This window comes from Boleophthalmus pectinirostris, unplaced genomic scaffold (genome assembly GCF_026225935.1).
Source record: "Boleophthalmus pectinirostris isolate CB_2022bp ecotype Guang Dong unplaced genomic scaffold, ASM2622593v1 HiC_scaffold_7, whole genome shotgun sequence".
NCBI lineage: Eukaryota > Metazoa > Chordata > Actinopteri > Gobiiformes > Gobiidae > Boleophthalmus > Boleophthalmus pectinirostris.
Genome location: NW_026571473.1, coordinates 24,924,668 through 24,996,756, shown reverse-complemented (window position 1 = coordinate 24,996,756; position 72,089 = coordinate 24,924,668). Strand labels below are relative to the sequence as shown.

The following is a 72,089-nucleotide window of genomic DNA, read 5'->3' as shown; positions in this document are numbered from 1 at the left end:
GTTAAAGGAGCTCCTGATTTTTACTGTCCCCACGGCCTGACCCCCGGCCAAAGGAAGAATGCCAGCTCTGACTCACACCCAAGACACTTAAAGGTCCTTATTACACAAAATGGACTCTTATGAACTTTAACCCATGTTATAATGTAGTTACCTCCCGAAAAACATACCTGGAGTTGTTTTGTTTCATTCACACATGTTTGAGTAACGCTTGTTTTTAGTCCGTCTGCATCTCCAAAGCTCAACGTGCATTTCTCCACCTTCTGATGTCAAGTTACCTTTTACCTTTAGTTCAGCAGAGATGGACAATTCCAGGGATGAAATGATCCAAATGATTCTAGTGAAGGTATGTGGAGTCTAAAAAAACGTCAAACACTTCATGTATAACCACAAGACATCACAAGAGTGTTTTCAGTTTGTGTATGTTTTACGGTTTCAGGACTACTACTGCATGATCACATATTAGTGGTTTATAAAATTCTGGTTTGCTTTTCTTGACAATAAAATCTCTAAAGCAAAACAACAAAATATTTCCTATCATTGCGTTGGTGTTGATATTTGCAAGTCAGAACAATTTTGTCATGTAATTTATGACTGGATAATTGAATCAACCCTTACTTTTAGTCATACAGTTATGCATGAATTATCTCTGTTTATCTGGTGTGGAATACAGCAGTGCTTTCAAACTAGTATTTCAATTTGAGCCACATTTTTGTACTCTTTTAGGACCCTTATCTAGAACTAGTATATTTGTAGTCCTATTTTAGATCTGGTGCTACTTGTCAGGCAGTAAGGTATTAGGCGTGAAAAGTTGGAGAGCAATTGGACCAGAAAGTTTAATATTTTCTTCCATATATTTTTCTTCACCAAATATAGTACTTCAAAATGTGTTATCATAACAGGCTGAGCTAATTCCTTCCTTCAACAGAATAGTGAGTTGTTATTTCTGAATAAATGTACAGAAATAGAAGAAAAGAATGTAATGATTCCTGTCCCACCCACTGCCCTAGGCCACTGTATCCTCTCTTTCTCCTCTCCTCTCTCTCTTTCTTTCTCTCTCAGTTCTCACCTGCTTTTCTGTTTTTTTCCCTTCTTCTGTCTCTCCCTCTTTCTCCCTCTTTCCTTTTCTCCTCTCTCTCCTCTTTCTCCTTCCTGACCCTCGCCTGCTCCTCTTTCTTATCCTACTTTCTTTCTCTTCGCTCACCACCTTCTTCTTTCTTTTCTCTCCATTTTCATCGAACTCTTTTCTTCACCTGTCTCCTCGTCCTCTCTCTCTCTGCTTTCTCCCTCTTTTTTCTTTCTCTCCTCACCTCTCTCCTCTCTCCACTCTCCTCCTCTCCTCACCCCTCTCTCCTCACTTATATCCTTGACATGGCAGGCATGTCGTACGTACATGCCCCAGTGGCACATGGATGAATTTGTGAGTGTTCGGGATGTCAGTTTGGGCGACAGCTGTGGGCTATGCTTTCACCAGATGCCCTGCCGTGTTGCTAACCTTTCGCTACGGCCCCGTTTTACATGCACCGTAAATATTTTCCCAACACGATTCTGCAGCGTGGGGCGCGACGCAGAATGTCCCGATCACAGCTCACGTTGCCGTAGCGGTCCACAGAGAGACTGATGGACAGCAGAGGCACAGGCTGGTGAAAGCTGGACTGATAGAGTCCACAGCTGGAGTAAGTTACACTGTCGTGCCCCGTGAGCTACTACTTATTTCAGTTTGACATTCAGCGCATTCTGGACTTTTTGCTTTGCTTGCATCTACGATCGAAGTAGGGTTGATGGATTCAGTAGTGTTCAGGGTTCAGCCCTATGTTCCCTCAGCCCAATGGTCCCATAGCCCTATGTTCCCTCATTTCTAAGATTTTACTTATTTTAAGAATTTCTTAGAATGTTCTCAAAATGAAACTCTAAGTCAAGTCATTTTTATTTTTTATATCACATTTAAAGGGATGATTCTGAGTAATTTCAGCTTAGGGTCTTTTGCATCATGAAATCTCAGTACATCGCAGTACAGTACATTACATCTGTAGTCAACAGCTGCTGGAGAACAGGTTGGGTGTAAGTGATGATCAAACTAGGAGAAATCTGGATAAAATCTGATGCAAACTGATGATAAAGATAAAAGAAATGTGGGGACATACTAGCTTGATTCATCAGCTCGTTTCACGTTATAAACCGTCTGACCTCGCAGCATTAGGATTTGTTCGCAGAATGGTAGGCGGGTACTTTTTTAATTTAACCAATTGCTGCTATTCAGTAATGTGCCGCTAACGGGGCTAACGGGTTTTTCAGCTTTTCCCAAATCCCGTAGAAAGAATAAAAAATCTTGATAAAATTCTCTGAACATTTTCTTTGTTCCGGTTTTAAATAATCGATCTTGGGAATCGTTGCCAACACAGAATGTATGGCTCTTCGCTGATTGGCCGGTGTGTGGTCTACAACTTCCGGAGTTTTTGCCAACCATTTAGTGTATTCCGATTCCTGACCTAGTCACTAGAAAGAAATGAAATTGAGGTGAGGCACTAGGGACACACGGCCTAATTTTGGAAAAAAACAAAAAAACAACATAAGGCTGTGGGAACATAGGCAGGCTCCCAGGGTTCACATCAAAAACAGCAAATACTGTTCTTCATTATAGTTTATTTAATCAGGATAGTCCAGCTGAGATTTGAAATTGCTGACACTGGGAGAACATGCAAACTCCGCACAGAAAGGCCCCACTGCGCCTGAGGGAGTTGAACCCAAGAGGCAAGAACGGTTACAGCTGCAACACAATGCTGCTTATGCTTTTCTAATAGCACAGTTGGAACTTCATAGAGATAGATAGTAATACTTGATGGTGTTGTGTCCTTGGGCAAGACACTTGTTTCCCCATATGGCCTCCAGCATCTGTATAGTTTTGTGATTAATAGCTTATTTTAGTAAGAATTCACTTGCTGAACTCGACTTCTAACCACGCACCCTGTCACCCACCCACAGTCCACTGCATTTAAAACAAATGAAATGAGCTAGTACAGCCTATCCCAGAGCTCTTTCTGCACTTATTAGTCCCGACCAAGTCTCGCTCAGGATCTGGAGATGGGTCCCCAGGTGCAGCACTGACAGATCACCCTAACGGCATTGAAGAATTTGTTCACTTTAACCTGACAAAACGTGTTTTCAGATAGATACAAGACAATCCGTCACACAGGCAGTCATGTTCTACGGGCTATTCAGACTCACAAAGTTATCTTACACAATCATAAAAGGTTATTAGGTCTTTTAGGGAAAATCTGAAGTATTTCCAGTAAAGTGAGCTATTACACAATGTTAATGGGCATAAGGATTTATACTCATATAAATCTTGAGTTTTGTTCATTCATTCTGACAAATACCTACTTACTCTTTCAGAACTTCAGTTTTGACCAACTGAATGTATAACTTTTATCTAGTAATTTTCAGATTTTTTCCTACCAGGTTCTCCTCCTCCTGCCTGAGACTGTCCCTTTCATTCCCTGCTGATCCTGCTGGTGGCGCTGTGGTGCTGTCCTCTGTGGTCAGATGTTGTGTGTGGACAGTTTACATTCTTCCTGTGTTCAGAATGAGAGACTGGAGCTGCCACTGACAAGACCCAGGCATTTCCTGTTGCTGCAGTGTGGACAGTTGTAAAAACACAGAGCTGAGGAGGCTTGTCTGACTGCTGACAGTTTGAGCGGCTCTTCATTTGTAAAGGTAACACAATCACCACAAAACGTCACAATATGGGGATTTTGGAGTTTATAAGTAATGAAGTTTAGTAGCTTGTTTGGGAGAGATAACAGCCCACTAGCACAAAGGTTGTCGGTGTGATTCCCACTGTAATGTAATACAAATTTAAGTTTAATTCAAGAGATGATGTAGTTTTATAATTAAATTATGTTAAAATTTCTGATGGAGAGCAGAAGCCAATATACTAACTGAGGTATTATTTTTGAATTAAGATGTACAAGCAATCAAGTCAAATCTTTATTCTATGACTGTTGTGCTTTGCTAATGCAACACTGAAATTTACCTACTATAAATAGACATTTTATTTTTTTAATTGGGCCCACAAATTCACGTCTTGATGTTTTTTTGTTTGTTTGTTTTTTGTTTTACCTGAACTGACTACTACTACTATTTTTTGTCTTTTAGTAGCACAACTTTTTATTTTTTTTAATTTTTTTTTGCTTCCGTGGACTTAATCTTGGCAGAGTTTTTCAGTTTGAGTGAAGAACTCAGGATTTGTGTTTTATTTTGTGTGTTATACATGTGTGAATGAAGCAAAACACAACTTCAGACATGAACATAGATATAAAAATGTGACCATGAACCATAGTTTGATGAGATATGCAAATAGTAGGAAATAAAATAACTGAATAACTAAGTAAGAAATGACAAAAACAAGTAAATGGAGCCTATATTACCAACTCTGCGTTGTGGACAAATTAAACGTTTGGCAGTTGCTAACCGCTCTATTTTGACATGTAGGTTTGACTGGATGGGCAACAATCAAATTTGGATGGCTTTGTGTTTAGTCCGACAATATAGCCTTCGTTATCTGACCAAATATTTTTGCTTATGTTGCTATATCCGTTTTCATAATAATACACTGTCACACTGGAAGTCATTTTAAGCCATTGAGATGAAAATGTTTTAAGGTGGAGTTACTTGAACCCATAGAATCTCAACCTGGGCTTTCCTTTCTGCAAATCTCCATCGTTTTAAAGCAGCAGTTACAGTGTGTGTGCTTCCTGGAATTACTGCAGAGCTCCATTCAGACTCTGCTGGATTGTTTTGATAAGGGCAATAGTGCAGTGTTTTGAGAGGCCTCTGATGCTGAAAGACAGACTTCTGCCCTTTGTGTGCGCACTAATACTGACATAAAGAGTGAGATGACGCCTCCCCTGTGAATGTGTGACTAAATGTGTGAATGTGTGTGTGTGTGTGTGTGTGGGTTGTGTGTGAAATCGTTTGGCTCAGAGTGGATGCCTGTAACTTGTGCTGACCTCTATCAGGATTCTCTCCTATACTAAAAAAAAAAAATTGTTATCAGTGATCAGTGGGAAGAATACTTTGAATACTTTGAAAATGTATTGAGTTACAGAATCTTGAATACCTGCATTAAAACATATTTTGTAACATATTCGGTTATTCGGTATTTGGATGTAACAGTAACTGAAATATTGTGATATTGTATCGTCAGAGTTCTCACAATAATATCATGGACCATCACAATATATCGAATTACAAGTCTCTTTGCTTAAATTAAGAGTTATGGTGCAGCAATAACTAAAAAAAAAAGACAGAGGGAACTACATAGACCATGATCCTTTGCTCCATTTCTGTGTAGACTACAAGAAGAAACAACAGGTCTAAGCACTTTTGAGTCTTAGTTCTTTGGACTAAGTTTTGTCAAGGTATTTTAAGAGTTTTGTTACAAAATATCACAATAAATAAGTGAGATGTATATCGTGAAAATATCGTACCAAGAGATTTGGATATTGTTACATGATCGTAACCTAATTGTGAGCTTTCCCATGATATCATAATAAATATCGTACTGTCAGATTCATACTGTGACGATACTGTATCATGAGACTTGGATATCATTATACTCCTAGTATTCAGATACATGGTCTAATCAGAGTACTGGATTCTGAATACTTTGAATACTTTAAGGGATGCATTTAAATAATAGTTTGAACATTCAACATAGAATTAAAAACAACTTCATATTTGTTTCACAATTTATTCTGCATTTTTTTATTGCTGTTCATAGAAGGTAAAACCACACTTGCAAGAACCACAAGAGCACTGTTTTATATTTTTCTCACAAGTTATGTGCAGTTTGAAGTCAAACCTGAGTGGCCAAGTACCACCAGGTATTCCTTTTGATTAGATTTTAGAAAAGTAAATGTATTCTGGATACCACCAAATGTAAACATGGTATTCATAGTATAGGAATACAATTCTCAGAATTAGTATTCAGAATATGTATTCTCTGTATATGTATTCAGTTACTTCCTAACATGATTGTTATTATTAAGCAAGCTGGACAATAAAGCCTCTTATTATAACAGCTGAAAATTACAGGCGAGGTACAGGATAAAAATGGGTGCATTTCTTTGGTGACGCTTTAATTAGCTGTAATAAAGCGTGAACAAATAATTAATTTACAACTGTAACTGTCAATTACTACTAGTACTTTAATACCCAATATATTTAGACCTAGCTTATTAGCACTTTATATAGTAATATAAGTAGTAGTTGAAAGTCCACTTTGTAAAATGTTTTTTTAATCAGTGCCACTGGTTCGGTTTCGTGTAGACGGTTGAGGATGAGATGTCAACAACATGGGGAGATCATAAGAAATAAGGGGCGGCAAATGTCAACTATTTATTGCTTGTACTGTCACCCAAGCATCTGAACAGGCACATGAAATCCCACGGGAAGGGCCAGCCAAAGTTTCCAGAAAATATAGAAGACACTTGGATGTGAACTTAAACAGACTTGCTGAAAGACTGAAGTATAGCTTGCATTACTACCATTACTGCAGAAGTAAAGCAAATGTTCAGGTAGGGTCCACAGCAAAAGTAGAGGATAGGGATGGAGTAAAGGATAGAGATATTATGCTTATCAGAAATGAAGAGGCTAATTGGATGTGTGGCGAAATGTATTAATTCTGTAAACCTTCAAGAATTCAATTTTCTTTTGCTACATTGCATAACTGGCTCATCCATCAACAGAAAGTTTGATTCTTATTGTGTATCTAGGTAAGACCCTTCACTCATATTGCCTGCTCCAAAAGGATGGGCATCTGGGACAAAGCCGCCCAATTTGACGTCTGACAAATTTGGCAACCTCAAAAAAGCTCAAACCTGCAGTCTTAATCCCAGTAGTTCAAATCCACAATGCGCTTTACCTGCGTCAGCTCAGTCCACCTGAGGCAACCCTCTCTGAGCAGTTATGGGCGGGGCTCAGTCGTTTCAGCTCCTGTTTCGCTACATGGAAAAGCTGATGACACATCCTTCACTTTTTCCATTCTCTTCCAATATTTTTCCAAACAAAAACCTCTATACAAATGAATCCTTAAACCCAACAATACAATCAACACCACTCCTGCTTTCAAACACCTCATTCTGTGTTCAAACTCCGAGCGTGTGTGCGTGTGTGTCTTTTGTACGAGAAAAGGTCACACATTTGTCATCATGTTTCTTCAGTGGCAGGGTTCACTCGAGTTATCTGTGTGTGTCAGGATTAGGCATATTTCATGTGGATTGGGAGGCCTGTGTAAATGTATTGAGTGAAGAGAGAGGGGAGGAGAGGAGGCTGTTATCCAAAGGGCCTTAAGGCTTTCCCAAAACCAGTCCGTCTACATTTGGAGCCAGCTCACCACAGTCTGGAGAAGAGATTTGTTTTTCAAACGTGTTATTTGGCTGTTTCTTACCAACTGCATTGTTTAATTGAAAAACAAGAGAGCAAAAAGTGTGACTTATAGATCTAGTCACCAAACCACATGTAGACAAGTTCTGGTACTTCTCTAGTGATTAATACAGTTAGAGTACAATGGCTATTGGGCAATGATTATGAGTAAATGTTATTATTGCCTATACACAAAAAACTTTATTGTGCTTTGTCATGTTATGTTGTATGATCGTAAACCTGTTCTTTTTATTACACAGGTGTGGCTAAAGGGCAGCCAAAGAACATACACGGGACTCCCAATAGTAAAAGTGATTTATTTATTTATTTATTTAAGAGACAGTTATAATAGATCTTTTGTTAATCTGATGTTGATGTCATTCTCAAGGACAATTATCAGTATACATACATGTGCAAAGGTGGTGCAAGTGAGAGTTCCAATACGTCTGACAATGGCAGTTTCCACTCTGTTGTTGTATCCTTGAGCAAGACATTCCTGCTCTAGTCACAATGAGCAGCTAAAATTGGTTCTAATCATGTGTAAAATCCCTCAGTATTCCAGGTAGAATCCATAGCAAAAGGAGAAATTCAATTCAAATCAACTAGACAAAAGTTTATTTTGGTTGAATACATTTTGCAGCTCATCCAGGCTGCTTCTTCAGTTCCGGTCTGGTCTGGTCAGTTCTGGTCTTCAGCATTCTGACCTGAACTGAAGAAGCAGCTTGGATGAACTGCAAAACTTATTCAACCAAAATAAACTTTTGTCTAGTTGATTTGAATTGAATTTTTCCTTTTGCCATGGTTCTAGTCAGTATTCTCTCAGGCAGGCAGACATTATAGACATGTTTTCAGAAATTGAAAGTGAGCTCTTTTACAGTTGACTGGTTTTATCTTGTTTGTTTTTTATCCATGGTGGTGACTTCATAACTTGTACACAGTATTCATTTCAAGATGCCATTTTAAACAATAATAAGGAAGTTCTCAAACTCCTAAACTGTGCTCACCCTCCCGCGACTCAACATACACCCCGATCCCCGTTTGACCATTTGAGTATCTCCTGATGCCCTGAGAGCGCACCTGTCTACTGTACCTGCCTGTAGTGTTGTGCCTGTCTCTCTGTGACAGGACACTGACGGATCACAGATGTTGTCAGACTCAAAACGCACACAGCAGAAAAGATGGACGGCGCACTGATGACCAATCTTTGTCCACATCCATCAGATATTCTCCACACTGCAGACAGTCTGGCTCCAAAAACTCCTCAGCCTAAAGGACAGCCAAATGTAAGGGAGCTTTAGTGTGGCTATTGGGCTAAATGAATGCTTAAAATAATTGCTACTTGTGGTTTTGTTTTTTCATGGGAAATAATTCCCATTAAAAGAAACTTAAATACGTAGTTTGGCACTCTCTCCTTTGTTGACAATAGATTTGTTATTTATAATAATATGTTTGGAAATGTCTTTGGGTGTTGGTTTGTCTTTAGGCATTTGACATTTTCCTTTTAATATGAGTATTATACAATATAATACAGCCATGGAACAACAATGCTCTTAAATAACTGCTGGACTCATGCCAGTGCCATCTGCTCTGGATGTGTTGACTTATCAGATGCTTATTATCAGATGTTAAGACCTTGTGTTTACAATACAGTCCCTGCAAATATAGGTTTGATTCAGATGATAAAATGATGGAATTTCTCTCTCTCAGATAGGGTAAATGCTTGTATCTATTGTGTTTTCATGAGAAATATTTAAAAAATGTATGAAAGTAAAATGTTGAAACCTGGTGACCTATGGTTGTCCTGGCAGCCATTCAGGCCCTTGTCCAATGTCACACAAATTTAGAGAAAGTCACACTTTTTTGACACACATAAAAGCAAGTCAAGGCTTTGGATATACTAGCATTAGACTACTGTGATTACCTGCTCAATGGCCTCTCCAAACGAGCTATGAGATGTTACAGAACATCCAGAACATAAGTGCTGTGCTCAGGTCTCTGCACTGACTCTCCTGTGGCTCACAGAATAGACTTTAAAGGAGCTCTGATTGTGTACAAGTCTCTCCATGGCTAAGCACCAAAGTACATTTGTGACATGTTAGTGCCATATGAACCATCTCACATTCTGAGGAGCGAGGACCGGCCTCCTGCTGGTGCCCAGAGTCAGGACTAAACATGGGGAGCATTTCAGATTCATGCAGCTAAAACCTAGAGCAGTCTTCCTGAAGATGTGAGACATGTCTCTGCTTTGACGCTGTTTAAATCCAGGGTCAAAACGGTTCTGTTTCGCTGCACATGACTGAAAGGATTTCATTCTGCACTCTTCTATCTAATTTATGTAATTAATGTTGAATAACGTTTAATGTTGTTCTCGTTTTAATTTTATGATGATTGTTTATGTTTTGATTTGTTTTTATTGTGATTTTAATGTATTTCTTATTCTGTAAAGCACTTTGAATTACTTTGTGTACGAATTGTGCTATACAAATAGCCTTGCCTTGCCATTCAGCGTTGTACTGTATGTTGGCACCAGTTTTTATCATAGTCTGTCTGTGCATTACAATTAAAAAAACAAATTACAACAAAAAATGATATGGCATTATTGCAGTTGTACAAGTTTAAATTACAATATATCCATGGCCCACCACATTCATCATGTTCTTTTTTACAATTTGAGGTGGTCACCCTAGCTGAACCTGATCCAAATGATAGCACTTAATAAATAAACACTTCATAAACTTAAAATCAATAATTCAAAACCATTGTTTTACATATAAATTGCTGTATTGTTCTTGATTCTGTGCCAACTGTCCCTCTGATCCCAAATCTCTTCACACAAACAGTTAATGAAGTGTTTATCTACTGTATGGACCAGGTGTTGCTGCCTCTGACTCACCCTCCTTTTCAGAGCCATGACACGACTCCTCTCCGGACATAGAGCCCTCTCCACAGCTCTAGGTTTAAATCAGTTCTCCTTCATCAGCACCTGCACCCTGAGCTCCTGAGGTATGTTTCAGTTTTGGCACGACTTTGCTGCTCTGTGCCGCATCGTGTGGGCCAAGACTGAGAGAGGGGAGATGTTGCCACGCTCTCACATCTAAGTGGATACATACGTACAATCACAAACCCTCAGAGAACACGAATGGCCCTGTGACGTTAGCCTGGAGGAACCTGGCCTACCTGACACGGCCTAGATTCCCCACTGGCCTTCGGATCAGTTTTCCTATGCGCTCATAGTAATGCAAATGCTATGAGCCTGTCAATTAGTGCGAAGGATTATGAGAGGTCCTACTTCACAGCTGATGTCACTGTGTGTCTGTTTAGAAAGCTGCTCATAAAATAATTTTACACAGGTGAGGGATGTGCTGCTGTTTCTAGGGTGAGTCACAAATGGTTATAGTGGTCTCAATTGTATTTTGGAGAAATGTGGAGGAATATGATCTTATATAGTCTTTATTTTTTACTTATTTATTCATAGTTCTTTTGCAAATCATACTTAAAGCAGATCTATTATACAGTATCAACTTTTCAGAGCTTTTAAACATTCTATAGTTGTTTCCCCTCACCATTTACCCAATTAAAGTTGTATTTAGAGTGATTTTGCATGTTTTGAGCAATGATTGATAAGTGTATCGCTCTGACTTGAGTTCTACAAATATCGCTGTGCAAGGTTACTCGTATCCAGAGGTGGTGTGAGGTCCATGGCGTGTTGTTGTGATGACGTTTATGACTTTGGGCACCGCAGTTTTCATAGTGCGGACTTGTTTCTTTTATTAAGTTGTCAAAATTATTTAAAATATTCAAATTATGACATAATAATCCGTGGATGTCATAGATTATAATTATATAGCAGACATAAGCACAATATTACTTCCTTAAGGTCCTTCCCAATTTGTGCTGCTCTAACCAAAACTAATATGATTTGTGTGATTTTTACTCATATACATTTTAAGAATACTTTGACCCAAGTGAACCGACTCTGCACGTTACTATCAAATTGGTAAATTATCTTATATTTATCAGATTTTGTCTTATATTACAGGCAACAGCTGGGATGAAAATTTGTCAAATAGAGTTTACTCTGGACTCTGAAAACCAGCAGTGCTTGGTTGAATTGTAATTGGTCCATATATGCGTCGTTTGTTACCAACTGAGATAGCAAATTATAAATCCCTTTTTTCCCCATTTTCTTTTCTTACATAACAAAGATCCATAACCATGCTCCACAGCTCTTCCCATGGTTGTCTCTTTGGTTTGTTTTTTCTCCTCTCTCCTCTGCACACTTGTGTCTCTGTCAATTGGCATGAGTTTAGCCTTACACAAAAAGCCCCTTCATTTTATTGCCTTTTTGTTGATGTTCTCGTCTGGTTATGAACACTATGTGGGACATGTAATTGTTGGATGGCTCCGGTATGCGGCGGTTTCGGATGAACTGTATCCATCAGAGACTCGAAGAAATGCCTCTGAAAGATCCACTTGCACTGAAGCGTCCCGGGACATGGACCGGGCGTGTTATTTTTAAAGCATATCCAGTGACAAAGGACACATCAACCCCTCGCTTAGATTACACATAGGCTAGTGCACAAGCTTATAGAGTGTCTTTGAGCAGCGTCGAGGCATCATTATGTCCAACGCACACATGGATTTTAATAGGCTGAGGGCACGGACCAATCGCACTTGTCAACCTGTTGCCTGGATACTTTCTTTGTGGGGTGCTAAACATCGCTCCACAACTTTTACATCATGGACTATATTTCCAAAAGTTCGAATTCAAAAGATTGGGTTACATCGCAGAAGTGCTGAAGCAGGTCCTGGTAGCACCTGCTTTTTCTAGGTTAATGTATCATCACCCGAACCTGAACCTGGCTCTCCATTCAGACCTTGACCACCTAACGTTGATAAATCAACTGATGAAATGATTAGTGCTGTGTGGGACTTGTTCCGGAGCAGAGGGAGTTTTAGGATGAGCATCCTGTCACTTGGAGCGCAGTGATAATGCCCTTGATGCATTTGAGACACTATCTGTCAATGATGGGGATTTAGCTGTGAAGTTTAATGGCTAATTATGGCCTATTATGACTATGACTATGTTTACTGAGTGCTATTTACAAACTGCACTACTGCCTCCAATAGTGCAAATATTATAACCTCCTAACTATATTCAAAATTAAATTGACAGGGTGTATAATTCTTAAAGGATAAATGAGAAAAGACATACACAAAAAATACATTGAACAAAAATGTAACATTTATGATGTGTACTAGTTTATTTAGTATTTGTCCAGATGCTTAAAGCTGCATGCATTATTCATTCACTCCTCACATTTGATGATAGTAACTTATTCTGTAGCCACATTTGCCCTGGGGCAGACAGACTGAAGTGTGGCTGCCAGTCTGGGCCTACCTCTCTATCACTCACATGCTACATTCAGCGGCAACATGAATGACGTCCATTGTCAAGGACACAATGGAATATTGTGATGTGTAGTAATAATGAATTATACAAGTCATCTATGAAGTTTATCTGCCTCGTGATTAGATTACCTTTCATATCTACAGTTAAAAGGATTAAGGTGGATGCCCTCACTGACTGAACATGCTCCTGTTTGAGCTGGGTAAATACAGCACAGGTGTAGACTTATGACTTGTGACACATGACTAATCTATATTAAATATAGGAAAAAACTGTATACACACACACACAACTCGTCTGGACTAGGCAGTGTTTAGTATACAAAAAAAAAAAAAAAATAAAAAAATAACATAAAATTAAATAAAATTAAATAAAAAATAGAACAGGACCATTTATATCAAACTTTTAAGAGACCTTCTGTACAAACATTATTTTTTCACATGTTTAATAGCTGAAGTTTATTGATCATTAATTATTAATTATACATTTCTATTGTGTTGTAACATTGTAAAATTTTGGCTGCCACACCGTTGGGCACAGCTCGTCCTTCTGCTATAACAGACTCTTTTTCATGATCAATCCCACAGTGCTCAGAGATCTAACAAACAACCTCCAACCGACACTAGTTTTTCTGGATATGGGTGATCCAATTTTGGCTGGGTGCCTCTCCACCGCTGCAGGCCAGGCTGATTTTCCCAAGAACGCGCGGCAGCCTCCTTAAGACTGGTGTAAAAGTCATGGTGACAAAAGACGTTCCGAACCCCAGCGTGGGAATCCCAGTGTAATTGTCTGGGAGACTGATCTTACAGTAAATCATGAATCACGGCACAGACTGGTTGGACTGGTCACATGGAGCAGGAGCGCTTTATCTGCTGCTGACATAGAGGCTGCTGGATGAGGGCGAAAATATTCCACGCTTCAGGATTTGAATTTAAATAGATTCTAATTAAAGATGATACTAAACTGTTTTTAGCCTACCGTTACCTGCCATTACAGCTTAATTAGTACAATTACAGGGCGCATATTACATTATTTTATGACCTATGTTATAATGTTTCCTCATCCTGAACATACCTGGGGTTGTGTTGTGGAGTTTTATTTCATTCACACGTTTAACACACAAATAGTTATCTCAAATAGAAAACACTCTGTTCCTTCTCGTGATGTCATGTGGTAATACAGGAAGTGCTCCACTGTGTTTTTAAAGTCCATGCGCCTTCACTAGAATCAATGGGATAATTTCAGTCCTGGAATTTCCGATCTCTACTGAACAAAAGGTAAAAGGTAGCTGTTAACCTGAATCACCACTTCATTATGATTCATCAGCACTTCGTGGAAACCATCTGACCTTGCAGCATTAGGAATTGTTCACTCGATAGTAGGCAGGTACTTTTATTATTTGGTCGTGACATATATAATGCGCCAAATCCCGTAGGAAGAAGGGCAATAACACCTTTCCCCTTGATAAAATTCACTAAACATTGTCTTTGTTCCAGCTTTAAATCATCGATCTCGAGAATCATTGCCAACACAGAATGTATGGCTTCGTTCGTCTACATCCATCTTGACTGCTTTGTTTACTGTTGTGCTGTACCACAAAAGGGACACAGACAGGTTCTTCAGTTTGATGTCATGGCTTCACAGCTCTTCACTGATTGGCCGGTGCACGGTCTACAACGTCTGGGGTTCTTACAAACCGTCTAGTGTATTCTGATTCCTGACCTAGTCGCTGGAGGTAAATAAAACTGAGCGGAGGCACTAGGTGACGACAGCCTGGCTACTGCTTTATGATATCACAAGGTGGAAAGGAACATTTTTGAGCTTTGGAGATATAGACTAATAATGCAGGATTATTCAAACATGTGTGAATGAAACAAAACACAACTCCTGATATGTTTTTGATGCTGTAACAACGTACTAACATGGCTTGAAGCTCGGAGAGTCAATTTTGCGTAATATAGGACTTTCAAGTACTAAGATATTCACACAAAGGTAGTTGTGTCTCTGGGGAACGCACCCACTCGACCTGTTTATTTATTTGGGATAGTGCACAAAAAAGTAAATGAGGTACAGCAAATTAATTATCCATCCTGAGATGAATCAATATTAGTATATGAGGCAAAAGCATAATTCACCAAATTATGATCTGATGTTGTTGGTGAGTTCGCTCTTACATTTTACATGCACTGTCTGAGATCCAAACCTTCTGATGATGCCGTACAGTACTTAGTATGACCTCATTTCCAGTGCAATTTTCTCTGACATCTTTATTAAAATAGTATTTTCCCATGAGACGTTCTGAACAATGTGGAGTTGCTGGGCAGTTTAGAGCGATAGTTGTAACTCTTCACTGGACTGGTGCTTTTGACTCCTCTGGATTTCCCCTGCATTAGTCACCCACACAGTTATGTCCTCCTACGCTGCACTGCACCGGCCACTGTCTCTCTGACCCATACCCACAATGCATCTCTTCACTGAGCTTCTTCATCAGCTGCTCCACCAACTGCGCTCTGGCATGCCCTAAGTAAACGTCTGACTGTAATAAGGCCCTGTGAATGGGGCTACACAATGCACTTGTATAATGTGGAATTAGAATTTAAATGCATCTTTTGTTTACTTAGATCTAACTAAGATTACTTACTTAGATTTAGATTTAAAGGTGCCCTATAACTTTTCTCCCTCGCCAGTTGTTTGTCGCAATGAAGACTGCAATGCTCTGCCTGTAATGTTCCACAGTATGGCTTCAAACTTGTGTTTCTCCATAGAGACAAGCAGAAGATGCTACCAGGACAATTTACAGGTCAGATCTGTGGAGAGCGAAATTGAGCATTAAAATCACCTGTAATTGATCAAATGCAGAGATATGTTTAACACCATTTTGTGGAACTTAGACTGAAGACTGTCTGTACATGTTTATGTTATAATAGTAAATGTAAACGTATAGAGCAGTGCTTGGTTCTTTGCTTTATCGGTATATTCACTGGAGAAATAATTTTAGTGGGTGCAGCTGGCCAAAGGTGTAAGTATTAACACAAGAATTATGGTTGTCATACTTGTTTTAAAGTAGTTGCATATATTTGTAGTAATCTTGCTGTCTCATAATAATATTCTGGACTATCACAGTATACCGAATTCTGTCTTTGGTTTAAATGCTTGGTTTTGTTAGCCTGATTCATCAGCCGGTTTCACTTCATGAAAACCGTCTGACCTGGCAGCATTAGAATTCATTTGATCAACGGCAACGGTAGGCAGGTACTTTTTTTTTAATTTAACCAATCGCTGTTATTTGGTCGTGACATATGTAATGTACCGCTAACGGGGCTAACTGGTATGTTAAGCTTTTCCCAAATCCCGTAGGAAGAAGGGCAATAAGGTATTTCCTTTTGTTAAAATTCACCAAACATTCTCTTTGTTCCGGCTTTAAATCCTTGATTTCGAGAATCGTTGCCAACACAGAATGTATGGCTCTTCATTGATTGGCTGGTGCCCGAACTCGCACTTCCAGGATTCTTGCAAATTGTCTACTGTATTCTAATTCCTGATCTAGTCACTGGAGAGAAATTAAATTGAGCATAGGCACTAGGTGGCGCCAGCCTGGCTATTGTTTTTTTTGCAGCAAAAGCTAAAAAAAAAAACAACTTATAAAGACCTTATTGTGAAATGAATATTGTGACAATGACTTTGAGACACAGGCAGTTGTTGTGATTGTGATTTGCTGTGTTACCACTTTTCTAGCAGCAAATGAAGTAAAAACAACTAATAGAAAATACAGTTCGCTGAGTTTGTGCTGAAGTTATTTCTGGTAGCCAATCACAGATACCTTCTATAGAATTCTAGTCAAACCAAAGACATGAACCAACACATATTGGCTACAGAGATTGAATGCTTGAACCCAGATTAACCTGACTTAACGCTTTCTGGCTTACCCATATGAGAATAATGACAATGTTACATATACGCAGAGATGTGCCTGACGTAGCTGCTAGCTCATAAACACACACATGCATGTAGTCTGAGGTAATAGGAGTTGGGTGACACTCAGCTTTGGAGTAATTAATGATGTAATACTTTCCGATGTACTTGTAAAAATCCAATTAAATTAAAGAGGTTGCTTTGTCCTTGCCATGCGGAGAAGTCAAAAAGTGTATAATTTTTTATTGGGTTGAATTATCATTTTGCATGCTGCTAAGGTGTCTCTCATCTTTTACTAGAGTATTTGGTTTTGCAGCGGTGTGGCCTGCAGAGGGGTTGTGCTGGTGGCACTTCATAAAGCGCAGAAAGCTGATTAACGACAGGCGGTATTTACAGCACTGAGCTCGGGGAATATTCACTCACACTTAACAGTAGTCAGGCAGCAACTGGGGCTTTAGGGAATTTGTTCTATTCCGTTACCCCTATATAAATATTTGGGTTGGTCCTGTCAGTCCAATAAGCAGACATAACAAAGTAACTAATTAAAGTTGTTCAATATTATGATTATTTTCTCCAGATATCAGCGAGATAACATGCAAATGGTGTGTTGGCTTACGGTTGACGGTTGTTTACTGGTTACGGCAAAGAATTTTACTTCCAGATTCATCTTGAGTTTCAGGGGAACTCCAGTGACTCAGTGGCCTTCATTGGTCCCAAGCACAGATAAATCAAGTGAGTTGAATTATAGTGAGCATAAAACACCAGTTCGGGAACATTACCAACATGACCTTATCTGTTTACATTGTGCTGCATGTGTCTTGAGCTGCAGTCATGCAACAAAACCTTACGCTAACATAAGTGAGTTTGCACAAGATAAGCTTATCAAATGGGCCACAAAATGGTTAAAGGTGCACTGTGTCTCTTTTCTGGTGGAGGGGCCCGCATCTTCTTGTCTCCACGGAGATATTAATGTTTTGCCTTGGTTATTCCACAAATTTGGTAACAAGTTAATTTGGAGTTAATAAAGTTAATGGTCAGATCTGTGGAGAAGCAAGCCTGTACATGGTAAGAATTCATGTTTTTCAAGGTGTTTAGGAGCTAGAAAACACCTGTAACTGAACAAATGCTAGGCAGATTGGTTTAATGCTCTACTGTGGAACATTCTATGTGAAGAAATTACATCTCCATGGTGACAAGCAAGTAGCAGACCCTCCTTAGAAGTTAAATAGTGCGCCTTTAATGTTTTGCTACACATGCTGCTGTGAAGTCATCACTTAGACGTAGATTTAGACAAAGTTTATTGATCTACAAGAGAAAGTATTTGGACACTGCAGCTCACACATCACAATACATTATAAGAACAAAGAACAACTATATAAATGGTAATAATAAATTTAATATAGATAGCAAAAAAAAAAAGTTTTAGTATGTGACATTCTCTAAATGATTTGAGTTGGTATTTTAATTGCTATGATTTTTTTTCATTACAAAGGAGTAAAATATTGTATAGGATAGAATTGCTGCATTGGTGGCTGTATGGTGTCCCTCATCTGTTACTAGACTCAGGCGCTTCACTTCCTTCCTCATCCAGGATGGCGTTAAAGCTATAGATACTTTTTGCATCACAGCATAAAGAGTATATATTTAAACCTGTATTATGTCATGGTGTAGGTGTATTGCCGGATCAGCTCTCTCCGTCGCACAGCAGGCCATCTGCGGTGAGAGTGGTTTTCATGTCTTTATTAAAAGTACAAGAGAACAGCTTAGAGGTTTGTGTTCCCTGGATACACCACATCTATTTTTTATCGCTCCCCCTGTCGTGACCCTGTGCTGTATTTTAACACACTGAATCACCCACTGCCCATCTCCCACTAACCACACAACAACTCCAGGTTTACTGTGTCCCTCTGCTGTCTTAACTTAGGAGGTGTCAATGAGGAGCTGCATGCTCAGAGATTCTAATGTGAGTATTAGAGTAAATACTGATATTAGAAACTATTTTTACATTACACTTACATAAAGTATTTGTATTACTATATTTCTATATGCATTGTAGAATTATGCCTTATTTGACACCAGTCTATTGCTACTTTTGCTACTTATTTTGAATTTATTATTGCCATTTAAATTGTTGCTCCTATTGTGGTTCTTATAATATATTGTCATGTGTGAGCTACTGTGTCCAAATAATTTCCCCTAATAATTTATAGGTCTACTTATAATTAAGAAAATATGTGTAATTTCATGCCATTACTTTCTAATATAAGCTCTGCAGTAGTAGTAATACTACAGTAGTATACTACTAATACTAATACTACTACTGCAGATCTTATATGAGTAAGTAACGGTGTGGAATTATGCATATTTTATTAATTATAAGTAGACGTTGAAACTTAAACAAAGTGTATTGATCCACATGGGATATTATTTGGACACAGTAGCTGAAACATCACAATATATGATAAGAACAAAATTCAGAGCAACTATATCAATGGTAATATATATAATGGTAGTAATAAATTCAAAATAAGTAGCAAAATTATCAAGAGACTGGTGTTTAATAAGGCGTAATTCTATAAATGTATATAGAAATATAGTAATACAAATATATCTCAGCTATATAGGCCTACAAAAAATGGGAAAGTATGATTTAATACACCACTACTTTTTATAGTCTGGTATTCCTCCATTACATCATAACGTCACTGGTTCAATTCCTGAAACTTTCATTGTGGATTTTGCATATTCTGCCTGTGTCACTGTAGGTTTTCCCCAGCACCCCCAATTTCCTGTATCATCACAAATATGTATAATGAGGCCCTTCCTGGTTAAATAAATAGTAATCAAAGAGTACACAGTTTTAAAATGTTACAGTAACCTTTTGTAAAGAAAAAGTTAAATATCATATGCTAATGTAAAATACAATATGAGTACAAATAACCAGTTAGCTTACTCTCCATAACTGTCTTTGTCTGTGCAGTTTGTTTATACGACCGGATATGCAGTAGATCTCACTTAATGTGTGCTATTGTCAGCTTTATACACTCTTTACGATACTGTATTTCTATTAATATGAAGATTGAGATGCTAAACTCCTATCCCGCAGACGCACACTGTGGAATGATATTTGGACTATGGGGGGTCACATGAAGTTGCTTGATATCTATATCCTAGCAACTGCCAGTGCCTGCAATCTTACACCACCATAGACAGGGATTGGTCAGAGAGCTGGCACTGGCCCCTCCTATCTGTGACTCTAGAAAAAATATACTAAATTCAAAACATCTCTCGACATTGCCCACTCTGCACTGTACCCTCTGGCACTTTAATGCAGGCCTTTTTATGAACTACCGTTGTTTACTCTGTTATTTATCCAATGAAGGTGATTTTGTGACCAGCTGATAATTGAGGAAGATTTGACGTTGGCATGACAACATGAATTCACCCTACACAGCTGTGCAGTATTACCCAGAATTCCCCTTTCACCGGTAAGTACCACCACACTGTAAAAACCACACGGCATTTTAGTCACACTAAAAATAATGCTTGCTGATTGCTCGGCTTTATATTTACTCAAAGGTATGCTTTGAATTTGTGCACAGTTTAAATAAGTACATTAATGTACTGACGGCTGAGGTTGCCAAACTTTTACTTAACTGTAAAAGAATATAAAAAAGTCATAATCCTTTTTAATGTCGTCAGTGAGCCCGCCATTTCAACGCTGTCAGTTGCATAGTGAATTAGTGTTGTCACGATAATAGTATTTCAAACTCAATTTCATTATAAAGGAATAGATTCGATACTGAATACCAATTCTGATACTGCAATGATTATTAAAAAACACAAATTAAACCATATGTAATTTTCAACATTAAATCATAGTACTTTGTTTTATATTAAGATGTGGTGTTATATGTATGTAATCCATCAGTTATACAGGTAGGTCCCATAATGATCCATGGGCGTATACTAGTCTATGTGCTCTTATACTTGTTCAGATACAGCTCAAGATTATTCTGAAATTGTTCAGAAAAGGTTCATTTCTGTCCTGTGAATGTGATTTTTCGAAACACCGTAGTGATTAAAGGTAAAAACTTCAGCATTAAATTATGTTGTCACTATTTTTTACATCATATTTTAGTGATTCTTTTGAGTTAGTACGTTGGACTTTTTAGAATCTTGATAATCCTCATTTTATTTAGAACTCACATTTCATTGGTTGTGAAACTTAAGTAAGGCTGGAGTCCATAGAGTCCTTTAGTGTTGATCTATACGAGTCTCTGCGTCCTGTTTATCAGCGACATTCTGAGCACTGTTTGTTGTTTTAAATTACCAATCGCTATGACAACAGTGCTAATTTCTCATTACTCTGAAACCCATGGATAGTTGCCAATAGTAATAGTAATCATGCTTGTGTTCCTGGAGTTGCACCTGTACCGCATTTTGAGAAACACTGGTCTGGACTGTGTCGTTTGACCCAGACACTTGAGGCCAACGATCTCAGAGTTCAAAGAGTCGCCTGGTTCAGCTGCTGTCCTCAGTTTATGTTTATAAGAGTATCAGATTGGCCACTTAAGACAATAGTGTGTGTTAAGAGCCTACTTTTCATGTAAGGGCCACAATACCATAACAAGACGTAAACATGTCTTCTATGACTTACTGATCCGGTGCGAAATACAGTCAAAGTCTTAAATTTCAACTTAAATTTCAAACAGGGACTGAATGAAAGGATACAAATAATCATGTTTATAGTTTTAGAAATGTATTGTAAATGCAGTTATATGTATAGTTGTTTTTTTTTTGCATTTAACGACAACATAGAATGTAACAGTTGCTATACATTTTGTTGCTCTGCCCATTAACCTAAAAATACATATGTACTAAAGTATCCTAATCTTGATCTAAACATGATGCAGTTGAAAAAGAAAATTGTATTCGAAAAATATAGTGTTTTGTGTTTAGTTTTAGCAAATACATATTGTTATTGATTAAATTCAACACACTGAAATAAATCTCTGGTTTTCTCGATGTATATAATTGATGGTGTTTGGTGTAAAATTATTATTATGACTTTAGTAAAAAGAGTATGAAACATTTCTTGATTTTCAACCTGTGTGTCGGGGAACACTGTCAGAGTGCCTTGAGGGATTGCAGGTGTGCTTTGGAAAAATGTCCAATTTGAGTTGAGTACTGATTCACACAGTTATTTAATGCAATAATTGGGCATTTTTAGTGTCCTTGGCAAACCTCTGAACCAGAAACAACCACTATTGCAAAATCCAGACACAGAGCCAGACACGGTGACACAGATATTAATTACACCTTCATTATGTTTTTGTGGCATTGTGTGCTGTTACATAGTCAACAAAAAACTGACGTGTCTCCAAAAAGATTGAAAAACACCGGCCTAATTATACTTTGTCAAGCTCTGATTTTTACCCCTTTGCTGATCAGTTACCCCAAGGGCCTTACGCTGTCTGCGGTTGCCTTTGAAATAAAACACCTCTCTTTTAATCTATATTTGAACAAAGTGCGTCAATGGCTAACCTGAAAATCACAGTAATTGACCAGATAGCCTTTTCTCTTTTGGGACTTGAGAGGAATGTCCCTTTGGCTCTCAGAATGTTTCTGTATAAAGTGAAGTATAAGTGCAGAGAAACTGTGGGGAGGTCCATTGTTGTGCCGTCATGTCCCTCTCGTAGATCGTCCTGACAGATGGAGGAGGTCGGGTCTGGAGGCTTTGAACCCATGATTAATAGAGACACAGGAGAAGGGTCCCCAATCCACTGCTCTGTTTGTTTGGATTGCATTTTCATCGGTGGCGGTGCCCGAGCTGCCAGGAGACAATGGGGCCTGCCTGTTTAGAGCTGACCCCTGGCCCGCTGCCGTCTGTGGGCTGTGCTGTGTCTAAGTGGATGCTGAACAGCCTCTGCCCCGGGCTAAAGGGAGAGCGAGAGAGGGAGAGAGGGGTAACCAGACACCAGCATGCAGGCTACACCTATAGAATCTACCTGAGTGAAAATCAAAGCAGAGTTTAGACATTTGTATATGATTAAGTTGAGCTAGTTGGATTAAGAATGAGACAAGACAAGATACTGCAAAGAGATTTCTGCTGTGGCTTTCATGTTTTCCATTTACTTGCCCTTACTAAATATAAGTTATTTTAAAACAACCTGGACAATTTATTGGTTTAGTAAGATTAACTGGTTCTGTATGAGCAACTTGTGATAAAGAGAGCCAATTTAACTCTTCATGCATTAATTTGTGGCCTCCCAGAAAACCAAACCACATATAATGATCTATATTAAAATGCGTGTTGCAAGTCTGACAAAATAATAATATAAAAAACAATATGCATCTTCAGTATCTCTGTGACCCATCATGACATAATCACAAATTAATAAGTACCTGTAAAGACTAATGCATTATAAATTATAGTTTTTAATATTGTAGGCTATTTTTAATATAGTATTTAGATTTATGTTTACTTGATTGACAGCTTTTGTTATTCAACTAGGCAGCAAACAAAATGCTAAGTACTGTAATGATTAGGTGACTAAACAAGTTTTTCTAAATGACCTATTTTGAAGAAAATTAAAGAACCGTGTATAATTAAGCCACAGGCCAGTAGGGACCACACCTAACCCCTGTGCACTGTGAAAGACACCTGCCCTGCTCCCTACAGTGTCCTCTCATTCACCGCCTGCTTTTGTTGTCCCTGACATATGGAAAACCATACAACACCAAACATGAGAACTCCAAGTGCAGTGGGAAGATGCTGATGTAACAGGCCTAGGCTGTGTTGAGGCCTACTGATAACAAGAAAGAAAAAAAAGATTAAGCTAGACTAATTTTTGTTTAAGACTGATTAGATTAGTCAAAATATAGCCTTATGTCACTCACATTGAGCTTCACTCTAATCTCGCGATATTAGTCAATTCACGTTATTTAAAATTCAGTTCAATCAACTCCTGCAAATGCAAAGGTAACTAACAAATTTATTGCATTTTAATAACGCTTTTGTTACTTATTACACAAATATATTTTATTTAAAAATTATGAAAAATATAGAGGAAAAGAAAGAAAAGAAGGCTAATGCTAGCACGTGAGTTTCTTACGTACTAGCATTAGCCTATTTCTGCTAACGACGTCAACAAAAAAACAATCGTCCATTTTAGAATGTCAAGGAGAATTATTAGACATATTCAGCGATGTTTTACAAATAAATTATACAACTTGTTGAACAAACACTAAAATTATGCATAACACGTATATAGTGGCAAACTCAAAGCTCTTAAGCCTCATTCATTCTTGGATTTTGGTGAAAAAAAAGTTTTATTGACCCTTTATTTGAGGTTTTATATTCAGTGTTTTTTTATAGATATATTATTCTGATTAATCTGAAATAGCGCGCATTGATGAGGCATATCAGTCCTTGTAGATGTAGATGTGATTGACAGTGACCTGCAGCCTGCCCCACGTGTGCCGAGCACATAAGTCAGACCTCTCCTCTCATTAGATATGCCCCGTGTTTGTGAGGCAGGTATTAATATCATTCATCGCGCAGTGTTGGGGAATTCCAAACCCTTAAATAGTGCCAGTTTCAGATTATGGCCCTCCTCTCCCCCTCCGCTGAGCCCCGTCCAGCTGTACACATACCGCGAGAGGAGCTGCGGTGATCTGGGGGGAATTCCGGCGGCGCAGGGCCTCAGTGCAGCAGCGTGCGCCACTCTTCTGTGGGACAGTGCAGCGGTGAGGCAGGTGTAATGTTTCAGGGACACAGTTAAAGTGCGTGTACGTGTGTGTGCATAATGATTGTTCTGTGGGCTACAAATATGCGACATAATGCAGGCTGACTTCTGCACAATAGCAGCGCTAGACATGAGTGGCTGCTCCTCCTCCCGCTTTCATCCTCTGACTGGGTGGCCACATTTCACATTTCAACTCATCCACAAGAATTTTAGGAGTTTGATGACATTGCACATTTAATATCCTGATATATTTTTTATCAAAGAAGATGTTGTAATAGCAAGACTACCAAGGGGGACTGTTCAGATGCTGTCTGTATCATTAGATTTAATCCAGTGTCAGGTGGTCACTATAATAATGCTCAGTTTAGACGATTATAGATGTATTAAAAATTGTTACCTAATGCCAGATTTTGCAAAAAGTACAAATATACCTTAAAAACAGAGTGGCCTATATAAACCATGATCCTTTCCTGTTTCAGTACAGACTACATGAGGAAATATCTGCTATTAAGCACTTTTAAATCTTAATTCTTTCCATTATAACAATAACAAAAGCTTGTCAGGATATTTTAAAAGTAAAAAGTAGCATGTTCACAATTCTGTTAGCCTCCATACAATATTGCAAAAAATATAATATAAAAATATCATGAAAATGTTGAACCGAGACATTTGAATACCATTACATTCCTAGTGTTTATTTATGCTGATTTGATTGATGCAAAATAATAATATAATATTTCTTATTGTGTGCAGACTCAGGGATCCCTCATCACGTTTCTTCAGTAACATGTCCCAGTCCTCGCAGACCTCCGATATCTACAGCCAGGATCTGTTCAGTCAGCTGCTGGAGATGCTGGACCAGTCAGTAAACGCAGCACAAACCACAAGACAACAGAGAGCATGAACTTAGAATGTCCTGCTGTGCTGTGTTTCAGGTCTGCTGTTCACTCAGTGCAGCCCATAGAACTGAACTTCACTGAGACCCCAACAGAGAAATCAGCAGGAAACACCATTCAGATCAGCATGGACTGTATCACCATGCACGAGCAGAATGAGCCTCTTTCTGTAAGTACGGGGGTCTGTCTGTGTAACCACTACAGGATTTTCTATTCTGCATTTGGTTTGATACAGTCAAGATAAAATAAATGTTGGTCTAGAGCTAAACTCAATCTTATAAATGTAGAACTAAAACCAAGGACCGAAAAAGTACTTCTAAGACATCGAATTGACTATATATCTGACAGACTTATTTGCAGTTCACGACACATCTTTTGAAACCTCTTTTAATTGAAATTTCTGCTGCTCTTCTTTATTCAGTTAATAGTACACAAACAAAATGCAAACAAATTTCATGCATGAGAACATTGGTACTTTCCCTGGACAGTTGTGAAAGTTGTGCATCTGTATTTTATTTGTAGTTTGTGTGGAGATGTTGTCTGTGCAGTTGCAGGTGATACGATCAGAGCAGAGTTTGACCTGGGTGGCCTCTGCAGACAGGTCCTGCTCACAGTCTGCTGATAGTGCTGTGTCACATTCCTGTAGATGAGAGAGGTGACATTTACTGAATACCTGAAACTGTATTACAACTAACATTTGAACAATCCCAAAGGGGAATAGATTTGATCCTTTGTAAAGTAATGCAGACAAATATTAGTTGTTTGAGCAGTAGTCTGTAGTGTTTGTCAAAGTGTTGTTGTTTACAGCGGTAGCTACACTAAGGACACATCCTTGTCACTTCTGCTCGTGAAAGACGATGCAGAGCAGTGCACTCCCATCCCTTTGCAGGAATGCTGTTGTCCAGCCAGAGTGGAAAAAATAGCAAATAAAAATTGTGTTTGAGGAGCTGAGTAATGCTAGCCTGCTCATCCCCCCGGGGGGTATATGCTCTCTTGAACTGGTGATTAATGGGCCCACCCCCACTACACACCTCCTGCATCAGGGAGGGGCGTGGTGCAGTGACTGGCACGTCAACCGCTGGGGCAACATCCAAAATAAGGCTTTGTGCGGTGGACCTGTGCCAATGGCCCTGCCCTGAGTATTATTACCCCACATACCCCTGTGTTCAATGGTGGGCACCTTCGTACCAATAGGAGGAGTGTTCCGTCATGACTCATTAACAGTGCGCACCACAGCGCCTCGGGACACTTATTTGTCGTGTAGCTTTTACATTTCTTCTGAAATACATTTTTTTCTGTTGGACTTTTTTCTTGTAGCTTGAGGGCAACACTTTAGTGCAGCACCTGCCTGTTGAGCTGAGGTCCCGCTCCCATCTATCAGTGAGTGTGTGCAGAGGTGGGGGTGGAAGAGCTAGAATAACATGAAGGAATGTAGCAGAAACAGTGGCAGGAGAAACGCTATATCCTACCACAAACAGCTGATTTACAGCCTGATAATGCTCTGATCAGCTGGCCGTGCAGAGGGCAGGTCACTGTGGAGATGAGGGGGAACTAAATGAACATTAGAAAGACACACATGAGTCCAGGCCGGGTTTGGATATAATTATATGTTTATGTTTGAGTCTCACTTTTGTCTCAGAGCAGCGCCTTGTCTCATGCTTCAGTTCACCTCAGTACAAACTAGTGTAAAGTCAGGACAAGAAAACACTCCTATTAATGCTATAGACTGTTCTGTCCAATATGTTTAAGTGAATTTATCAGACAGTAACCTAACTACAGTGTTCTTGCTTTAATATTTCATTTGTGTTAAACATCAGGCTAAAGCTGATATATAGGCAAATTTCAATTGTTGATTAGATGAAGTTGAGGCATTGTAAGAGGAGATGGTGTTTTATATATCTTTTATGGGGTGACTTGAAAAAATGTAATGTGAATCTGAAGACTTCCAACAGAATGCACATGTTTTCCCGCTATTCCTGTGAATAGTTTTTAACATTATCCTGCCAAAAGAATTCATTTTTCTCTCTCTTTCATTCATTTGTGCAGCTAGTTGCACTGGTGTACAATGTAATTATTTTACCAGCATGTTTGTAGTGAGTCTCAAGTGTTACATTAAATATGATTTTTCATGTCTTGCTAGGATCATCACAAGATGGTTAGCATCCTCTGTAGTCCTTGGTATGTGTTTGTTTTTTATTGTAGCAGAGAGGGTTAGTGGTTCTCATTGTTAGGTGGATAATTGTCAGTGTGAACATGCTCATGAGGGTTGGAATATGGCTGTGTGAGATTTGGTGAGAGTAGCTGTTGCGTTGCCACCCAGGTGATGGAGGTGAAGGGGCTGAGGCCGTTTGAGGACAGGTGTCTGCACCTGACATGTGATACTGGACTAATCTACAGGATTTAGAGCTGCGTCTTTAAAGGAGAACACTTCAGGATCACTCCTTTGTCTCACCTCTAGATTAGTGCATCTTTAGCCACTGCTGCTCAGTTTTCTGAACAGTTAAAGCAGAGCTGTTAGCAGAGATTTGGCCACACACTCTGGACTTAAGACCATGGTTTGTCTCCTCCATAATCTAATCAATGGCAACTCAAATGTTAAGCCCTCAGCCTCCACAGCTACCAAGCAGTAATTGTTTTGAATGCATTGAAGAGAAGTATATGGTAATATATTAGCTATAAGGGGGCTTATAAACTTTCAGTTAAAATTAAATTACTAGAACAGCATGTTTTATATAAGCTCTTTTTTACCATGCAGAACATTTATGATGACCTGCACTTAACATATGGAATAAATTAATTATAATGTGGACTGAAGATGATTTCAAAACCTATTTTAAGTGTCAGGCTTCATTTTAGCCGCTGTCCCCTCTTACAGAATGTGCTCTAAGTTCCTTTTAGATGCCAAAGTTGTTTTAACTTAATGAGAAGTTTGTTTAGCTGTGCCAATTATCACCTAAAAAGGCCAGCCTAGGTGTGTGCTGTGGCTGGAGACATTAGGAGCCCATTAAATTGCAGTCTTTAAAGTGTTGATTGTCCTTTTGTTGTGGAGCTGACCTGTGGACCGCTGCCCTCAGGCCTGAGTGGGGTGTGGCTGGACACTCTGGTGCTTAACTCTGCAGACAGCTTTAAACTATTGTGGCCAAGGGGCAGAGCAGTGGCCCCCTGCTCCTCCAAACTGGACCCTCCCTCATCATCTGCCAACACTGTCCGCTCAGCTCATGTACACTTTATGGCTCTGCTTCACCAGAGGAAAAACATACATGTGCACCATTTTTGTGGTTTTATAGTTTGGCTGAGAAGATGCAACTTAAATGTAGCTCTTTTTTCTTTCTGTACAGAACCAAAGGCTGCATGAATCTGAAGGATCTTTCGATGTTTACACAAAGCCATATCTGTGGCTTTTTTACAATGTGCTGTTGTACTTATATTGTTCTAATATATAATCTGAATTAGTAATTTATCTGACACTCACACACACACACACACACACACAAAGGCCACCTGATAGACCCCTCTGCAAACTTCTTGAGTAGTCTAACAGTGACAAAAATAAACAAAAGATTAAGGAAAGAAAAAAATTAAGTCATTGTAGGCACTTGGACAAATGAGAGATTCCACCAACTGGTTTCAACAATACATATAACAAAATATTGCACACATAGACAATGCATGTAGACATGCTCATCCTTGACCAAGTTATTTTTGCAACATTAAAACAGTCTGACTAACTGCATTTAAACGTGAAATGGTTTGCTGTGCAGTATTTGTTTGAACCCAGTGGGCAATGGGCAGTGAGGGTTCCTCCTCCGTCTACTGCTCTGTCACAGACCTGGGTCAGACTCAGGTGATCAGTTTTAGTGGGACCAGGATCTCAGACAAAATCCTGTTTCCAAAACAGATCTCCATCAGCCTCTGTGATAGATACAAGCACCCTACAGGAGCCACATTGTTATTTGGAGGCACTGTGCATTGAAATGGCTCAGGGGCTGTGGGGGTCATCATTCATATGCTAAGGACCACTGTGGCCCTACACCATTTACAAATGTCTATAACAACAGATTTCACTCTCAGACCAGACTGACCCTCACATCTCTGCAGACACAGTATTATCAGCTCCTATCATGACTCTTTTGGGCAAAAACACCCTCAGAATATACAGTAACTCAAGACAGTTACTGGTTTATAATATTCAATGTGTGTTATTTTTTGAATATGTTATAGCATCCGTCCTGTTGCTCTATTACTACTGTTTCTAAAGAATATATTAAATAAATAAATATAATAAGATTAGCATGTTCCAAATGACAAAGGCATGGCAAAAGTCCCCCATTAAAATTGCTCAACGAAGTGCAACATGGCAAATACTTCAAAACACTGTGTTGCATACTATATTGTTGGTTTTATATCAAAATTTAATTCAGGCTTAAATGTACTTAATTTTCATTTTTTTTTCTTGGTTTCTGGTGCAGGCAGTCATTCACCAACATTTTCTTTAGTTCATTTACCACAACAAGTAAAAATAGCAGAGTTTGAATAAGCGTCACAGGCTAAAACAGTAATTAGCTGCTTGACTTCTTCCTCTGAGGATCTTCAAAGGAGGAGTGAGGCGCTGGGTGTGGATTCAGGTATTGGACAGGTAGCAGGAGAGCCCTCCCCTCTGCTCCCAGTATATAGGCCGTACCTTAGGCTCCTATAGAAGCTTCTGCTAAAGCCACTCTGCATCTGTAGCCCACATCACTCCTGTTTGAGTGAGAAACAGAGATTCGGTGAATCCTGGAGCCAGTGGAGCAAACAGCAGCTGCTCTGCTCAACCTCAGCGCCAACATGTTGTATCTGGAGACAGGCAGCACGACGTCGTTCCCCGAGGTAAGGCCCGAACAATCACAGAAAAAGAAGACATACATTTTAATTCACTTATTTACATAGGTTTTATATCAACAATTACTCTACATAACTTAACCTTACGCTGAGCTTTATTTAAGCTCATGGGGGTATTTGGATTTATGAAAAATCTAAAACAAAACAAACAATAAAAACAGGAACAGATTTATTCGTTTTGTAAAATTAAATTAATCACTGCTCATATCACCATTATAAATCAACTAAGAATGCGCTATTGTTGTTCATTTTGGCTCTGGCGCTGCTTTGCTCTGTTGGTCTGTTGGCGATGTGACAGAGGTGATTGCATGGTTACCTGTTGTGAAAGCAGTGGAATGCAAACATCTGCAGGAATATTTTTTGTCTAAAATGGCTGCTTTCTTTCTGGTGTTAGTAGATTTTGTCTGCTGCTTTGGATTTTTGAGGCCTTTGTTGAAGTCGTTCATCCGTAAATGAATATCATGATGAATAACTATGAAGCTTGAATCTTACAGCCCAAAAAGCAATTTATATTCACAATGTAGTTTTTGGTTTTATTTAATTTTAATGTTTTTTTGTATTTTATTTAGTATCATTGTCCTTTCATTAAAACTTCTTGTTAGCTGCAGTTTTTGCATTGATTTTATGCAGTGGTTGAAAGTTCTTTTTTTAGTTTTAACAAAATGTATATTTAAAATACACATACACAAATTTCCCCTTATTCCCATTTTCAGTCATCTCCTAAATAAAACTAAGGAACACATCTCCACTCCTGTAATGCATATTGCTTTGTAACCCCCACACACATTTAGAATTGGACTTTGAATTCTTTTTTAAACAATCAGTCTTTTCTTTTTCGTTTCTTTTCATTCTACCAGCATGCACCTTTTAGCGTTCTTCGGTTTTGTTTACATTTGAAGCCCCCAGACCCCGTGCCCTCTCCCCTTGCCAGCCGAGCGAGCGCTGACTGATTCTCAGATTGCAGGTTGCAGATAGCAGGTGTGTCAAGTCCCTGTCTTTTAACTTGTCCGCAGTCTTTTTGGAGGCGTCCGGCCATCTCTACCACCCCCCTTGTCTGTGCGTTAAGTATCAAGTTGCCCCTTTTACCCCCCACCCAAACCCATATAGCCTCTTGGGAGCCGCAAACTGGCTAAGGCATTTGCTGTTTAGTCCCTGATTGCTTTTAATGGTGTGTTGACGCAGATACAATCACCTGCTCTGCCCACCCCAGCAGGTATGAAGTGGAGATAGCCCCCCACCCACACTCTTGATCCCTTAATGCCCCCCCAGCCCCTTTCCCCCCAGTCTCTCTCGCCCCTGTGGTCACTCATCACAGACCCTCCATGTGCTTAAGGTGCTGGCCCTAAAACACATACTATAGGCCTCCATTGGACTGAAGATATTCCACCCCTTAGGCTAGGTCTGCTCTGGTTCCTGTCATCCAGTGGTCGTTCAAGGCTCCAGGCTCATCTGAAGTTTGTGGCCACCAATAGCAACAGAAAAGATTTATGAAGCAATGGTAGCACTTTTACTATTTAGCCTCATTAAATCTGTTGTTTCTCTGGATTATCTTAAAAACCGGTCTTGTTAAATTTGCTCTTATTGAAACTTGATTGGTTAAAAGTGCGACAAATAACATTCACATTCATATTCAAACAGAGCAAATAAAGAAATGTTTTATGGCTTGTCAGAGAGGTTTTTATTGGAATTTCAAGTTGTAATTTCTAATTTAATTCATAAAATAAAAATGTCAATATCCTCAGACAATAAAGGGTAGATGCTGACATGTATTTGTATTCATATTAATAACACCATGATTCATTATTACCTAAACAATAACCTGTTTATCCTGCTTACACTTGTTAAATCCGTTAGATATTAATATGAGGTTGGTCAAAACAAAGTAATTCATTATGAAAGATATTTTAGTCATAGTACACGTATAAAAGAAGTAAATACAGGGGCTTGGGATAGAAATAGTAAAGCTGGTATGCAACAAGCTAAATAGTAGTTTGCACAATGTTGGCAAATATCTCATTATCCTCCGCCTCGTGACACAAAAACCACTCCGTTTTGGGCTGTTTGAAAAACGCCAACCCCATCAGTCTTATTTCTCACAGAGAAAATTAGCTGCAAGGCCCAGAGTCGACAGCCCAACCTTTGGAAACTTTATTAAAGACCGTTGGTGTTGTCAGGAGCGTCTGATTTACCACTGGTCCTGAAGGCCTCTGCAGCATCAGCCATAAACAGGAGGAATTTTTAAGAGCCGCTGAACTGGTGATTAAACGCCCGCTGTATTATAGTGGAATAAGATCTGATTAAAGACGCCCAAAGCCCCATCACTGTGCTGACATCCTACTTCCACTCAATTTAACATTAAAAATAGTGCCTTTTCTTATACTATACCGGTGGATCTAGGAATGTGCTCAGGTATTCTATATCAAGCTCTTTATCCTTTATTTTATACCTCTGCTTTTGTCTGCTTTGGCCTTTTCTTCAGAATAATATTTTGTAATTATTGCCTGTCATCACAACTGCAGCTCCCAGCGTCAGCCTTTGTCACGCCTGAATCACTGTAGATTCACTATTTCTGTGGAAAACTGTGATTGGGTCAGATTGGATGTTCCCAGAGGACGATGACGGGAATATTGTTGATTTACTAATGACATTAGATAAGATTTGATGACTAAATGTGTCAATCTCTGTGGGCTTCATTTGTTTTTATAGTATGTTATTTAACTATAAGACTACTATTACTGATAGAACATAAGTATACTGTTTTATTGAAGCAGTGTCCAAGTGACTCATTCTTTTAGTAGTTATTTGGCACAACAGTTAGCTTAGTCAGTCTTACTTTTGGACTGACTGCTTAATGCAACTGGATTCAGATTCAGTTCATCTGACAGAAAAACAATTCCGATTTCTAGTTTTGATCAGTATGAGATTTTTGGGATCCACACAATATTTATATATAAACAAGAATGTTTAAATCTTAAATGAACCGTATAATCTTATCTTACAAATCATCTTTTTGTTGGTGTAGACCGGATGATTTGAGCCACTCCTCTTCCCTGCTGAGTTTTAACCTCCACAATATCCGTGTTATTAGCTCATTGTATGTAGCCATGTTTCTTTTCTACAGCAGAGAGCTTGAGGCTTTCCAAGAGAATGGACCTGTCCTTTTGTGTGTACGCCCCATTCACAAAACACTGCCCAACATAAATGCCCCTTTAGTCAAGCTCTCATACGGCGCAGTGTCATTGTTACCTGGGGTTAAGCAGCCCTACGCCACAAACACATTTGAACCCAACTGCTTACTTCTCCCTGTGGCTCTGTTACACAAGTAGGCCGAGTTGACCCCAGTGACCTCTGTTAGCGAAAACCCGTGTTTGGATATGTCAAAGCTACGATACCAACTGCCGCTTCACGTTTCACTAGCTTGGATATTAGCGCTGACAGAGCTGGCTTGCTTTTTTCCCCCCTTTTACTGGTCACCCTAACACCTGGCCAGGGGAGAGTGGGTGTGCGGTGGTGGACAGCTGTGGGGGGACTTGCCGGGGATAAACACAGAAGAGATTAATGAGCGTCTACAGAGCGAGGGCCCCGGCACCTCATCCAGGAATGTGCCCGGTATAAATGGAACGGAATGGCGTGAATGGACCAAGCGGAAGGGACTGGCTGTGACCCCAAGTACGACCCATCCTGAGTGCATTAACAAGCCAGACTAAACAGTGTGGAGGCAGTGGAATAAGATCAGGTCAAATCAGATAGGGAGCTTGTAATGAGGTTTATTATGAACAGATAAAGAAGGTAATTAGGCTATTTAAAGTAAACATATAACGCTTGCCTGGACTGTCTGTCTGAGTAAATAAAGATTCAACTAGGCTGAACCCTGATCACATTGTAGATATCACAATTTATTTTTTATTTATTTATAAAATCAACTACTCTGTGAGAAAACCTCAACAGCAGGATTTGAGTCTGAGTAGGGATGTACAAGACACAATTTCAATGAAACAAAACACGGCACAAGAAGCGTGAAAAAGAGATTTTGACATCATTTTATAATAAATAAATTGTGCAGTTTAAAAAAATGTCTCACAGTTTCTTTTTAGACTTTATTGCACTGCTTTTTGGGACTACAACTTCTCAAGAGGTCGATCATTTTCACCCAAGTGACTTTCTTAATAAAAAAAAATCATGCATCAAACAAAAAATAAAGTTTTATCCTTATATTCACACTTAATTTTCACAGTAGTTATGTTTCTGTCACTGTATGTAATACCTTGCTCTCCTCACATTGTTTGCTGTCTGTCAGACTAAAGTGCAGTTCAAATTCCTCTACAGTGACCGAACACCATTTCTCCCCTTTGTGCTTTGTTTCAGTCGCAGTACACAAACCTGGGGCTCCTCAACAGCATGGACCAGAATATCCAAAATGGTGGCTCAACGAACACCAGCCCCTACAACAACGACCACGCTCAGACCAACGTGACGGCACCCTCTCCGTACGCCCAGCCCAGCTCCACGTTTGATGCCCTGTCGCCCTCTCCTGCCATCCCCTCCAACACAGACTACGCCGGACCACACACTTTCGACGTGTCCTTCCAGCAGTCCAGCACGGCCAAATCTGCAACATGGACGGTAAGATCAATTTAAGAGTGTTTCAAAAAAGTTCATTTTAAACAGTTTGCAGTGGTCCCAAGTCAATCTTCCCTTATGATATTCATTCCTAGCATCCTTATTATTCTTTTTACAGTTTTGCCATGATGATCAAGCCAAAAACTACTAGCATGCCAAAAAACACTTCTGATTATCGGACATTGAACACTTTCTAATTAGATGCTGATGGAATGGCTGAAAGCAGACTTATTTTGATCTCAGGAGCTGCTTATACAATAGATCTATTACATTTTGCCCAAATACATGGAAAAAATAGATACAGTGTTTGTTTTTTTTGGTCATCTCAACAAATCCTCTTTCTTATTTTGCGCAGTGATACATTAAAAAAAGTAAAGTTTTTATGCATTATAGTTTTCTGTACCCTTAGTTAAAGCTAAGGTATTTTTACACTCAAATGATCTTTGAGGAATTCATTTTCTGCATTTGACCCGTCCTTTAATGCCATTGGGGGCATCCTGTCAGGTCAAGTGGGCCCCACAGTGCATCGCCCGGGGACACATCTCGAGAACTTGAGCTAGTCTTAGTCAGGACTACCTTTGCTGGAGGATTTGATCACTCTTCGTTTTTTTAGAAATACAAAATGAAGATATAAACTGTGAAATAATTTTGTAAAGTTCAACAATAATCTACCTTGAGTTACATTGTACCAGTTTAGCCAACATGGAGCAATTACGAACATGTTAAGATCCACAATATATCGATAAATATTACACTATGAAGTGAATACAGTGATAATATTGTAGAGTGAGGTTAGAATAATGTTCCTAATTACATTAACTAGTAAGTAATTAAAGTAATAGTGACCTAGTTTTAGTACATGGATGAAAAATTATCTCCTTTCTGATCAAAAATCAGTCACGACTATTTCTAAAAGGTCAAACTCATAATGTGTCCTAGAGGACCCCTAATCCTGACTTCCTTGTGAGTGTGTGCGCTTCAGGCAAACTCAGGTGCACTTTTTTTCCTACATTGCACAACTGCATCTGGCTGTAAAACTGAAGATGTAAATCTGAGTCAGGACTAACCCTCCAGGTATTTTTTTTAAAGTCTGACATTACAACACACTGGCTCAACTACAGTCAGGTTCAAGCTGCAATATGCAAACTCGGGGGACACGTAAGATCTCTACATGAGCCAAATATACACAGCTAAATTTATTTCTATTCCAATTTAGCATTACCATTTTACAGTTAGACTATCTGTGTCAGTTTGACTTGGAAATTCAGTTATGCTAATAAGTTCATTAGAAACAAAATGGGCCTATCCAAAAAGCTAATGTAGTAGACAGCTTTAAAATACTGAACTAAACACTCTGTACAGAAAAAACTAAAATGTGGCTGTTTGCTGCAGGTGTTGCAATCCGTGATAACAGGTAGAGGGTGCTCTTCGAAAAAAGGAGCAAAACTTCAGACACAACGAAATCCACCTTAATGTTATCAACCGCTTAATGTCCAATCCAAACTTTGAAAATATTTTTTTGCATTTAAGTATTTCTACTCCTCTATAGAAACTTACTGGACTTACTTTATTGAGACACATTAAGTTTCCAGCTCGCGCTCTTGACCAGTCATAGTTTACTGCGCTGTGTTGATGACAGAGGTAAACAGACGTTGGTCCAGGTGTGGTGACGCTGCACAAAGCGACAGAACCCGCTCCTCCTGCTCTGTCATTACCAAAGCACTGTGTACGGACAGCTGTTGCATCACCGCTTCACCTGCCACCTAATCTGGACTACAGTGTCACAAACCTATAACCCGGCCCAGTGTCGCTCTCTGGTGGACGCGCTCAGAGGCAGACGTCATACCGCTATTCGACGACATCAGCGTACTATTGTTATCTCAGTGTATGGTGATGTCATACAGGAACCAGCATTTCTGTATTGCTTGTAAGTTGTGATAGTAATACTGGCACATACGCACATTGCTGGTCCCCATAAATTACAACGTGCATTTTAGTCAAACACACCAAAAAAGGGCTATAGATTAACATTAGTCATTTTACCTAAACCAAACTCAATTATAATCTACTTGTTTATGAAATGTTGTGATGTCAAGCAAATCCGAGTGAAGATTTGCCATATTAAACGGGACATTTGATTTCACAAGATTTCACAATTACTATAGGATTTGGAGGGGATTACGTACATATAATTTCGTGTAAACAATTTAGTACTACAATCGAACTACACAGACGGATTATAGGTCTTGTCAAACCAGTGATACACAAATAAAATAGTCCGCATGCCCCGCCCTCTTGGTCCTAAGTGGCAGGAGTGCTCCTGGACTTCCAGTGTGGGACCGTGACATTTCGCCTCTTCACACGCCTCACTCTTCCCTCTCATTTTCACAGCCCCAAAAACAAAAGTGTTTGTGTCACCTGTAACTGTTTATAATGAGACACACCCCACGAACTGAGCTCCCCGTCCCGCCGTGACTGTACCAAAGCACCGCCGTCAAAACACATGAGTCAAGACCGGCCCGATGGGTTTGAGCTACAGCTGAGAGACAGTCCCACAACTCACTGTATCATGTGCAGTGTATGGGGATGAGTCTGTGCTTTGTTATGGCTATATCAAGGCCTAAAATACTTCCTGCGATATAGAGTGTACGTAAAACATTGTGTACATTATTGCTTCATACACTTTGGATCTTTTAATTCAAATCTTACTGAGCGAGTTGCAACATTTTGAATAAGGTTGACGTGCAATCAGATTACCCAGACTAATTGCCTCAATGCTATACACATTGATATTGTCTTAAAAAAAAAGTTACTCTTCTGCATATATTTAGAAATTTTACATCAGAATACTTTACCACACCAAGTAAAGTAGTACATTTGAGTAGAAATAAGCAGTTTTTTGAAGTATGTCTTGCTGCAAAGTTAGTCTAACATAAACACTAATCTTTCTGTATTGTTTTTTGATGTAACGTCCAAGTTAAACCACACTCTCATCATAGTTTTTGCATTTACTTAAATCCTCTAAATCCCACTTAAAAGTCTGTGTCTGAGCCATGTTCAGCTGCTTCTCCCAGTCCCACCCTGGTCTGAACTCTTGTCGCTGGTGTTTAGGAAGCTTCCTCATGGACCACTGTGCTGGACACTCAGTGAAGATGTCACAGCTGAACCACCGATTGCGGTGCGTTTGAAGACAGGATCTTCCAGACTTAGTGTTGTGCCTTTTTGATGCTTGTTCCCGTGGAGACACACCTAATCCCATAGCCACAGCTCACCTCTTCCTGTCTAGGACGTCCTGTGACACACTGCAGGCGAATCACGTCAACACTTCCCCGAAGTGTTCCCACACACTGGCCTTGTGGGCGCACCTCTGCCCTGACACTCTTGTAATGGTTTGACTTGGGTCAGGTCAAACCAATGCAGGGCTTACTGATGCTTTATTCAGCCAGCTTTACTAAATTAATGGAGTGTCGCACATGAGGAGCTTTTGTTGTCCACTGGGGCGACTATTGTGCGTGTGAAGATTGGTGGTGTTTGCCCTGTGTATTAGCTGCCAGTGGTTGTGGCAGTGAAAGAAGAGGAATGCTCTGGTGGGGCTATCACTGGGCGCTGCAGAGCTGAGGGGATTACTGTAATGGATTGAGCGCCTGTAGATAATGCCTGTGTAAATATGCACTGCCTCTTTCTTGAACCCTGTGCTCCTCACTGGGCTCTGTCTTTTACAAAGTTAAGCCCGATTCTTCTCTCCCATTGCACTGGAGAAGGAGGAGGAGAGCCAGCTCAAAGAGAAGAGTGTTCCAGCGAAAGGCTGCAAGACGCAGCTTGTCCCTGGAACATCTGCGGGCCCGTCCCACGCTTTAGAGATGGGGCTCAGACTTGTTTGTGTCAGAAAGCCTGTCGGGACTCGCCCCTCATCACAGCAGACACGTCCTGAGCCTCACATGGGAAAGGTGCAGGGGAATTTTTAAAAGGAAGAGTAGGAAGATTTTTATTACCTGGGATTTGATTTCCTCATAGTCATGGAAAAAAAACATAATTTCTCTTGTACTTTTCATTTTAACAGCAGTAAACCCAACATTGAACCCATCCTGTGCTTACACAGGATGCTGAGGCACCCCACAACGAACAGAGCTATTTAGGCCACTAGAGCAGAGTGAGACACAGTGGTTTTAATCACAGCTCCAGCTGATGTTCCTCAAACACCTGAAGCCAGGAGTAGGGTTGTCCCAGGACAGGTGCCACTCAGAGGGCTGGAGCATGTTATTTTATCTTAACAATAAGCAGTTTTTTCCTGTGAAAGAGGAAACATTTAATCTCCACATTTTTCCTGGTAAAGTGCAGGTGTTTTATATCTGGGTGTAGCTGGGAAACAGGGAGCACATTATGGCTGAATTAAACAGGTTTGGGAGAAGCTCTAGGCATGACATGACATGCCAGGTATGAAGAAGACAAGACCAGAGGCGCCAAACTGTGCTTGTTTAAGGCCCGATGTTTGTCAGGACTTGAGCTGTGCATGCGCCCGCAGCGCCTGTCAGGGAGAGAGAGAGGGATCCAGCTGTGGGCCTGTTCTAACCTGCACACGGGATGTGTCTGGGATGGAGAAGCACAGATTCACTACTGTACCAGTCATACACTTGCTAATCACATAGAACTCACTTTCACAGGTATCTCACCAATCATAACTCACTAATCTCTTATAGCACACATCACATGTCCCTTCACTAATCACATGACTGCAATTTTGTCACTAGATTTTGTACACATAAAAATACAGTTGTAACTGTTTAGACTGCAGCCGTTAAAGTCACGTTTAGTTCCAGCCCAGGTTTTGTTCAGAGGATTGTGAATAAGCAGTTCTGTATTGTGTTTGAGTGCTGTGTGGCTGTATAATTGACATTGTGACCAATGAAAGGCTCATAATTACATGTTAACACCTGAGCCGCGCCCAGTGAGCCACTGAATCCATCAGTCAACTGTCCCCCGCCCTGCGCTCACTCTGTTAGCTTTAGTAGCGCTCTCTCTGAGCAAACAGCCCATTCTTGTGCTAAAGTTTGTAGCTGCAGGGCTGGGACGTCCCGTGGCATCTGTTTGTTTGTGTTCTCTTTGGATATGAGAGAAACAAGCCTCACTGAAGACAGAGCACGTTTACGGCTCTCAAACTGCAACTGTAATTTTAACACGCTCTGACCCTTTAAACAGCGCTCTTTGGTCCATAATCTTGTGTCTTTTCTTTGCTTTCCTCTTTTCCTGCTCCTCGTTTCCTCAGCTTCTCCAGCTCATTTAGCTGACTGACAGAAGCGTACAGCACGGATCAGGTTTGGAACGAGGGACAATGAAAGTGCAACCATTCATCTTTGTCTGCCTCCTTTGTTGCTTTGATTCCAGGCAGTTGACTTGTGTTGACAATGTACATCTTTCACAACATCGACCCCTCATAACCCAGCCATGTTCCTTGGGCTCATACTTTAAAGCCTGTTTGTCCCCACACTTAATCGTATCATGGATTTCTTGGTTTGTGTTTTGTCGGTTTCTCATCTGCTTCAACCGTTTCTAATGAGGTCACTTGAGGAAAGGAGCAAAGCGGTGAATTTGGGTCTCTCTCTGATTTCTACCACTGTTATTTAGACTAAAAAGTACATGTAGTTTCTGGATTCATACGGATGAAAGGAGAGCTAGTGCCTGGGGAGCTCAGGCGCAGATAGCCGTGCCAAGCTTGTGCAATCTCCAACGTCAAAGCTGGGATGTGCTATTTATTTTTTCTTTTTTTCCATTTAATAAAGATGACATTTTTTGTGTGCATTGTTCTCAAATAGAGCTGCAAGCGTTTTTCACATTTCACGGTGAAGTAAAGCTGACAGGAGAAACTTCCCTGCTGCCCCACGCCCATGGACTTGTTCACATAGAGGGCTTAAAGTTGGGTTTGCTCTGTGCAGATTTCAATGCTTTGTTTACACAGTTGGGTTACGGCCATTAGCAGCGATTCAGACTTCAGTATTGCTTTAGGTCTCAGGGGAAAAACATACATGTATTATTTATGGCTCCAGGATTACCAAGCCCCTGTGTGCAGACCCGCCATTAAAACGTGAGATTAATCAGTGTAATGTGGCGGCGTGTCATGGAAAATTGTGGATGAATTGATGTGTTTCTGCATAATAGACACTGAAAGAGAGATTATAATAAAGTCTGTTTATATTGTCATCAACTTTGATTTTGTCAAACAGAGGGAGTAATTATATAAATCAACCTGCAATAAACATGATGTATTTTATTTTGTTGACATATTTAACAAAGAAAACAAGTGGTAGAGTTTACATTATTAAGAATATTGTATTGTAGTATATTATTGTATCATCAAAGTGACTCAAATGTAGATTCTAAATGCATGGTCTAATAATCACAAGTGGGTAGAGGAGCTGCCAAAAATAGTGTACTCATGTAAGGGTAATGATACATAAAAATAATATTACTGATGCAAAAATACAAAGTGGTGGTCCAAGAAGTTACTAAGAAAGAGTAAAAAAAGTGTTTGGGGAAACTACTAATCAAATAGCAATTGCTAGAGTAACTGTCAGGATGAAACATTTGATTTATAATTTGAAGTTTATGAAATTAGATTGGAAGGACAAAACATTAAATATAGCACAAATTGTGGTATTATCACAGAATGGACCATGAAAATGCAAACATGTTAATATCAATTAGTAATAGTAACTTTTTTGTCTATTGACACAGTGGGAAGAATAACTTAAAAACCAAAAAAACTCTGAAAAGTATTATTTCTTCAAAAAGCTCCCCAAGTAAATGTAACTGAGTAAATATACTACCCACCTCTATTAATATTTATTATACATTCTATTTAGATACAACTTTTCAGGACACTCAGAGATGCTTCACAAACCATGAATAATTAATTAAGTATACTGAAAAATATAAGAACAGTAAAGTGGATAGAAGGATTTCCAAAAACTCTACTAAACAAGTCATTTTGATCCGCACCACCATGATGAGTAGAGCTGGCGAGTATCCTCCTTCAAAAGCTCCTCTCTTTCCTGTGATGAGGGCCACAGATGAAAGCCAGGCCCACTTTAAATTGCAGCTGGAGGGTTCCATTTTACTGTGGTCCTCGGACGCCCCAGAGGCTCAGAGAGAAACAGAAAGAGACGGAGGGTTTTGAGGTCGTCCCATCCTCAGTGTGCGAGCGTGGAGTGTGTTTATTTAAGTAGGTCATAATCACAGTCTTGTCTTTTAGCTTTGGCTCCAGGCACAAACAGAAGTGCCTCATCCACGCAACAGGTGTTAACTCCGACCCCTGGGAAATCTGCAAATCTGATTTTCTAGAAAAGATATCTGGATTTTTTTTAGAAATACATGTTAAAGTTTAAGCAGAATTTTAACTATATGGGAGTTTTTTAAGTTTTAAGTTAAGATAAGTTTGATTTGGTGCTGCCCACTAGTGAGTGTCCTGAATGTCTCCTTCCACTCTTCACCCCCATTTTATCCTTTATCCACTTCAATCCGGTTCATTCTCTATTACTGACTGAAAAAATAAGTTACTTTTCATTCAATTAAGACACATTTAAGTTATTACCAAATAATTTCAAATCACTGCCGTTTTCAATTTATTGTGTGTAGTAGTATGGTGTAATATGACTATTGCATAACCATGATATATTGCCATTTGTGATGTATTTATAAGTTGTGTTTCTTTGTCTTTTCTTTCAGTACTCCACCGATTTGAAGAAGTTATATTGTCAGATCGCCAAGACGTGCCCCATTCAAATCAAAGTGCTGACCCCCCCACCACAGGGCGCAGTCATCCGTGCCATGCCCGTGTACAAAAAGGCGGAGCATGTGACCGAGGTGGTGAAGCGCTGCCCCAACCACGAACTCAGCCGCGAATTCAACGATGGTCAGTCAACAACTCAATTATTTTGAACCCAGTTTTAAATGCCCTTCGTCAGTGGGAAGATGTAAATCATTTAAAGTGAACTAAACTAAATTGTTCAATAGATAAAAGTAAAGAAAACAGGAAAAGTTACCCAATAGTGTACGCAAAAGAATGAAAAATGACTGCAAAATAAACAAGAATATGAATGGAAAAGTAAATACCACAGTTAAATATACTACTATGTCTCTCATGCTTTAAAATTGGATGACCTGAAATGAAATGACCATGCATATATATTTATATTAATTTTATTATTTATTTATGTTTTGTCTCAGGTCAGATTGCTCCTCCCAGTCACCTGATCCGTGTGGAGGGGAACAGCCACGCCCAGTATGTGGAGGACTCCATCACAGGGCGACAGAGCGTCCTGGTGCCCTACGAGCCCCCACAGGTCAGAGTTCAGCCTTTGTTTAATGTTAAAATACATGTCTGTGAAACATTTGTCAGTCATCTTAGGCCAATATTAAGCTGACATACACCCTCTTCTAAATAATCTATGAGAATCTACAAATGTAATAGGACAAACAGAGACCAAACCAATAGCAAGACTTGGCAATTCTGGATCCTCATATCAGATTTATGAGCTTTAGTCTGATCTGTTTGCAGATAGAAGTGAGATATTTACATTAGAAAATACATCTTCCATTGGCATTTACATTACCTCTAAAAATAATTGTCTTTGTAAAGCCTGCCCGCCACTCACTCCCAGTGTCTTGTCTCAGGTGGGAACCGAATTCACCACCATCCTGTACAACTTCATGTGTAACTCGAGCTGCGTGGGCGGTATGAACCGGCGGCCCATCCTCATCATCGTCACCCTGGAAACGAGAGAGTACGACCACCTACCACTTCCGCTATCACTTTTATGCCGCCCCTTTCTCCTGCAAACCCCTAACCATCCATCTCCCCTCTCTCTGCAGTGGTCAGGTCTTGGGCAGGCGATGCTTCGAGGCCAGGATCTGCGCCTGTCCCGGCAGAGACCGAAAGGCAGACGAGGACAGCATCCGCAAGCAGAATGTATCAGATGGAACAAAGAGCAGTGAGGGTACGAAGCGCCGTAAGTAGTGTGGGCTGGTGGCGGGCTGACCAAATACTCAAAAAGGACTCTGCCAAAATCTCCTTTCTTTTCTGTCTGCTCTGGCTTATAGGTCTAATATTACAGTATGAAAAGGTCTACACCTTTTTAGCTTATGTTGTTTTATTTTTCACAGCTTTCCGTCAAGTCTCCCATGGCATCCAGATGTCCACCATCAAGAAGAGAAGGTCCACAGATGAGGAGGTGTTTTGTTTGCCTGTAAGTGGTTCATCTCTTATGTACTCTGCCATTAAAAACGAGAGTGGATTTGCTAATATACTCACAAAAAACGCTTTGTTTCAGATCAAAGGTCGTGAAATTTACGAGATCTTGGTGAAAATTAAAGAATCTCTGGAGCTGATGCAGTTCTTGCCACAGCACACCATCGAGTCATACAGACAGCAGCAGCAGAGCCTCATCCAGAAACAGTGAGTGTGGATTGGTCAATAATATCAAATAATATATGTTTGCAACTGTCTTGTCCTTGAAGAAATGTGTTTCCTTCTGTCATTAATATGTATAGTTTAAATTTGAACCCTAAGGCATAGATGGGTAAAATGTTGAAAGTTGGTAAAGCAGTTGTCAGTTGTATTGGTACGGAGTCATTAGTCTCTTAGTTTCAATGATTTCTGTTTTGTTTGGACATCTTATCTGTGCTCAGGGTGGTTCCAATAAACTGTCAAGACTTTTTCAAATACATTTTATTAACAAGTTTACAAAACAAAGCAGAGTTGGTGAAAACGTGCAAGAATGTATCAAATGTTTGGACAGTGTTGAGATGTTAATGTTGGTTATTGTGCCTTTTCAAACAGTTTCTGAAATGATTCTTTAGTTTTTTGGGGTTTTTTTTTTGTTTTTTGTTTTTTTTGACCAAGTAGCACCTTTATGTGAGGGCGTGTTTTTCTCCTCTGGCAATACCTGGCAATGTTTTGTTGAGGAGAATCTCCCAGAGCTCGGCGGTCACGCCTTTGGGTGCTCTGCCAGCGTTTGCACAACACTCTTCACAATCACTGCCTTGGCCTCTTGCATTGGTTTAATTAGAGCGCTCTCTCCCTCCGCCCACCTCTCTCTGTCGGCTATGGAAAAGAACTACACAAGTACATGGCGCAAAATGATAGTTCCACACAGTTAATTACTACTTATGTCAAGTTTCCCATTAAAACAGTGACGCACATGGGCTGCTTCCATCTGCTCTGCTCTGCTTCCTGGTCACTACCTTGTAGAAATCATTTTGGATTTTAATCTATATCCTGCTTGTAAACTCACCATTATGTGTACAATGTTACTCTGAAGCATTACTGTAGTGTGTTAAAAGCTTGTGTGAAGAGCAAACGTAAGAGGTGGTTAATCAGTGAGGTTATGCTGCCCCCTTCTGCCTGTTAATACTTCTGCTGTGCATCCCACTGTCCTCTATCCTGTCTCATCTTAAGTTCAGTGGCAGTTGAATCTAAATTTGATAACCAATTTCAATGGTCTCAATTAACAAATTAAAAAAAGCTTCAAATGTCCTCTGCATAGAACAAAATATGCTCAGTTTGTCTCAGTGGAGTCTTATTATGTACAAAACTTACTAAGCCTGCAGTGTACACATCTGCAAGCATTTTCTACACATCTCATAAATTGCCAATCTAATCCCAATAACAAAATTGCAAAACAAATAGCTCTTTCTCTTCTGTTCACTTCTGTCTGTTCGTCTGTTTCTTCTTCCTCCTCTGTCCTCCCTCTCTCTGTCCTTCTTGCCCTCTTCTGTCTCTCCTGACCCCTCCTCTGTCTGGTCCTCTTTCAGCCTGCTAAAGTCATCAGTGGGCGCGCCGTCGGAGCCTCATCACCGGCGCTGCTGAACACATTCCTTCTGAGATTCTTCTTTCACTTTCCTACACTTTGACCCTTCACCTTTCACCTCTGAGGGCCCCTTTTCGACCTCGACTCCTTCAGGCTCTACTCAGTGAGACTCTGGACATGAACTGTACCATGGACACACCCCACAGAGGTCACCTGGGACTAAAGTGCATGGTTTTGAACAATATTACCTCCTCTTGTGAGAGTGAGAGACAATATATGAACCAGTCATTATCTTAAGGCTGGGTATGGACAGTTTGTTACTTGACTTCTATGTTCTGTTATCTTCTGTTGTATATTTTCTATTTGAGCTGGACTCCTCCTGAATGTAGCTTATTTTACTTGTGCTTTTTGTTGAGAATGCTGAATGCTGGACATTTGTAGTTACTGCAGGACAGTTCGTGTGGGTCTTGTTTCATTTAAAAGCTTTAGCAAAGTGAATTCTTTAATGTTACTGTTCTTTTATATTTCTGTGGCTGTTGCACTTTGTCAGATCATAATAAATGCCTCTGCTTGAAACGTAAACTACTACTACTTTATTTCTATAGTAGTTTATTGGTTTATTATTATTACAAAGCTCATATTTTGTCTAGATTTAAGCATGCTATTATCAGTTTCCCATCACAGTTCTAACTCCCTCCTTTTCTCTCCGTTAGGTCTCCGATGCCGCCTCAGCCTTCATATGGCTCCAGTTCTCCGACACACGGCAAAGTGAACAAACTCCCCTCAGTGTCTCAGCTCATCAACCCCCAGCAGAGGAACAGTCTGACCCCCTCCAGCATGTCAGGCGGCCTCACTGACAGTAAGTGTAGTCTCCTCTTTACACCTCAACATGTGATCTCATCTTTGAGTTTTACGGTGTTTTATACAACAAAAAAGTGCTTAAATAGCTGAATGATCTTGCTGTTATATTTGTAAAGTTAAAGATGGGGTACCTCATTTTCAAACAGCGAAAGGAGAAAGTATGTATTTATGTAACTTGTCTCTTGTTCTCACAAACCATTTGGCACATTGTTAATATGCGTATGCATGAAATTTCAGGTACATGCACAGCTTCAGAACAGCTTTTATCATTACCAAAACACTGTCAATTCTAGCACTGCTTTCAGCTCTTACTTCTGAGTTTTCGAAAGATTAAACATACTTTTACTACACATACACTTTGTGACAAAGTGCACTTTTACAATATACTCATGGTTGTAAAAACACATTTAGAAGAATAAAGTCGGGTACCCCAACTTTAAATTGTTAGTTGTTTAGCTTAGTTTTTATTTTGAAAGGGCAATGTAAAGACACATTAAGCTCATAAAAAAAAAAAAAAAAAAAAGATGTTCTGCACCAGATTATAGTTCAATAGCTAGTTTCCATCTGCAGTCAAAGTGAAATTCTTGTTATAGGACAGTAAATAAGGGCTGTAGGATTGCAGGATTATTTTAAATCCAAATAATGAAAGCAGTAGCCACCATCAGCCATCCAGTGATAGTCCCACACACAGAGCTGACGCGGCCTCTCTTGTCTCCTCAGTGACTCCCATGATGGGCACTCATATCCCCATGGGCGACATGAGCTCACTGAGCCCCACACACGCACTGCAGCCACAGCTCCCCCTGGTGCCCTCCTCGCAGCACTGCACCCCCCCTCCTCCCTACCCCATGGACAGCAGCATCTCCAGGTACCCCCCAGCACAGACAGATAGACACACAACCATACAGGGACAGGGAGCACAGCACAGCCAAGACTAGGCTCACACTGGGGGAACCAACAGAATAGGACCCAAGAGGGTCAAATATCGGAAGAGATACCTCTAGTGCTGTTGCCTCATAACAATATTAAATGACATTTTAAGTCCCAGAACACTGCATGGGGAGACGCACATTCAGATTTCACATTATGACATAATTTTCTATAAAATTATTGTTTTTAATCAGTTGATTTAGATAAGATTAGATCAGCTTCAGACCAGAGTTATTTGTTTCTTTACTTGAGTTTCACTGCATGACTTTTAGAATTGATGAATAAATAAATTAGCTTAGAAAAATATAAATATAAATTGTCTATGTGGCTGACAGCTCTTCTCTCTCCCCACAGTTTCCTCATTCGGCTGGGCTGCGCAGGCTGCTTGGACTACTTCACCGCACAGGGCCTAACCAACATCTACCAGATCGAGAACTATAACATGGAGGTGAGCCCTTGCCTATCCCAGTCCAGTCACACTCTGGGGTAGTGCCTGAAGTCTCACCCCACACCTCACCCCACACCCCCACCTGTCCCGCTCTGGCCCCATACTAACCGCTACTGTGTAATGGTGTGATAGGACCTGTCGCGGCTGAAGATCCCCGCTGAGTTCCAGCACCTCATCTGGAAGGGCATCATGGAGCACAGGCAGGCCATGGACTTCTCGCCCCCGCCCCACATTGTGCGCACCACCAGCAATGCGTCCAGCGTGAGCGTGGGTTCCTCGGAGGCACGCGGGGAGCGGGTTATCGACGCCGTGCGCTTCACTCTCCGCCAAACCATCTCCTTCCCACCCCGAGATGAGTGGTCTGACTTCTCCTTCGACCTGGATTCACGGCGCAACAAGCAGCAGCGCATAAAAGAGGAGGGAGAGTGAGAGAAACAATCAGCGGCTATTTGTCAACCAATTCAACTACTCTTCAATTTCGGAACATTTCATTTTTATTTTTTTTAAACTTTTGATGTATGTGCGGAAACTGCTGAAAAACAAGCCAAAATGCACTTATTTTTTGTTAGGGTTTAATATGGAGGTGCTTAGGTGCATTTTTAGTTTCGTCAGAGCACTTAAGAATCGCTTAGGATTTCTAGACTGCTTGGAGTTAAGTGTTCCTGTTCATTCCATTTTAATGCATGACTGGAAAACTACTTTACAATAGGGTTTTGTTTTTTTTGTTTTTTCAGGGCTGATATTTTTGCAAAGGGCCGTAGCAAACCGTATTCATGTTGTCGATGATGTCTGTGTCTCATACACTGGTTTTGTTTTGAGGTAGGAGTCAGCATTGATTGTATACATTTCATTCATTTACTTTGAGAAGTATTATTTGAGGGCAATATTTTCTACTGTTATTTTGTATGATTTTGAGACCAATGTGCCATGTTTGTTTTGAAGTATGTCTGGTCATTCATTTGATGTAGCCACTTATATAGGCCTAATGCTTTTGATCCAGTGTTTTTGTATATTATGACTGATGCTTTCAAGGCTTTAAATGCAGTGGACGCCTAGCACAAGTATTGTTTATTATGGTAGAGGTGCATTTCATTTGATACCAATTCATTTTACTTTGTGTATATAGATTTGTATAGATGCTCATTATGCTGGTATATGTGAATACAGCCTGGGTTCTTTCTCCAGGAGGAACAATATTTGTTATAACATGCATGCATTATTGTAGTTCAGTTACAGAGCCCAAAGTTCAAATTTGTTCACCGTCAGAAGCAAACACAGCAATCTGTATTTTCTTATTTTTGTACAAATTTTGTAAATATCAAGGGTATTTTGATATAAATTGAATAATAAATAACCATTCTGTTGTATCACTCCTGTGTCAAAGTCATTAAGTCTTATGGAAAATTCATAGTTTTCACTTGAGCTTATGTAAAATAATAAAAGGATTAATAGATTTTATTAGATGTATAGATGTATTTAAATAGATTCACTCATAGAGCTTTGCTCATCATGTAATAGAATATATTTTCTAAAAGATGAATATGTCTATAAAGACCAGTGCAAACAGGAGCAGAGAGGGCCCAGGTGTTTAATATAAACATAAACATGTTTATTCTACTGTCAATGTTTTATTCTGTACACATTGCCATTATTTACACATAAAATGTGCTTAGCTTACAAAACAAAAAACACTTCATCCTCCTGTACAATTCCAACAGTCTCTTTACATTAGAACAGTTCACTCAACCTCTGCCACATGGGCCACTTCCACCTCCATGGTCTGGATGATTTCCGGGGCATCCTCTTTAGTGCTGCTCAGAGCCTGCTGTGCCAGGACGTAGTTGACCACCTGCATGATGCCCTGGTCAGACAGAGTGGACACACCCTCTGCTGCGACCTGGGCAGCAGCTTGGGCAGCTTGTACTGCCTCCACCGCCTCCACAGTCTCCTCTGTGATCAGTACAGTCTCTATCTCCTCTCCGGACGGCTGTGGCTGCCGGAGTTCAGGGGGCAGCTCTGAGGCCAGGATGCTGACCGCATGCTCCACTTGCGTGCCCTGGTTGTGGAATTGCAGGGTGTCCTTCTCCAGCATGATCTTCCCGGGCAGGTTGTCCGTGTGGAATTTGCCCATGTGTTTGCGGAGGGTGCGGGCATCGATGTGTGCCTCCTGACAAATGGGGCAGACGTAGGGCCGCTCGCCTGTGTGTGTGCGCACGTGACGCTTCAGAGAACGAGCATCTGCCCACGCTACGCCACAGGTCAGGCACTCAAACGGCTTCACTCCTGTGAACAACACACCATGTTAGCTCAGGTCCTCAAACATAACAACACAAAACAATACTATTTCAGATGCCGTCACAACATCAGATCTCATTGTTTGAGGTCTAAGGCAGGGTAAAGGTCTAGGGGAGGGTAGAATGCCATTCTACAATTTAGTTGAACACATTCAGACACAAGACTCATATAACAGGTTTGTGAATCTAAATACTCGTCCTGAGTGACTGACCCTGGTGGTTGTTGATGTGGCGTCTGTACTCTCGGAGCTGGGTAAACTTGCGCCCACACTGTCCGCATTCTCTCTCCAGGTTTTGCTTCACTCGACCCTTCTTGCCATGAGTCGCCTTCTTCACATGGCGTCGGAACAAAGCCTTCTCAAAGAACTCCTTTCCACAAACGTTACATCTGGACACAGGTGAGACATTATTGGCTATTTCAAGACGGTACTTCCAGTAGGCCAATATAAACTAAAATAATCTAAAAAATAAATCATCTAAAATCATAAACTATCTGTTAAAATAATGTGCACTAACTTGTAGGGCTCTGCAACGCTGTGGGACTTGACGTGGGAGTACCAGTCCTTCTTCCAGCTGTAGCACTTCCCACAGACTTGACACTGGAAAGGCTTCAGTCCCATGTGTTTGTTCATGTGCTGCTGCAGGTCTTTGGCCTCAAAGAAGCGCTTATCACAGCTGCAGACACAACATTAGGCCAGAGTTAACTACAATTCTTTATGTCATATATTGAGTTAGTGAATGCTGAGGAGCACTGACTGAGTGCAGGCGAAGGGGCGCTCGTTGGGTTTGGGCTGGTGCTTCTTCATGTGTTTAGACAGAGCAGAAGCGCGGTAGAAGGTGGCCCCACATGTGTTGCACAGGTACTTGGACTGGCCTGTACAGAGAGGACAGAGATGAAACATCTGTCTAGGATAAATCATATAGGATTATCCATGGGAAACAGAGTGATTAGCACCGTTCCCATGTTATTAACAATAAAAAAGCTTACATATTTTTTAGAAAAGTCCACAAAATGTCACCTATAAACAGTATGCTGAGACCCATGGATAAAGAACTCTAGTGTACTGTACTAACCAGTGTGCAGGCTGGTATGGTCCTCCATGCTCCTCTTGCTTACAAAGGTCTTGTGGCAGTACTGACACTGGAACTGTTTGGAGACATCGTGCAGTGTACGGTGCATCTTCAGACTGTGTTTGTGAGCGAAGGTCTTTCCACAGACTTTACAAGAGTGTGGCCGGACCCCTGTGTGGCTCAGCATGTGCAGGCGCAGAGAGTAGAGCTTTGGGAGGGTTTTACCACAGATGTCACACACAAACTCCCTCTTAGTGTGGGCCATCTGTCCCCTGTCGTCTCCATCCTCCACCCGGGGCTCAGGGCCCACCTCCATGACACGAGCGGGGCCGCGCTGACTGCTCTGCTGCTTATGTCGGGCCAGATGAGTGCGCAGAGAGGCAGCGTACTGGAACTCCTTACTGCACAGCTGCACCATGCACACACAGATTCAGAATATAAACTAGCACATACACATACATGTGGAAAGTAGAATGAAACTCTTCCAGGAGCAGGACTACTCACGCTGCACTTGTAGCTACGGGCCTTCTCATGCTTGAGTGTGTGCATGATGAGAGAGTACCTCCTCTGAAAGGACATGCCACACTCGGAACAGGTGTGCTCTCCGTCCACTGCACTGTCCGATGCCTCCTCCTGTTTTAGAGGCTCAGGCTCTGCCCCCTCCTCCTCCTCAGGGTGACCCTCTGCAGTGGACACCATGTTCTCCACAGAAACCCCCTCAGAGCTATCCACAGACCTCTCCACAGAGCTCTCCACAGGACGTTTAGGTGGCCGGCCCCTCTTCCCTGAGCGCACTATAACCTACAACAGGATATTCTGTTAAGTACAACATTATCATTCTGACCCTGAGTGTAAGCACAGTTTAGTGTGTACCTTTGGGGGAGTGGCCTGAGGAGGTGAGGTACTCTCACTCTCCTCCTCCTCCTCTTCTTCCAGTCCCATATGCAGGCGTGCATAGCCCCCTTCAGCGATGGAGCGGTGTCTCAGTCTCCTCCGGCCAGATTCCTCTTCCTGGGGCTCAGGGCTGTCCTCTGGGACAGGCTCTTCCTCCTCTGGCACAGGCTCCTCCACAACGTCCTTCTTCACTTTGGCTGGACGCCCCCTTCTGCGCTTCTGTGGGGGTGGGGCTTCGGTCTGAGGGGCAGGCTCAGTGTGTGTTGTGTCATCAGGACATGAGGGCTGAGGTAGGACAGGCTCAGTTTGGGTGTCATCCACTCCTCTGTCTGAGTCCACTCTGATAACATAGGCCTGACCTGGGGCTTGGGTGTCCGGCTGCTGCTCCAGAGCCAAACAGGCAGACACCACAGCCAGGGAGTCACTGGCCCCTGCCTGCCCGCTGTGAGTGACCACCGTCATGGCCTCGTCCTCCAGCGCTTCTGCTCCAGAGATCAGAGTGACTGTCTCACCAGGCTGCGGTTGAGTGTGGGCGATCAGAGTCACTGTCTCAGATCCTGCCCCCTCATCGTTTCCCGGGGTGACCACAGCCATTGGTTGTTGAATGAAGTCTTTATTGGCCACAAAGGCGAGCTGCTCCGGAGTGACCGCCACAGCACTGCCATTGCTATCGATGGCTACTACATAGGTGGTGTCTGCAGCTTCTGCAGTGATGTCCTCCTCGTCTTGCCCATCTCCGGGGTCCAGGTCAGGCTCGCCATGAGCAGACACCACAGTGTGCACGTCCCCTCTCTGATACACTGTAAGCTTCTGCTCCTCCACCTTTTTGTGCACAGATTCACAGATTTGTAACACCTCCGTCATTAGCAGGTGCCGTGCCAGGTTGGCAATGTCCGCCATGAAACAGAAGTTAAATGTGAGAGAGGAGGTGTAGGCAAAGTCCAACAGGGGCAGAAAACTGGCCTTTGTGAAACCTGTGGACACAAGGAGAATTAATCAGAGCAGAAAGAGCCACAGCAACTTAACAGCAAAACAGAAAACAACTACATATATAAACGAACTACACCCCTTTTGTGTAACGGTAGGACTGACCTGAAAGGTCGACCACAGCCTCATGCGTGGAGGCAGCCCCCTTCTCAAAGAAGAGTTGGTGGAAATAGTCACTACACGCTGCGAGCACCGCTTTGTGAGCACGGAATTCCTCCCCCTCAATCAGAAGAGTGATGTCACAGAACTGATTATTGAGGCGCTGATGGTTCAGTTTGTCCAGCATGGTCCCACTATGTTTGGGTAGGAACTGGTTTACCACCCCTTTACTGTCCACCTGCATCAGATAGACAACAGAATATTCATAACCATCCAATCACTCTACTCCAAAAAATAGGTTTCTTTTTATTTCCTGGTTATAAAAAAAAAGTATTTCAATTCAGAATAAGGCAAAAATGGCTACTGTATCACACAGATAAAATGAAAACAGATGAAAAGATAGGGAATAATGATAGTCTAATTTGCACCTTCAACAGAAGCATCTTGTAAAAGATCAGTTTAAGATTCAGAAGTTATTTTGACTATGTTTGTATTTCTACTAGTGACTGGACCCTAAAATTCACTGTAACAAAAAACTGCATTTTAACACTAATAACTTTAGCTGCCCCTCCTCTGTATGAACACAGCAACACCCCATTTTATACATTTCAGTATTAATTTGGATAGCCATTTTGCTTTGACAATAAAACAATACAAAAAATGCTATATTTAGTAAAGGGAATTTTAGCATTAAAGCATTGATTCAGGTGGCCAACAATCCCATCCATGCAACTGTGTCAAACTATATGTTGTATAAGTAGTGTTGTCTTTAATACTTACAAACACAAGTTCATGTTTGGCCCTTAGCCGCTCAGTAAAGAAGGAGCTATCCTCTTCATCCTCCTCCTCATCCTCGTCGAGGACTTTGCGTCTGGTACGTCCAAGTGGTCGACCAGGACCGTCCTCGCTGCGTTTGCTTTGACAAACTGCACATTCACGGATGATGTCCTTCACATTCTTAAGGATACCTACACAAATCAATAAAATTTTATCAATGTCCTGTGATGTGTTTGAAAAATAATTGTTATGCATGATGAGTGACAAGTTGTACATACTTTCTGTGATGCAGAATGTCCATGTTATATTTTTTGTTAATTATTGTTGCAAGTTGATATTTGCAATAAAACAAAAGATGCAGCATATTGGATCAGGACTGTTCCAAGTCAAATCTTTGATGAAACTGTTACTGAAGCTTTTACAAGAATACTTGGATTCAACTTCGTTTTTTTGATTATATAGCTAAGCATTAATATAGAAACCAAAACCTGTAGCAGCAATATCCACTAGATGGAGACAGATTTGCATGGTGACTGGTGGCGCACGTAAATATGTGGTCACAGCGTGAATACGAGTCACTAAAGCAATGTTTCATCATCCTTTGTATACAGTGTAATGAGTCCGGAATAATGTGCGGACAGTTGGTACCTCTCCACCAGTACTTCTGGGAGATGGTGTCCCATGTGGCTTGCTGGTTCAGGTGCTCCCCGGTGTCGCTGATGTGCGCCTGGGTGATAAGTTCCTTCTTCCGCTCGTCCTGCAGCACCACTTCCAGCTCGGTAAAATCATCTTGGCCCTTGAGCCGACGCTGGTAAAATAAAGTCCCATTTCTCACCACATAGCACACCGCTGCTTTGCGTATTTTTCTCTTGGTGTTCCCAGATGTACCCGGCGCGTACGGCTCCCTCTCGTCGGTCAGATAGCGTATGATCGCCAAGTAGCTCTCCTCGCACGACATGTCTCAGATTACCCGCGTTTATCACCTCTTTTCAGCTTTCCACGTAAAAGAGAGGCCTCTTCAGGTTCGTGGTAAGGCGTTATGAATTTTAGGGGTCCATCAAATGCAAACTGAAGTTGAACAGACATTTGATAAAAACATTTTAAATTGTTATTTTAGGGTGGAACTGGAGTTCGTTGTCGTCAGGGCAGACTTGCCAGAACAGACAAAATGGCTGCTGCACAACCGGATGTTGCATCGGTAAAGACGGAAGTGCAGTGTATTAAAGATAACCCAAGGTGGCGCTATAATCAAAGGTACTGCGTTGTTATGGGTGAACAAAACTGAAATTGAAGTTTATCTGGCTATAAAATAAAACAACACGAAGAGTTATTTAACCCTTTGAAATCCTGCACTACCCAAAGTGTAATATTTATTCATACATCCTATAATTTATATTAATAAAACAATTAAAAAATGAGTCACTAATCAAGTGCACGCATTCATACATGATTTGTCAACCTTTATGACTTTTACCCCAATTTGCACTTATTAATACAGTTGCATAATGTGAATTATTCTATGCATGATCTTTACAGATAAAATCTTTAGACCTGTCACGTTCAAATCAATAATCAATTCAGTAGTTTTGCCAGACATAAGTAAGTTGTGAAAAAGAAACTCCAAATAGAAGAATATCAGCTTAAAGAGCACAAGTCATCTACACTTTCTTCACGCAGCAAAAATTGTTAAATGCAGTTCTTTGCTGTGACCTCTGTGCTACCACATTATACGGGTCACCACTCGAAGGCTAGAGTGAATTTGAGGGAATTATTCATTTCAGCACCTCACTGCAGTAGCACCTCTCCGTCTGAATCTCAGTGACCCAGAAGACATGGGAAGCTCCTAATTCAGTGTTCATCCATGTGTCACATACCAGAGCCACATCAAACACCAATCTCCAGTCTCCCCGTGCATTCCTGTTTTACACTGTTTACTTTTTTACACTTGTAGCTTTTTGTGGCTTCTTTTAATTTTTTTTTTATTTATTTGATTAATACTTCACTGCACTACATTGTGCTGATACACATGTTTTGACCCATAGAAAGTTGTGTAATTAGCTTGGAATTGGGATACAGAGCTGGGAGAGACATTCAGCAAATTGACTTTGCAAGGAACAGATCTCATGACAGAGAGGTATGGTAGTCTATAGGTGTTTCTCAAATGTTGGTACATCATTCCTTGAGTTCCTTCAGGTTGTACTTTGACAGCTCTTCAATCATTTAGAACAAACTTTTGTCTTCCTTTGCACAATGTCTTGTTTAGAACTACAGTGGAATTTATGTAGTCCACTTTTTGGCCTGGTTTAGCCCTAGATTAGACCTGGAATAATCCTGTTATAGACCTGGTTTAGTTCTGGTGGTATTTGGACAGATAAATCTTTATTTTGGTGGTAGACATACATGGTGCGACAAGTTTAAGAGCCACTGCTATAGGTTATGTGTTGCAACAAAGTGTGTTGTATGTGTTGCCTGACAAACCCAGAATGATATTTCTCTGTATTTTTATACAGATTCATAACACACCCTTCGTCGTGCCTTAAACTCAGTCAAATATGACGGTACCAACAGATTTGTCTTTTTTCAGTGACGCATGTGAAAAACGAGCTCACTGGTTGCATATCATTTACAAATAAAATCAAATTTATCTCACCTCAGATTAACAAAGTTTAGTGCTTCGCTCATTAATTCGGCAGAAATTGGCAATGTTTTTCATCATTGTGATACTTTTTTCCTTTATAAAACATCCATGTTTTTTTTTTTTTTATTTACACCATGTAAACCAGAACTCTCCAAGTTACTATTTTTATTGATCTGAACAATGCCTCAGTTTTATTTCAGACAGTGGCTTAAAAATCTCTTTGAATCACTGCTGGAGCGCTACACAACTAGACCCTTAAGTCAAACAATCTCTAGAAACACAACAGTAATCTACCCCTGGAAATTTAAGAGTGGGTCCAGCATTGTTGAAAATCTTTGGACATGATCTGTTCTGTTCTTATTGCTGCTGCAGAGTCCACTCTTGGCTCTGCTCTTTGTTTATATGAGCGGGTTTATTTGTACCATGACACAGGCTCCTGCGTCAGAGAATACCACACGTGCTCATTCATTTGGATTTAAGAGCACTCACAGACGGAAGAGCTTTTAAAGAGAGGAAATAAAATGTAGGGATGATACACAGATTTCAAAATAGATAGGCCCGTATCAGGATTTTCTAACAATGCCATACACAAAATAAGAACTAAAAATAAGACTAAAAGAAACAAGACAGAAAAGGAAACATAACTGGAATGATAATGTTAAAAGTATGAAATGCTTAATAATCTCAAAATGCTTGTTTCATGAAAATAATGGAGTGTCTTTATAATGATTGAAATTTAAGTTTTCTTTTTTGGAATTTACTTTTATGAATGCGAAATTTTTGAAATTCTAACAGACTGTGACTGTTTAAATAACTGTGGCTATGTTTAATTAATGCTAGAAGTTCAGTATCCTCTGTACAGCATCTGCCTCTTCCTGATGTCATTGATGCCATTTGCAGTCTATTGTTCTGTGAACGACTGTGGCACTGAGCGGTTTACCGGACGAAATCAAAGGCACGTGAGTCACAGCCACAACAGGAAGTGTCTGTCACATTGGCAAGAATGCTTTTATCTCAGACAGTGTGTAGGAAAATGCGTGTGTAGTAATTAAATAAGATGGTTTCACAACACCACTTAAGAGTCAAGAAATGTATTCACCACAAAAGTTAAGAAGTTAAGAAGTCTAGTACAGCGCTCTTAGCGTAGTTAATACAAATATATTATAATTCAATTATTTAAATTTCCTTAGATTTTGAAACAGCCACATGCCCTCCTCAGCATAAAGCTGTATTATGTAACTTTTTTATATGGGATATACCACCTGCTTGTTTCCATGGAAATGTTATTTCCCTTGAATGTTCCACACTATGGTATTGACCTGACATATCGCACCAGGACCAGGTTAAGTTACAAATCAGATCTGTGTTGAGGCGACCCTCTTCCCAATAAAAATGCATTTGTTTTGGCATTAATAACATTTGTAACTGAATAAATTCAAGATGAATATATATTTACATACTGTGGAACTTTTCATGCAAAGCAATAACATCGTCATGGAGATAAGAAACACATGGAGATAAGACCTTCCACCTGATAAGATACTTTGCATCTTTAATTCAAATATGTGTCTTTAGATAAGGTTGAACCTTAGAGGCATTTTACCTATAATCTCTGATAATCTAATATACATAGTCGCGTATCAGATACATTTATATTCATTCTGTTTTGTGTTATTGAAGTATATTCTGTGTCAAATGCAGAGTAAACTTTAAACTAGAGGTTGATGCCAAATTTGGGAGCTCCCTCAATGCTCCTGACCCAAATCCGAGCCACCACCGCCCTGGGACACTTTGCTCCCACCAAACTGTTTTGTATTCACACTCAGTGTTTAGTCTCTCACGTTCCCCTTGACCCCATCTACAAAACTGTAGCATTATTTGTTTTCATTCTATCTTTTCCATGTCCCACTGTCTTATCTCTCTAGTTGTAGCCACATTGTATAAGATTAACACATACATGAGCAGCTTATTTTGTACAGTAAAAACTTTATCAACAAAGTTACAATTCAGTAATATTTTACAATGCTTATACACAGATTTATTTCTTGTTATTGAAATTCTTGGAAGGCAATGAAATCATACTGCCTACATCACCAGTATTGTCATTGTCACCTGTTTGTTTTCCAGTAGTCATTCACAGTAAAGTAGGACATACTGGACTCACTCCCCAGCGTCTGCTTGTGTGAAATAGTCACAGTAAAATGCTCGGGTTAGTCTAGACATGGTCAGTACTGGATTTATTATGTGACTATATATTTAGTCACAACAACTGACACAGTTCATGGTGCAAATACCATATTACCTCATTGAATATAAATAATTAAATTGAGTTTAAAAACATAGGTACAAGTTATTTAGATAAAGGCATAAGCAATTTTAATCATAAACATATTGAATGTATTGTTTATTTAAAATCATTGATTTTATTATTTAAGCTTCACAACTCAACTTTAAAGGTTATATTTCTCACACAGGAGCAATAAAAATTGAGTATGACAGATTTCTTTGGTGAAATAACTAGAGAAAGACAGTGACAGGCTGAGGAAGCTGATGGTTCTGCTGCTGTGGTTAGTGATGGTTGAAAGAGAAGCAGAGTCTAAAACAGAGTCATGTGTTTTCTTGACCTTACAGGAAGTCTTCAGTCTGTCTCCTCTGTGTCCTTCTATCTCATTTGTATTGATCAAGTCAAACTCACCTAATATGAATATAACATTCCTCTTTTGACAGATCGTTTTAATGAAACTGCAGGAGCTGAATACATAAATCCTTAATCGAAGTCTCTTTTCTCTTTAGTTTAAATAAATAATACAAAAAAATGTGCAAGATTGGTGCTGCCACTGGTGGAAAGAGTGTGTGAAATGTGTACTCAAGTAAAGACACAGATACATGGCTAAAAATATACTCAGTTAAGTCAAAAGTACATGTAGCATACTGTTGCCAAATACTACGCAAAATGCTAGTACGCAGTTTTCATATTTTTGATCAGGCTTTCGTAGTCTTTTATACAAAACATGATTCATTTGATGTTTCGAGCTGCAGACAGTAACATCTGCATATTCTGTTAGCACTGACCAGTGAGCTACTTACAATGACATGGTTAGAATTATATGCAATTACAAATGGAGGTACAATACAGGTTGTGAAATCACTCCAAAAATCTACTGTCTGGATCTTTCTACACTCACTGAATACAGGGTTCCCAATATTTTTCACTCACAAACTTAAAAAAATTTTCCATGACTTTTTCATGACCTAAAATGAATTTTCCATGACTTTACGGCACCTACATGTGTAGAATTTATCAGACTTTTAGGGCTAAATATAAAATGTTAACTCTTTCCACTCACCTTATGGTTTGGTATTATAGATTTTTAACATTCAAAATACTGTCAGTGCATTTATTGTCGTCTCTTTTAAACAAAAGGCTCAAACATTCAGTAATAATAGCCTAATGATAACTTAACAGAACGCTGTAATTGCATGAAAGAGATACTAAAATTCTATGACTTTTCCAAAACTTTCATCAAATTTATAAAATTCTATGACTTTTCCAGGCCTGGAAAATTAAATTTTCAATTTCCATGACTTTTCCAGGATTTCCATGATCGTGGGAACCCTGTGAATAAAACTGGCATTTGTATATTTTGTAAGTGGACCTGTATCAAATCACACAAAGTTTATATCTAAGAGTGGCTGTTTAAAGTATCTCTCTGTCACTGGGACCGTCTGTCTGCAACAGTGGGTGACCGCTGTACATCGCTCTACTGAATCTGTAGGTACAGCAGGAGAAGGCTGTACCAAGCTGGATTAAAGCAGACTTTTGTGCATTTGGTTGATTTAACTCTGATTACATAGAATTGATTTGTTACCAGGGAGTGCACTGTAGACTTTGGGCAGCAGACTCCAGAACAGATAATGAGAGTATCCAACGCTGGCACGCGCAGACAGGGGAGAGAGAGAGGAGGGAGAGGAAAAAGAGGAAGAAAGAGAGAGCAGAAGAAAGAGGAAGAGTGAATGTCTTATAATTGTTTTCAAGGACAGATGGAAAGATGCTAAGTCCAGCCCACTGTACTTTTCCATTACACGGGGCTATGCTGTTACTGACAGAGGGTAGACTATTCAAGTAAAAACACTGTCAGGAGCTCTCATATTTTGCTAAATAGATTTTTCTTATTGAAATGTTTTAGCTCCGCTTCCTTTTGTGACTAAGCTTCACAAATACCTGTGCTGCTCATTAGTGATTTGGATAGGCTTCACTCCACACAGTTCCCAGCAGAATCCAATATTTATTTATTTGAACAGGTACAGTGTGTACTCTGAACATTTCTGCAAAGCTTATTTACATTTGTAGCCTCTAGGCAAAGACAACAGACATACAGAAAACAATATTAAACATTAAAGGTGCTTTGTGTAACTTTTCTGGTGCAATGTCCATCACCTCTATGGAGATGTCATTGCTCTGCCTGGAATGCTCCACAGTATGGCATTTTATAGTTCTATCTTACATTTATTAAATTATAGGTGGCTTTATAGCTCAAAAATAAACTGTAGTATTTTTATGACCTATCTGCGTTCTCAGTTACCCAGGAAGGTTCCATAGTGGTCCATAGGGGCACTGGTCTGTGTGCTCTTATCTGATAAAGCCCAACATCATTCTAAAGCTCTATTCAGGTTATGCTTATTTCTGTCCACCCACTTCCTCTGATGTGAGATATAAAAAAATAACAAATAGAAAATAGCTACAACTTAAATGTCACACCGGAGATACTGGCAACGGTGAAAACAGCCTGCATAGGCTCATGATATCTGCAGTACTGTCCTATAGTGACCTGCCACATGAGGACCAGGACTGAACCAGGAGAACTAAACTTGGACTGAACCAGGACTGAGTGTTGGGATGGACCTGAAGGTGAGCACGAGTAGACTGTCGGGTGACCGTAGGTGAAAGGACTGGCAGAGAGCTCCGCACCCCATGGGGCTAAGCGCAGCCGTCGCCCGATTACACTTTGAGGACACCCTCGCTCTCATTTTCATGTTCAAGATTAGTCCTACTTTAGACCTGGTTTAGACCTGGCTTAGTCCTGGTGCAGTCGTGGTTCAGTCCTGTTTAGACTTAGTTTAGACCTGGTTTAGTCCTGGTTCAGTCCTGGTTCAGTCCTGGTTAATTTCTGGTTTAGACTTGGTTTAGTTCTGGTGTAGTCCTGGTTTAGCCCTGGTTCAGACCTGGTTTAGTCCTGGTTTGGTCCTGGTTCAGTCCTGGTTCAGTTATGGTTTGGTCCTGGTTTAGACCTGGTTTAGTCCTGGTTCAGTCCTGGTTCTGTTCTGGTTTAGTCCTGGTTTAGTTCTGGTTCAGTTGTGGTTTAGACCTGGTTTGGTCCTGGTTTAGACCTGGCTCAGTCCTGGTTTAGTCCTGGTTCAGCCCTGGTTTAGACCTGGTTCAGGTGTGGTTTAGATCTGGTTTAGTCCTGGTTCATTTGTTGTAGTCTATGATTTATGTTCTGTCGGTGATTATGAACGGCACTAATGTAAGTAACACGATTTTGCATCATTTTGAGGAAAAAAATATTTTTACTGGACTGACGCATTTATGTTTGTACTGAAAGTGAGGTGTTTTTTTTTTTGTATTTTGTATTTCGGCATGTCAAGTTGAGTATATGGCTTTTAGGGTGGAGGTGGATGAGTATCTAATTTAGTATCTGATTTTTGATACTTTTGACAACCCAAACTCAAAGCTAAAGTATCACAATCTAAACTTAAAAATCTGGATCAGTACATCACTCAAAGATCCAAAGTTGTTGGGCTGGACAACAACTTTAGTGCAGTCACGATTTCTTCATTTATCTCACTTAAAAGACTGAAGTTGAAGCCATAATACACAGATGCACTGCAGGCACAAAACTGAATACACACCAAATCTAATCAAATGCAGTAAAAGGACCAGAGCCAAAACGAAGACATTTATATATAGAACTACTTCTGACAACTTATAATGTGAAATACGATTGTAAAGTGGTTCAAAAGTATTTCAAATGGCTCAATTAAAATATTTCCATTACTCACTGGGCCCACATTTGAATACTGTTGCATCATCATCATTAAGTAAACAAAGTAGTATTAGTCAAGTCTGAGTCTGAGAGCTGAACAGAGGGGCATTATACTTTACTCAGAAAACAGCAGAAAACAGCCTCACTCTAGAGCAGTGTTTCTCAAACTGTGGTACGCGGCCCAGTGCTGGTACTCAACCTGTCTCTGGTGGTATTAGTATTGATATTTTTGTATTGGTATTTAGACAATGAAAGACAAATGCAGATCACCATTACAGAAGTATTCAAAGTGCTTCATAGAACAAGAAAAACATGTTACCATCACAGTACAAACAACTAGCACAACTACCACTACTGCTACTACCACTGCGACTACTACCACTACTACAATGACAACATCTACTACTACTACCACTACGACTACTACTACTACTACTACTATGACAACATCTTCTACAACTACTATTACCACTACTTATACTACTACTAGAACTACTACTACTACTACATCTACTATTACTACTATTACTACCACCACTACTACTACTACCACTACTACCACTATTACAACTACTACTACTATTACCACTACTACAACTACTACCACTACTACTACTATTACTGTGACCGCAACTACTCTTACTCCTAGAACAACAACAATTACTAATACTACTACTACTACTACTACTAAACTACTACTACTATTACTACTGCTACTACTACTTGGGCAACTACAACAACTACTACTACTACTAATGTTACTGCTATTACTACTACAAATACTAGATTAGATTTTATTGTCATTGTACAAAATAAAAAAAAAAATTGATAGAGCGAAACTACTACAACTACAGCAAATACTACTGTTACAACAAATACTACTACTACAGCTACTACTTCTACTACTACTACTACTACTACTACTACTATAGCAACTGCTACTACTACAGCGACTACTACTACTACTACTGCTACTACTACAATTACTATTACTACAATAGCAACTACTGCGACAAGTACTACTAATACTACAATTACTATTACATCATCTCCAACATTTACAGCCGTGGTTTAGTCTCATTTTAGATTTTAGATTAGATTTAGATTTTAGGTTTAGGACTAAATTAGGCCTGGCACGGTCCTGGTTTAGATCTTTTGGACTCAGAAAGATGCATTTTACTTTTAGGTTGTACTTAGTCAAGAAGAGAACCACTGCTATAGTACAGAGAGGATGGGATTCTGTACATAAGGAGAGCTTGCTACATATAGAATAGACCTATTGACTCAAGAGTATGACGAAGGGTCTAATTTTAGCTCCTGGTTAAGATGATACAGCTCAAGTATCAACCGTATCACACATATCAATACAAGACATTTTTAGAACTCTTTGAAATGAAAAAGGATTATGAGGCTGACGTCGTTGGAGCATCTGGTGTGGATACCCCCTGCCCTGAGCACTTTCCTGAGGAGGTGTTCCGGACATGCCCCGCCAGGAGGAGACCACGGGGGCAAATACAACATGGTGGAGAGATAAAGCCATTCTTTTGTGTCTCTCTTTGGCCTGGGAGCAACATAAGAATAAAAGTGACCAAATTGTTGAACGGCAAAGTAGTTAGCCTATTTATGTAGGTCAAGAGTCAAGTTATGAGCCCTTATTGTGTTATATCTTTTTCTCAGAGGCTACTATCCAAACATGTGGTAGGGGTATTACTGGCTCTAAATGTCCTCTGCAGTCTCTCTACAATAAATTGAAAGTTTTCAGATTGTGTATAACATAAATGATGCCAGATATCGGTGCCAATCCTGGAAAATGTAATGGATTGAGTGTCGATATAAACGTGTATATATTAGGGATGTAACAATAACCGAAATATTGTGATATCTTCTCGCCAAAGTTCTCACAATAATATCATGGACTATTACAATATATTGAATTACAAGTGTCTTCACTTACTACTTTTTTTTCATACTATTTTTTTCATCTAACCAATCGCTGCTATTTGGTTGTGACGTATATAATACGCCGCTAACGGGGCTAACTGGTATATTAAGCTTTTCCCAAATCCCATAGGAAGAAGGACAATAATGTCTTTCCCCTTGATATGATTCCCCAAACATTCTCTTTGTTCCAGCTTTAAATCCTTGATCTCGGGAATCGTTACCAACACAGAATGTATGGCTCTTTGCTGAACTCGCACTTCCGGGGTTTTTGCAAACCGTCCAGTGTATTCAGATTCCTGACCTACTTGCTGGAGAAAAATGAAATTGAGCAGAGGCACTAGGTGGCATTAGCCTCGCTATTGTTAAGGCATTTTAAGAGGAAAATATCGCATATTTATAGTTGTGTTAGCCTCCACAAAATATCACAGTAAATATCGTATCTTGAGATGTATATTGTGAAAATATCGAACCGAGAGATTTGGATATTGTAACATCCCCAATCGTGAGTCTCCCCACTATATTGTGAGCTTTCTTACGATATCCCAATAAATATCGTACCATGAGGTTCACAACATGATGATATTGTATCGTGAGACTTGGATTTTGTTTCACCCCTATTATATAGTGCATATGTATAAATCCATCTGATATCCTGATTGGGCCTATAAATTGACGTAATAAGATGAACACAATTTACTGTTTGGTCTGAGTGAGTCATAATGTTTTAGCTTTTGTTCACACAAAGTAGTTCTGTAGTTGCTTGAAGGATAAATAACACTTACATAACACAATTCAAATTTATGGAAATAAATGATATTGTCAGTCCCTGTGCTGGTGTCAGTTTATATGGGGCAGAAAATGTTGTCATTAAAATTTCAAACTCCATTTCGACATTAAGGAATAGACTTGATTCCGATTCTAATATCACAATGATAACAAAAACACAAACAATAGAATGTCATTTTCAATATTAAAACGTAGTCAGTGTGTTTCTCTGCTCTTCATTTTTGTGAGCACAGTTCACACATATATGTAGTAGTGAAAGGAATAATCATAGAAATACTGGCCCTACTGAGGACAGAATATTCTGATGAAATGCTTATCGCTGACTCACTAGCTCTCTCATGTGTCAGAATTGTATATCACAGACCTACATGCAGATCGTGACAAGGCGACCCCAAAAAAATATCTTGTGACCCACCCAAGTGTCGCGGCACAATCTTCTAAAGGTATTCAGTAAAGGTTTATTTCTGTCCTGTAAATGTGACTTTTTTCGATACCTGCTCAAATGGGTATCTAGTTTTAGTATCGATTTATATATGATTGTCGATACTTTTGACTACCATAATTCAAAGCTGAAATATCAGTATTTGAACTAAAAACCCTAGATCAGTACATCATTTGAAGCCCGATTGTTGAATTACCAGCACAACAGCTCTAATGGTGCAGTCACGATTTCTTCATTTGTCTCACTTAAACGATTGAATGGTGGAAGTTGAAGCGATAATACACAGATGCATTGCAGGCACAGATGGAATTTAAACTAATGCACTCTTGGAAACCGGGTGGAGAGCACAAGGAGACGAGGCTTTCAGACCACAAAGCCAGTGTGATGGGGACGGTGCTGTTTTCCAGAGAATCTCTCCCTGATCATCAATCCAATTAGACCACTGTACCAGCCAATACATGTCTACTCTATCTGCAATTGTTGTATCTGATAACATGAAGTTCCTGCAAATGTTTGCACCAATTTATAACTTTAAAAGCCCATATTATGCAATTTTTTAATCTTTCATAATATTCTCATTCTGTGTTAATGTCCTCACAAGATGGAACAGAGCATTTAAGAAGAAGTATAATACAGAAGTATAACAATTGAGACTAGGAGAATAGGCATAGACCTCTGCTAAGGCATTTCACAATGGTAATGCTATGGCGCCCAGGATTACTGATAATACTTAATTGAGCTCAGTCTTTGACTAGTAAACAGCTAATTTTCATATGTTTTCAATGTTATATAGGCCTACTTGTGGTTAGAAGATTCACTTCATGCTATGTTCGCTTAGCCTGATTCATCAGCCAGTTTCACTTTGTGGAAACCATCTGACCTCGCAGCATTAGGATCCGTTACTCGACAGTAGGTGGGTACTTTTTTATTTAACCAATCGCTGCTATTTGGTCATGATGTATGTAATGCGCTGGAACGCTCAGTGGTGTCCAAGTAATTGCCGGGACAAGAGCAAACAAAGCAGAGAGTGAACATGTCTGTCAGTGATCATTGTTGTTTCGATGAGGTAAACTTGCAAATTAAAGGTGCAGTAAAAAATGTGAAGCTTGTATTTGACAAAGAAAGTCCAAAGGAGGATAGCGTATGCAGTCTGCTATCACAGCTCGGGTTGGTTCAGCTCTTTGCTGACTGGCCAGTGCACGGTCTACAACTTTCGTTCTTGCAAACCGTCAAGTGTATTCCGATTCTTGACGTAGTTGCTGGAGAGAATTGAAATTGAACAGTGACACTAGGCTAGTAAACAGCAAATTTTCATGTTTTCAATGTTCTATAGACCTACTTGTGGTTAGATGGATCACTTGATGCTATGTCCTCTACAATGTTTATCAAATATTTTTCACTTGGGAGTGATTATTTGATTGACAACTTTGTACTTCTACTTAAGTCATAGTACTTTGAAGTAGCAACCCCACCCCAGTCCTAGTCTAAAGTATGTGAAAGGTTGTCACGTATATCTCGGTAACTGGATTCCTGAGTGCTGTTCGAGGGGCTCAGCAGGACTGGTCAGAGTGAGCCCTGAAACCTGCCGTGGAGAGGTGCAGAGAGCCTTGTTTTGTGTAACTCTGTCTCCGCCCGGGCTCTGCTCCAACCATCAGAAACAAACTGCTACATGTTTAACACCACAGCCCTGATCTGCCCCCGCCGAGAGCCACTGCTACACTCACACGCTCACACGCTCTACGGATAAAGGAGCAGAGGAGACATGTGGGCTGTAGACTTCTATGTGTAAATACTCATGGCTGTTGATTGTTATGCTTTGGTTTTTCAGTTTTTATCCTTGGAGTGTCTTGAAATCTGCTTTATAAATACATTTGTTAGTAATAGGCCTGTTCTTATCTTGTATTTGTTTAGAATTTGAGTAATTTTACAGAAGCTCATTTGCATTTTTACTTACTTGATCTGAATGTAATTTAATCGGGAAAATTAAAAGGATTAAACACAAACACATATTACGCTATTTTCTGATCTATGTTATAATGTTGTTTACTCGTTAACATACCTAGAGTTGTGTTTTGTTTCATTCACACAAACCCTGCATATTTAGTCTAAGTTCTTCTTTCAAACAGAACACACAAGAAGTGCTCCACTGTGTTTTTAAGCTCCATACACCTTCACTAGAATCATTTGGATGATTTCAGCCCTGGAAATGCCAATGTCTGCTGATCTAAAAGTAAAAGGTAGTTGTTAAAAACTACAGCTTCGTGGGGGAACAGCATTTTAAACTTTGGATATGTAGATACATTAATAAACCAGGATTTCTCAAACGTGTGAATGAACAAAACACAACTCTATTTCTGACTATTTAAGACTCTATTTCTGAGGAGGTAACGTCATTCTGACATGGCTTAAAACACACAAGAGTCCGTTTTCTGTAATATTGGACCTTTAAAGTAAGAGTACTATATCACAACACACATTTGTACAACAAAATAGGATGTGATGGAGGCTGTCACTGCGGAAAAAGGCAATTGAATGAGGTCTGTTTGGATCCAGTTTAAACCAGAACCAAAACCGTTTTAGGCCAGGAAGTTGGTCAAAATAATGACTAAACAAGACCAGATGTGCTCCCACACGTTACTGCTGGTTTTATTTAGCTAAAGTATAAATCAAATCTTACACATTTGGTGGTTTCTGTGCTTAAAGTTAAATTGATCACTTGCTTGTCTCCAGAGGGATGTTATTTCTTTGCATAAAATGTTCCACACTATGGCTTTTAACTTCTCTCAATAAAAGTTAACGCGACCAGACCAATTTACAGCTCATTTCTGTGGAGAGGTGAATCTATACTCACAGTAAGCATGTTTTTCAATGTGATGATTAGCAATAAAAACACTTAAAGGCATTTTCAACGCAAAAACAGTAACTCTTCATAGAAACAAGAAGAAGAGGGACCACTCATTACAGAAGTTACATCGTGCTTCTTTAAAATAATAGAATGCACTCAAAGTTATTCTGTGTTATCTGCTTATGCGTTCCCAGAAATGACCTCATCATTAATGAAAGAAACCACCAATAGAAATGCGGGCACTTTTCCTTCAGTTGGAGTGTGTTCAAAGTCTCCATCACAGCCCATAAAGCGGATAATATATTCCACCGAGCGCTCAAAGAGAAGAGCCAGGACAGACGCATGCTTTTGTAAGGCTGCCAAAGAGGAGAGTCTAACCTTACACCTCCTTTCCCACAATGCTCTGCTGCATCCCAAATCGCCAACAAGCACACTATAGAGGAAGTGATACTGCTGTTACAAACGTGTGGTTATTATTTTTGCTGTAACATTTTCTGTTTGTTTGTTGTCCTGTGCTCGTTAATGCCCTCCTTCGCTGTCACTAAACCAATGACAAGAATTTCTTTCCTCATAAGCAGTGGAGGAAGTACTAAATTTTGTTACTTGCGTAGTATATATTTACTTAATGTCATGGTTCATGTTTTGTAGTCGTTTTTGCTTTTTTGGTTTGTCTTTTTCCTGTAGTGTTGGTGTTTTATTTTAACATTTGTCCTGTCAGCTTCTAGTTTTGAGTTTTACTTCCTGTCTGTTGATTGTTTGCCCCGCCCTAATGTGTTATACCGTTATCTGTGTACATATATACACTTTGTTCTCCTCTGCCCTTTGTTGGTCCATTGTTTTTGTCAGTATTTTGGATTTTTGGATTTGGTTTCTTCTGGTTTTTGGTTTTGTTACATTAAACCTCTGAAGTGCAGTCCTGCATTTTGGGTCCTTACCTGTTTCTTTGTGACACTTAAAGAATAAAGTATTTTACACATAGTTTGAGATCCTAAAAAGCCCCATAATGTAGTGATTTTGATAAAGACTTGGGCTGAATTTTGTTCAACAGAAACGACTGAATCAATATTTTTTTTTACTGTGTTTTGTATATTTTTGATGTGTGTTTGAATTTTGAATGTGTAAAAAAAATAAACCCTCAGCCATTTTAGCAGGTCTCACACAATCATAAAAGCAGTCTAAACTTAACAGTTCAGAAATCAGAGTAGACTACAGTGATTCAGATGTCTCTAAATGTTGGCTGTGACCAGTCCCAGTGCAGGATGAGAGAAGGCTGACTGCAGGCAAAACAATGATTCCCTAAACTTCGCAAGTTTGAGCACTAAAGGATTCCCACCAGATCACAGCTGGAGAGAGAGCTGTGTGTGGAAGTGGTTCTGAGGCCTAATAAATCAATGAAAATATGGCCAAGGGCTACAGTGTACCTTGCTTCAGGCGACACCCAAACTCCCTCAACATGAGTGAGGGGAATATTTCAGTTTTCAAAAGTAAGAGGAAATCCTGTCTTCAAAATGATATCAATGCAGATTACAGACTACTACTCCCTCATCAGAGCCCCACCCGTCCTCACCCACAGAGGAGCCCTGTGCCCTCTGCTCATGGGCTCTATTGTCCCTGTGTCCCACACGTGCAGACAGTCCAATTAAAGCCATTACAGAACATGAGGGACATAATCCAACAGGACTAAAGTCCATAGTACTGTATGTGCTGTCCCCTGTCCCGGGACACGTGGGTCCAGTCAACCACATCATCAGGCTCTTTTCACTCCAGCTCCTTCACACAAAACACTGAGCTCCCACTGGACATTCCAGACACACAACAGTCATGAGCCCAATGACTCCCAATAGAGTCCTAACACATGAACACAGAGCCATTACAAATGGATGTACACTTGATTTGTCTCTAAAACATTTCCTGAATGAAAGAAAGTCTTCAGTACAATTCTATGAAATCTACAGTCCAATTAAATGCAAAGTAAAATGTATTATTTAAGATAAGAGACTTGCTGACTGCACACTGGTCTGATGGTAAAGCTGCATTTCGTTGCGGTGTATTTGTACAAGTGCAATGACAATAAAGTTGAATCTGAATCTGATCTGAATCACAAAATGTAAAAAAAATATTTGGATACTCCCACACTATTTACATCTTTTTTCCACTCTGAGTCCTAAGACTGGTTGGATGTTTGGAAAACTCTTTGTAAATGGAAGGCCTACACAAATAAACAGTCGTTTCACTGTGCTGCTGCTGGGAGACAAAATGTTTTTATTCAGTCTCCCTGTAGGAAGCTCATATAAAAGATAATGTTTTGTGAACAATCATAGTCAGTGTATTAGCGGCCACAGTTTGGTGCAAGCCAAACCACAACCATAAATGTATACACCGCAAGAGTATACATCTCCATATGATTCCAGTTGTCCGCTACACAACATAAAAACATACAGGACCAAAATAAGGAAGTTCCAGAGTATATTGGATCCTTACGTTGTCTGTGGTGTAATAATGTATGGAATCTGGATGTCCCATGTGGAGAGGAGAGCGCCCCCCTTTGTCAGACATGAGGAGGGACAGCTGTTTTCGTCCTTGAGGCTCCCTAAAATAAACAAGCCCCGTGTGCAGGCTCCAGGGTGGGAAAGTGGGGGTCGAGGGCCCTCACGTGGGACGCTGTCTTCAATCAAAACAGTCAAGAGGGAAAACAATGCATGAGAATTAGAGTGAGAATGACCACTGGAGCTGATGAAGCCTTTAAACTGTTTGGTGACCATGGGAACAATTACTGCTGTGTGTATACTGTCACGATACTCCCAATTCAAGAGCAAAAAGGACTGGAAAACACATCTTTATTCATTCAAATCTGACTTTCCTGTTAGTTCATATAATTAGTCATGTATCTAGTGTTGTCATGAATCAAAAAGTTAAAGCTCGATTTCAACTCGATAAGGATTCCGATACCACAATAATGATAATAAAAAGCACTCTTTATTTAGACAAGAGAATGTATTTTTCAACATTAAATCATAGAACTTGAAGTAGAAAAAAATATATACCATGTGGCAAAGGTGGGGACTTGACTTGATCAAATGGAATAAGACTTGGGACTCGACTCGGACTCAAAGGTCAGTGATTTGGGACTTGACTCAGACATGAGGCCTGTGACTTGAGAAGACTTGATGCTTCTCTTTAAAATTGATTGATTGATTGATTCGTTTTTATTTCGAGTTTGTTCCAAGAGAGAAACAATAATCATATATACTACATACACATGGTAAACAACAGAAAAGCACATTTCTCGAAAAGGAGTGGGAAGAAGAAAAACTTATATGAACCCACCCCTATTCATTTAA

The 72,089-nt window shown here is 40.0% G+C and overlaps 2 protein-coding genes across 6 annotated transcripts; one reads left to right on the top strand and one right to left on the bottom strand.

The window, feature by feature from the left end:
* Positions 1–20,051: 20,051 nt before the first annotated feature.
* Positions 20,052–49,297, top strand: tp63 (tumor protein p63). 5 transcript variants are annotated; one of them, XM_055164580.1, is made up of 14 exons: positions 20,052–20,232; positions 25,249–25,356; positions 25,431–25,560; positions 34,635–34,892; positions 42,609–42,795; positions 43,110–43,225; positions 43,557–43,666; positions 43,755–43,891; positions 44,046–44,128; positions 44,213–44,337; positions 46,405–46,550; positions 47,273–47,420; positions 47,837–47,930; positions 48,063–49,297. In XM_055164580.1, exons 1-14 carry the CDS (start codon positions 20,180–20,182, stop codon positions 48,357–48,359), a joined length of 1,992 nt encoding a protein of 663 aa, XP_055020555.1. In that variant the 5' UTR covers positions 20,052–20,179; the 3' UTR covers positions 48,360–49,297. The 5 variants fall into 5 exon arrangements, with proteins under 5 accessions (XP_055020555.1, XP_055020557.1, XP_055020556.1 ...); XM_055164581.1 differs by having other exon boundaries at positions 20,053–20,232; positions 43,755–43,879; XM_055164582.1 differs by lacking the exon at positions 47,273–47,420 and having other exon boundaries at positions 48,063–48,197.
* Positions 49,298–49,500: 203 nt separating this feature from the next.
* On the bottom strand, positions 49,501–55,234 carry zbtb11 (zinc finger and BTB domain containing 11). The gene is made up of 10 exons (XM_020918733.2): positions 54,701–55,234; positions 54,056–54,243; positions 53,282–53,513; positions 52,169–53,163; positions 51,800–52,096; positions 51,299–51,704; positions 50,981–51,098; positions 50,741–50,899; positions 50,437–50,612; positions 49,501–50,213 (listed from the first exon to the last, which is right to left on the bottom strand). Exons 1-10 carry the CDS (start codon positions 55,008–55,010, stop codon positions 49,669–49,671), a joined length of 3,426 nt encoding a protein of 1,141 aa, XP_020774392.2. The 5' UTR covers positions 55,011–55,234; the 3' UTR covers positions 49,501–49,668.
* Between the last annotated feature and the right edge of the window lie 16,855 nt (positions 55,235–72,089).

Coding starts and splice junctions, on each gene's coding strand:
- zbtb11 (XM_020918733.2), bottom strand. CDS start 55,010: ATGTCGTGCGAGGAGAGCTACTTGGCGATCATACGCTATCTGACCGAC. Junction 51,099..51,298: donor CCATACCAGCCTGCACACTG/GTTAGTACAGTA, acceptor CTCTCTGTACAG/GCCAGTCCAAGTACCTGTGC. Junction 50,214..50,436: donor CCACATCAACAACCACCAGG/GTCAGTCACTCA, acceptor TGTTGTTCACAG/GAGTGAAGCCGTTTGAGTGC.
- tp63 (XM_055164580.1), top strand. CDS start 20,180: ATGAATTCACCCTACACAGCTGTGCAGTATTACCCAGAATTCCCCTTT. Junction 25,357..25,430: donor CTGCTGGAGATGCTGGACCA/GTCAGTAAACGC, acceptor GCTGTGTTTCAG/GTCTGCTGTTCACTCAGTGC. Junction 43,226..43,556: donor TGCCCTACGAGCCCCCACAG/GTCAGAGTTCAG, acceptor GTCTTGTCTCAG/GTGGGAACCGAATTCACCAC.